This window comes from Hevea brasiliensis, chromosome 13, assembly GCF_030052815.1.
Source record: "Hevea brasiliensis isolate MT/VB/25A 57/8 chromosome 13, ASM3005281v1, whole genome shotgun sequence".
NCBI classification, from domain to species: domain Eukaryota; kingdom Viridiplantae; phylum Streptophyta; class Magnoliopsida; order Malpighiales; family Euphorbiaceae; genus Hevea; species Hevea brasiliensis.
In genome coordinates this window covers 43,100,015-43,167,411 of record NC_079505.1, presented here as the reverse complement: position 1 = coordinate 43,167,411, position 67,397 = coordinate 43,100,015, and the positions used below count along the sequence as shown (strand labels likewise).

General features: G+C 33.5%; 1 protein-coding gene across 5 annotated transcripts; it reads left to right on the top strand.

The window, feature by feature from the left end:
* The first annotated feature begins 16,604 nt into the window (after positions 1-16,604).
* Positions 16,605-52,723, top strand: LOC110669052 (ABC transporter D family member 1). Of its 5 annotated transcripts, none has more exons than XM_058131995.1 (28): positions 16,605-16,783; positions 17,344-17,432; positions 18,345-18,379; positions 18,830-18,968; positions 22,310-22,583; positions 24,383-24,607; positions 25,463-25,660; positions 25,811-26,262; positions 27,259-27,394; positions 27,478-27,556; positions 30,443-30,681; positions 30,824-31,128; positions 31,216-31,327; positions 31,436-31,594; positions 41,878-41,977; positions 42,060-42,168; positions 43,475-43,565; positions 43,834-43,958; positions 44,968-45,117; positions 45,276-45,348; positions 47,589-47,769; positions 47,848-48,006; positions 49,602-49,763; positions 49,875-50,111; positions 51,440-51,603; positions 51,706-51,758; positions 51,845-51,923; positions 52,199-52,723. In XM_058131995.1, the coding sequence occupies exons 4-28, from the start codon at positions 18,907-18,909 to the stop codon at positions 52,283-52,285; spliced, it is 4,011 nt and encodes a 1,336-aa protein (XP_057987978.1). In that variant the 5' UTR covers positions 16,605-16,783; positions 17,344-17,432; positions 18,345-18,379; positions 18,830-18,906; the 3' UTR covers positions 52,286-52,723. The 5 variants fall into 5 exon arrangements, with proteins under 5 accessions (XP_057987978.1, XP_057987979.1, XP_057987980.1 ...); XM_058131997.1 differs by lacking the exon at positions 16,605-16,783 and having other exon boundaries at positions 17,034-17,432; positions 52,199-52,292; positions 52,385-52,723; XM_058131996.1 differs by lacking the exon at positions 18,345-18,379.
* The last annotated feature ends 14,674 nt before the right edge of the window (positions 52,724-67,397 follow it).

The window sequence follows — 67,397 nt, the reverse complement described above, 5'->3', positions numbered from 1 at the left end:
ATGACCTAAAGTTACCATTTTGGTACATTCTGTCCAGCATTGGTAGATTGACCATAACTTGGTCTACATAACTCAGAATGACCTGAAATTTTTGCTCACGTGCAATAAGACATAGACCTACAAGTTTGTAGTTTGGATCGAAACCCGAAAACCGAGGGAACTAGGTCATCTGGCTAGGTCAAATTAGTATACCGAAATCTGACAAATTGCAATAAAATGCAATATACTTGAAAATGAATTGGGTAACATGTACCAACACTAAAAGGCTATAAAATGTGACATATTGGTAACATTAAACCTAATTCACCTAGAGTGCATCGAGGGTCAACATTTTAGGTTGACTAAGGGAAATAATAGTATTCAATAAGTTAATTATTAAGCATTATTGTTAGAGATAGTTTAAATGAGTACTGAAACACTTCAAATTGTGTGCTTCAGTTAGCAAAGACTCAGGGAAGGGGAAGGAAACACTGAGTTAGGGCCAAGAGACATTTATCAGAGGTTTATACACAATAGTTATTTCTTTTGAATTTTTCAATTGAAATAAATTATGACTATTTGTATGTTATGGTTTTAAATTGTGGAAGTTTTTTTGAATGGAACTTTGATGGGTACTTATTGCTTGAAAAATATTGCAAATGGTTTGAAACCCTAGCTATCATGTATATTGATTGAATTCCTCGCTAGCTTGTCTAGTGGGGCAATTGACTTTGAATTCCCTCTCCGTTGAAGTGTTGAGGTGTGTGCCTATTGAGGACGAATAGATTGAGTACTCATATTATTGCTAGCTAACTATGTTACTCCTTGCTAGCCATCGGCTTTTGGGACGAATTGGACTTTGGCAACGTGATTAAGCTGTGTGTATGATTTATTGATATTTATTTTGATATTGTGAAATGGAGTTTAAATTCTTTATGACATTTACTGTCTTTGAATTTAATTATGGTTTTAAGTATCCACTATTTATACGACTTATGATTTATGATTTAAAGTTGCATTTTGTTAATGTTGTACCACTAAGACATTGGCTCGATAGCTTTTCATTGTTGTCATGGTAGAATTGCATCGATGTATGTAGACTAGGCTGCTAGTTTTTCATTGAGAGTTCATCGGGTATATTGAGTATACCATACTTTGCATTTTATATTGTAATATACGTTCACTGTATGTATATATTGTTCTTGGTTTTGAGCAGTTATAAATTAAAATTGTACATTGAAGTTGTAAAATAAATTGTAAATTATTTTGGCTTGTAAAATTTGTAATATATTTCTTTTATCTCAGCTTTTGAAAACACTGAAAAATTATTATGGATTTGAGTTAACAAATATTGAGAACTTATTGTGTTGATTGGATATTGGAGTTTGGGGATTGAACAAAATATTGGAAGTGCTTTTTATAGGTTTTTAAAGAACTGTTTTATTCAAAATATAGATGGCACTCTGCCAAAATTTTTACAGAAATTATTAATTCTTCAAATGTGTTATCTGGTTTCACTTCAGTTAAAAAAATCTTTTAACACCTGTAAATAGTGCTCACCAGTGTAAAAAGAAGTAAGAAAAGGTTTAAAATCCCTTATAGTGTATTTAATGGGTTATCAGTAGACGAAGATGGTAATTCATTAGGTATACTACGGGATCATGTTATGCCTTACAGAGGGGTAGGGTGTGACAGACATTCCTCTCTTGCATCAATACACAGCCTAACCCATTGTGAGAAGCATCACTATATACTGTGTATTCTTTACCTGGGGTAGGTAAAGTCAAGACTAGGGCCTCATTAAACACCTCTTCAATTCATCAAAACTCTGTTGGCATTTATTCGTCCACTAAAATTTCACATCTTTTCAAAGTAATTTGGTCAATGGAGATGCCAACATGGAGAATCCCTTCACAAATCGATCAGAGATTCAATTAACCTTAAAATCGAATCTTCGTGATATTTCTCGGTGGTCTCCAATTAAGAACAACTTCTATCTTACTTGGATCTACCTTGATGCCTCTACCGATACTACGTGCCCCAAGAAGGATATTTTCTTCACCAAAATTCACACTTCACAATTTGGGGTATAGTCGTTTCTCCTCAAAGTCCGCAAGATAATCCGCAGATGTTTATCATGCTCTTCGCACTCTAATAGACCTATATATCATTTATGTATACCACAATAAATCGGTCGAGATATGGTCTCAAGATAGTATTCATCAGATCCATAAAAGCAGCCCAAGCATTAGTTAACCCGAATGGCATGACCAAGAACTCATAATGGCCATAAGCAGGTTCTAAAGGCAGTTTTAGGAATACTTTACTCTTGTACTTTCAGCTGATAATAACCCGATCTCAGGTCAATTTTGGAGAACATAATTGCACCCCTCAACTGATCAAACAAGTTATCAATGCGGGGCAATGGGTATTTATTCTTTATTGTTACCTTATTCAACTGCCGATAGTCGATACATAAGTGGAGAGTGCCATCCTTTTCTTAACAAACAACACCGCGCCTCCTAAGGTGACACACTAGGCGTATATAGCCCTTGTCAAGCCTCTTGTAATCGCACTTTCAACTCTTTCAATTATGCAAAGCATTCTATATGGTGTTATGGAGATTGGGTCCACACCAGGCATAACATCAATCTCAAACTGCACCTCTCTTTCTGGAGGTAATCCAGGCAATTCATCAGGAAACACATCCTGAAAGTCACATACTGTAGGGATGTCCCTTAGTGTTGAACTCCCCACTTGGGTGTCTATCACATGTGCCAAGTATGCTTCATACCTCTTTCTGATCATCCTTCTAGCTAGTGCAAATTAAATGATGTTTGATGGCAGTAAATGCCTCTCCCCATATATTACCACATCACCGTATAGAGGGAGACCAAAAGTGACTATCTTTAGTCTACAGTCAATCATGGCGTGATGTCTAGCTAACCAATCCATGCCCAAGATGATATCGTAATCTCTCGAAAGGCATTTCAATCAAATCGATAGAAAACATGTCCTTAGATCACCAAATGATAGTCTCTATAGATTCTGTTGACCCGAACCTCTTGTCCTAACAGACTAGTTACTAGCACTTCAAAACCCATTTTGACACACAGAACAGCAAGTGAACTGACTATGCTAGCACTAACATACGAGTGGGTTGAACCAGATCAAACAAGATAAATACATCTTGATCGAGATACAGAATGTATCGCTATAACATCGAAGTCTCACCTCTTCTCTCTGCCTCATCGTATAAACCCTAGTCAAGCACTTCTCAGCCGACCGCCAATAGAACTCGATCGCTAAGCATTGCCTCTACCGCCTCTTCCTCGCCAACCGGCTAGAACCTCGATAGTAGGACTCAATGCACCTTCCGCAGCTTATAGGAGCTGCCCAAATCTAGGGACACTGTGCACCCTTAGCAAGATGACCCTTGCCTCCACAGCTTAAAACAAGCTCCCGTTGCCTAATAGCATTCTCCCCATGAATCTTGCCACAAGTCTCACAGGTGGGGAGGATGTGAACCCTCGTCGATCACGACTGCACTAAGGTGGTCTCTGTCCTGAGAATCTACCCTTCCAAACCTTCTACCTCGACTCGCTAGGTCCCCAAATTTTTCTTCTTCCCAGAGGTACCACTAGGACTTTGCTCACCGACTTTTCCCTTTATCTTTCCCTAATTTCTCGCCTCTCGATTTTTCTTTTCTGGGTCACTGATTCAATTTTTCTAACTCAAGTGCTCGAGAAATGAGCTCGTGAGAGTTATCGTGGTCCCAATCCCACTACTTGCATCCTCAAAGTGGGCTTCAAACCAGTCTCAAATCTCTTGCACCTTTCCTTGCTAGTAGAAAGGAGACTCAAAGATAGTGGCTTAAACGAGAACTCCTCTCATTCTCGCCACTATTCTGTTGCCTTGCTTCAAACTCGTAAATTCTTATGGTTTCGATTCACATATGCATCCGGGACGATTGCCTAAACTCTCGATGAAGTCATCCTGTGTCAAGATCGTGGTTCAACCAAGTCAGTAGGGGATGGTGTTCCACCAATCATAAGCATCCCCTTGTAGCAAAGATACCAAATATTCAAATTTCAGCTGATCTTGGCAAAGGCAATTTCTTGAATACTCTGCCTATTCTTTTTAGCCATTGCTCGCCTCTAGTGGGTCTATCAGATTTTAAATTCCATAGCCCCATACTTCAATAGCTTGTCATACTATCTGACTGAAGTTTGAGGTTGCACCACAGTAGTCTGAGGTGTAGAGCATGAGCAAGCATACCCCCAGCCATTTGTTGAAACATTGCCGCCATCACAGGCGAATCAGGTAAGAAATCGTGGCATTTGTAATGTGCCACTAACCCATCGACATTTTGTAGAGCCGTGGCTTCCCTTGTGCCTCGCCTTCAACAGATTGCTCAACAGAGTGATCCCCTTCTTCCATATCGCATGGAGTTAGGATATCTCCTAAACAAATAACACAAGGAGATTCTCTCCGTTAGTTCATATTTATGATGTAATGCACTGTATGTAACAAATAAGGACATTGAGCAGTTGTACTTAGCAAAGAAAAGACACAAATTCATAAGTTAAAACATACTTTAAAAATTTGATCTAATAACAATAAAACATGTTATACATTACCACTCTGTAAGGAATAACATGATACCGTAGAATAACTAATTAAATACTGAACTTCAACTATTGACAACTCATTAAGTAACCTACAAGGTATATTAAAATCATTTTCTTACTTTTTAGAAGGTGAGTATTTTCTAATAGGTGTTAAACATTTAATTAGAGTTTGAAAACTAGTTAAAATTTTTGTCCCTTTTTATTTGTCCTGAAATTTTAGAAAAATTTCGGCAAAGTATCGTCTATATTTTGATAAAATAGTTCTTCAAATACCTAAAAAAAAAACACTTTCAATGATTTATCTCATCAACTCAACATCCACCATAATAAATTTAAACATTATTTCTCAAATTACAAAATATAAATCAATAATTTCCAATTCAAAAATCATCAAAAATAATACTAATTAATTTCATTCAAATTAAAACAAAATAATTTTATTCATATTTCATTAAAGTTAAAATAATTTACATTCATCAATCTAGAACTTACATTAGAAAAATCCAAACTAATATTATTACAAACCTTATACAACCGCCATGACCATTTCTACATGTACATACATTTATATACATCAAAATAATTATTACAATCAGGGTATAAAATATACCCGATAGAACTTCAGGAAAGGTGGCTCCACAATCCTTAGCAGCTCACTCTGTAGCTCCTCTAGTCTCAATATCTCATGACAAAGAATAATACCCATCACGAGTACTATGACTCAAGCAGTACAAAATACTAAAATAACATTTATACAGAATTTAAATCATATTTATTCAAAACCGAATCAATATGAGAAATAAATATAAAACATGATTTATAAGCTTTTAATCCAAACAATTTCATTTTGAAAGTCTCAAAACAAATTTCATCAAAATACAGCTTATATCATGCCATTCGAAACAATAATCATCTCAATAGCCAGAGGCTTATGAGAAGTCACATCACAAGGCTAGCTAGCTCAAATATATGGATATCCATTCAATTTCTTCTTCTACTGGCACACACCTCAACACTTCATGTAACATCCTTCCTATACGTGTTCTGTACGTTCAATTACTCCAGTAGTCAAATAACAATCTAGTAAGTCGATGTCCGAACTACACTTCTGATAGTGAATGACATATAATGATGAAATAAATAAAAAGAAAATACAAGAAAAATCAAACAAAAATGAAAGAGAGAAAATGTGACTAAGTTAAATGAGCCAAACCCGTAGCGATGGGTGACCGCACCAGGAAGTTACGGCGAGGATCGTTGACTAACCCTGGACGCGGGGAACCCCGAGAAATATTTTCAGGACATAATTAAAGGATTATTGAGGTGTAATTGACATTGAAAATGTCTAAGAAAAATTAGAAAGTTAGTATAAACGAAAAATAAAAATTAAAGAAATCTACAGATAAGGAGTAAATCTGTTACTAAAAAGTACGATCTTGACCCGAAGAGGGGCATTTTGGTCAATTGACACCTAGAGTTGACTTTTGACTTAAATGTCCATGAAAAATAAGTGGTATTATATTTTAAAAATCCCATGAAAAATGAAATTCAAGATAATATGTAATTTAAGGGAATTGGAGGGCATAATTGTAATTAAAGGAAATCATGAATTAATGTAATTTTTAATTGTGATTAGTGGGGCATTAGTGGAGTATATATGGACCACTAGGACAGATTTTTCCACTATTCATCTCCTTCCTCATTATTCTTCTTTGCCGAATTGAAATTTCTCCAAGCTTATCCATGGCCGCCCCATATACAAGCCTTCATGCACCATTGATCAAGCCACGATTCCATGCAAGTATCTTCATTAAACTTGGTCTACACATCATGGGCAGCATGTAGGAAGCAAGAAAGAGGAGTTTTGGAGAAGTTTAATCAAGCCCAAGTTGAGGTTAGTGCTTAATCTCCCCATTTTCTTTCATTAGATCTTGCTTTGAGCTTTGGGTGAGTTGATTTGTGAAGAAATTGAGTAAATTAATGTATATTTGGTGAGCCCTTTATTTCGCAGCCAAGACATTCATGGATTTTGAGGTGTTTAAATGATGTAGATGAGTTTAAAGATGATGTTTGATATGGGTATATGTATGGGAAGTGATAGGACTTGAATTGATTGAAATTGAGAAATTTAAATTATGGTTTGAAACAATTATTGAGATTTGTGTTGTTGCTTCATTTTGGGCAGCCATGAACCCTTGTTGAGCTTGAGTTATTTTTACTTCTAATGAATGAAAATGAATGTTGATTAATTCAAATGAAAGTCGAGTAAGTTTGTATTTAAGTATGTGTATGTAGTGTTTAAATTAAGGGTGTGAAATGAAACCTTGATGCCTTGAGCAAACCGCCATGTTTGGCAGCCCCTAATAGCATGAATTTGTGTGTGAACATATGATTATTAATGGTATATGCTAATGTTAAATTATGGGCAGCAAGTGTAAGTGACATTGAAGTATGAATATTTTGAAGTGTATGTGTAATATTGACATTTAAGTATGTTGAATTTTGTTGGAAGTGAATGTTGAACTTAATGATGAATTGTGTTCATTGAGCACTTGAACATTCTGCACAGAATTGTTGCTGGAATTGTGTACAATAGATGTATGGAAGTGTTGTTGATTGAATATTGTAGTAATGAGGAGGAGAAGGAACATTAAATTGGGAGTGTATGAACTTTGTGCAGTTGTGTATTGAAGGCAACACCTAAATTAGGCCATAAGTGCTAAATCGTGAACCCAATTGGTATGAGGCCAATGGGGGTGAAACTTGACACCAAATAGGCCAACTTTCATGTCGAAAGGTTGCCAAAATTCTGCCTAGAAACTGACCTTAAAAGTGACCAAATCCGATTAGTGCATTTAAGGCCTGAAAACTGACCATTTGGGCAGCAGTTAGTATTTAGGCCATAACTCCCTCAACACAGGTCCAATTGACCTGAAATTTTTACCATGGATATTTTAGACATAGATCTACAATGAATATGAAGACAACAAATCCCAGAAATGGCTAGAACCAAGTCAAATAGCTTGCAAAATTCAGGTACCAAAACTATCGTAACTAAAATTGACCAAATTTTGCACAAAAAGTGCAATCTGTCAAATTTAGTAAATTGACCATATCTTGGCCTATACAACTCGAATGACTTTAAATTTTGCACAGAGTGCAATAAGATATAGAGCTACAATTCTTATGAAGACACCAAAACCCAGAAATGACCAGAACTAAGTCAAATGGCTTGCACAAATTCGGGTACAAACCGCGAACCAAAAGTGACCTAAAATTAACCAAATTTTGCACAAAAGGTGCAATCTGTCCAGATTGGTAAATTGACCATATCTTAGTCTACACAACTCAGAATGACCTGAAATTTTGCCCACTGCAATAAGACATAGACCTACAAGTTTGTAGTTTGGACTGAAACCCAAAACCTAGGGAACTAGGTCGTCCTGGCTAGGTCAAAATAGTACACCGAATCCTAAATTGCAATAAAATGCAATACACTTGGAAATGAAATTGGTAACATATACCAACACTAAAGGGCTATAAAATGTGACATATTGGTAATATTAGAATTGACTCATGTAGAGTGCATCTCAACATTATAGGTTGACTAATGAAATGAATTGAAGGGAATAGTACCAAGAGAAATAGGACTTTAAGCTAGACAAATGTAGCACACAAAAATTGAGAAATTGACTAAATTTTGCACCAAAGGCTAATCTGTCCAGTTTTAGTAAATTGACCATAACTTGGTCTATACAACTCGAATGACCTGAAATTTTGCCTCGTGCAATGAGACATAGAGTTACAATTTTGCTTCTTTGACCAGAAGCTAAAACCAAGAGAAATAGGACTTCAAGCTAGACCAATCTAGCACATAAAAATTGAAAATTTGACATTTACATACAATGATGCTTGAAGCAATTTGGCAATGAATGCCAACTTGTAAAAAATGGTAAATTACACTATATTGGCAGCATATTGAAAGTCAAATTGTGACATGTTGATACTAGAATCAACTTATCCATGATGTATAAAAGGTCAATATTTTCATTGACCAAAGGAATTGTGTAATGACCAGTTAACCCTGAAAATAAAGAAATAAATATTTAATCTTGTAATATGCCCTAGTTTGCATAGTTGACTAGTTTGGATAGGTTGGCATGCCAATAGGATTCGATAAATTTCAGAAATGACTTTACGTCATCTCGTTTTATGGCTTATAATGCCATACAATCATTTTAAAAGCCTATGGCAATACACTTAGTTATATTATACTCGCCTTAATGCCTGATTGATTATATGGCTTTTTAGCCACACTGTTTGCACACCGAGAGATACTTTGTGACCGATGGTGTGACGGCCCGACGTACTAGGTACCCAGTGCTAGTATATCCGTTTATCCAGTCTAGTCAGTGTATAGGCTATATGGGCAGTCATTTAAAACATTATTCAATTCAGGAAGTTAAGTTAAGTTAAGTATAATGAAATTTCAGTACAATTAAATTAAGTATTGAATGAATGAGTAAAAGAAATTAGCAAAAGCAACATAACAAAAATATAAATTACGGAATCGTAGAGACTTGAAATGCAATACAGTTAGAATAATTTGTATACTGGGTAGTATTACTGAAAAGTTATAAACTAAGCACTTCCAAAGAGGAACAAACTAGTATATAAGATCGTTGATACTAGAAATACCATACCAAATTAAATTGATTCTCGAGTATCCGAATTATGATTTATTTCTTTCTTTATTTGTATATATTATTTCTTGTTATACTATTGCACCACTAAGCAGAAATGCTATGGTGCTGGCAGTATGACCAAGTCAATTTTGAAGGACCAAAACTAAAATTTTACAAGTCCAATTGATATGGGACCAATTGGGGATGAAAATAGACACAAAATGACACAATTTTTATTTAGGAACCATGCCCAAAAAGTAACCAAAACCTAGTGAACAAATTGACCAAAGTTGGATAAGTGCATCACATCAGATAAACTGACCAAATGAACAGTATTTGTTCATTTGGTCATAACTCGAGCTAGGCAGGTCAAATTGACCTGAAATTTTACCAGTGGTTAGATGAGATATAGATCTAAAACTTTCATGAAGAACACAAGTCCAAATTCTGCCAGCAACCAAGCCATTTGGCCACCACAAGTTGGTAATCCAAAACTGCTAGCACCAAAATGTGCCCAGAAAATCTGGGTTGTGTCTAACCCGGCAGCCCTGGTTCAAATGGCCATAACTTGAGCTACAAAACTCCAATTGGGGTGATCCAAAAATAAGAATAAACTTAAGACATTAAGGAACATTTTCTATGAAGGAAGTTTTGCCAAATTCCAATAGTAAAATTACCAATGGAATAGTACAACTAGGGACACCAAAACTGAAAATTTGACAATTTTGCCAAAAGGACTTAAGCTTTGAGAAAATGACCAAAACCAACAAATTTAATGACCAAAATGTGGTATGTGGGTGAAGTTGGAGTTCCCATACCTATTAAGTCTTAAAAAGTCAACAATTTGACTTGAATAGTGTAGTGAATACTAACCCGAAACACAAAAACTTCGAGAACGTTGAAATTAGCACATTAAAGCTAGGTAAAAATGAAGTGAAATTTATTTTTGGATTTATGCTAAGTTATGGTACTGAAATACTGTGAAATTGTGTGTTTCAAATGAAAAGACTTGAAGCTCTAAGAGACTGAGTCAAGGCCTTGAGGCGACTCACGTCAGGTCTGTGCACAGTAATTGTTGTTTAAATATATGATTCTTGAAAAATTGATTTTTCTTGAGTTAATTACGAATTGTGTTGCCATATATGATTGTGAATATGACTTTGAAAATTTACCAGATTTCCAATAAATTATTTGAATAAATTGTTTTGAATTGATTTTATGTTCACACTTAGCATGACAGGATCACATTATTCCTCATCCATTTATGGGGTTGAGATCTTTTATTTTCCTCCCTCTCGCTTGCCTACTGAGGTTGAGATCGGATGAGTACTCATTAGCTAGCTAGCCACCTCCCTCATTGATTTCGATTAATGGGGTTGTAGATTGCTTTGTCATGGTGTATAACACGGCATTGATCGAAAATTTTGTGTCATGGCTTAAGTGTATATGATTTTGGCAACACTGTGTTCAATAAATTATTTGATTAAATGGTGTTATTATGAGCTTTGATAGTTTGCGAAATGTGATTGAGAAATATTTAAACTGTGTTTTGATAATGAATGATTTATGTATTGCATTTCAAATTTTTATTGTGCACTACTGAGTATTTTTATACTCAGCGATAGCTTATTTTGCTTTCGCAGATAAGAGCAAGGAGAAAGCAGCAGAGTGAGCTGCTATTGAATTGAGAATTACACCGGTCTTTTTGTACGGGTATTATTTTATACCTTTGCAGTTAATTTTGATGTAAATATAGTAATGTTATATGTATCAATGTAAAGTTGAGCAGTTGTAAATAAATTGTAATAATATTATTTTTGGATTTCCTTCTGTAAATTAATATTTGTACCTGTGAATTTCATATTTTATGCCTTGTGAATGAAGTATTAAATATTTTGAGAAGATAAATTTTGATTTGGATTGTGGAATTATTTTGAAGTGAATTGAATTGAGTTGATTTGAGATTTATTGGAGGTTGAGAAAACTATTGGAAGTATTTTTTTTAAGGTATTTGAAGAATTGTTTTCTCCAAATACAAACTAATCATTAAAATTTTTATAAAATTTGCGGCAAAATTAAAATGCACAAAAATTTTTACTAGTATTTAAACTTTGAATAAATGGTTTTTAATTTCTACCAAAATGCTCACCACTTCCAAAATGTAAGAAAATTGTTTTAAAATCTCTTGTAGGGTACTTAATGAGTTATCGGTAGGTGAAGTTCGGTAGTTCATTAGGTATTATACGGGATCATGTTATGCCTTACAGAGGGGTAAGGTGTGACATCTACATTGTGTTCTAGTGTCACCACATCTGCAGTGTATTTTGGGTAAGACTCTAGGCTATATCATGTATTTTATATTTTGTATTTTGTGTTAGATATTTATTTTGTCATGTAAATTATGGAACTATGTAATTATTTATAATTATGTACATTAATGAAATGTAGTATTTTATTTATGAATGAGTACCAAATTTATCTGTCTATGTATGAATGAAAATCGGGAAATTAAGATAAACGATATGAAATATTGGGATTATGAGAAAATTTATGCTTTGAGATGATATTGTTGAAAATTTTAACAGGTGGGGAAATTGTCAAAATGTTAATAGGGGAAACTCCTTTAGTTTCTCCGGCTAGTAAATTGACCGCAAATAAATAAAATAAAATGTGAGTAATAAGAAATGCAATAAAATAAGTTAAAGTGCTTCGGCATTGAGTGTGACATGCTTTGCTCAACTACACTATAGACGGGTAAGGGCGTTTCACAGGATACTCATCTCATACATTCCAATATATCTATATAATAGGTTTACAATTTCAAAAGAAATAGATTATTACAACCCCAACAAGATTAGAACACTAATAGCAAATGCGGAGTTCTAAATTATAATTCAAAGAAATAAAATACAAATAAGCAGCAACTATGTAAACCTACGAGAAAGGAAGTAGGTTATTCACAAAAAAGGTTCACCTCTTACTTAGAAAAAAATGGTTGAACAGGAGTGAGCGTTCGACTCATATAGTAAAATATTGATTTTAAATATAATTTCTATAACTATCTAAGTGTAATACATTCTTATGTATGAAATGTAATATACACACATATTTCCAAACATGTCAAACAATATTCACACAAAATATAGTTTAGAGCACTCACATACTTGTGCATCACACACACACACACACACACACACACACACACACACACACACATATATATACACACACAAATGGGAGCTGATCCCCCTATACAGCTCTCTTAATTCCAACATCTACCAGCGAGATCAATTCGAGTCAAACTTTCTCTTAATAATCAAAATGTAGGGTCAGTGAGATCAACTCAAAGTTATACTCACCAAAACTTATCCACAAAAAGGATCGGGTCCTAACGAGTCAAGCTCTAGTCGTGACTACCCATCCTATCCATATCCATAAATACACCACACGCACGCTGATACATACACATAGCTCCAAATTGCTTTAAGGTGACATCCACAATAATATCATAAATTAAATATGCAATGCAATGTATGCCTAATAATTAACTATATGCATATACTTATAAGTGAATGCATGGGCATGTCTTGAATATATAATAATATTAAAATTATAAATAAAATTAATATCTACTCACAGATTATCTAAATGTCACTGAAGTGGCTGAGAAGACGAGGAATGTTAACTCGGATCACATAAACAATTATATTCAAGAAATTTATTAATATTAACTCAAAACAAAGAACTAAAGAGTCTAAGACACTCTAGGTTTATGCCGAAAATCCGACAGAGTTTCTCTTGTACCTAAGACCTACCCAACCTGTAAAATAATTTAACTAATACTTCTCAATCCAAAAGGTTTTAGGCCCACAACACAACTACACAATACACCTTCTGGGCCTATCAAACCAGTCAATTCCCACATAAAATAATTGTTTAAAAATTTAGTTACAGATTGACTCACTAATCTAATTTGACATATTTACAATATACTTTATTATTCATGTCATGTATCGATTTATGACCCACTAACTCATTTTAATTCATTATGTTTCGAACCTCTAACTCATAAATAATATTATTAGAAAATAATAAGTTAACAAATATCAACTTAATTATTTTAGAGATTTATTACTTCATTATAATTGATTTGAATTTCCTTTATTAAAATTTATTTAATATGCAATTTTATGTATAGTTAAAATTATATTGTTTTATAATTATTTATTATTTATTTTTTAATTGCATTGTTGATAAATTAAATGTTGAAATATCATTTACTTGTTTAATGTTAGATTTTGCATTTTTATAAATTATTAAATTTATGCATGGTTAAAATTAGTGTATAAATTTCTTATAATATATTATTTTATAAAAAATAAATATGTCAAATAAATCATATCAAAATACGCTAAATGAGCTATGTTAGATCGTATCAAATTATATTAAATAATTAGAGTTATGTCAAATCATATTAAATATGTTAATTTATATTAAATTATGTATCCAATTAACTCAATATAATTTAATATTAATTGTATCGCATCCAATTATATTTATATTTCAATTTTTAACAATTCATTGATTATATTGTTTTTGTATCAATTCTATTTCACATAAAATAATTGTTTAAAAATTTAGTCACAAATTGACTCACTAACCTGATTTGACATATTTACAATATATTTTATTATTCATGTCATGTATTGATCTATGATCCACTAACTCATTTTGATTCATTATATTTCGAACCGCTAACTCATAAATAATATTATTAGAAAATAATAAGTTAATAAATATCAACTTAATTATTTATTATTTTAGAGATTTATTACTTCATTATAATTGATTTGAATTTCCTTTATTAAAATTTATTTAATATGCAATTTTATGTATAGTTAAAACTATATTGTTTTATAATTATTTATTATTTATTTTTAATTGCATTATTGATAAATTAAATGTTAAAATATCATTTACTTGTTTAATGTTAGATTTTGCATTTTTATAAATTATTAAATTTATGCATGGTTAAAATTAGTGTATAAATTTCTTATAATATATTATTTTATAAAAAATAAATATATCAAATAAATCATATCAAAATATGCTAAATGAGTTATGTTAGATTGTATCAAATTATATTAAATAATTATAATTATGTCAAATCATATTAAAGGAGTTAATTTATATTAAATTGTGAATCTAATTAACTTAATATAATTTAATATTAATTATATCACATCTAATTATATTTATATTTTAATTTTTAACAATTTATTGATTATATTGTTTTTGTATCAATTCTATTTGTATTCGAATGAGTTGGCTAATCCAAATTATTGCCCCTAAATTCAAGTACTTTTTTTCTCTTTCTTATTTCTCTCGCTTATTGTTCTAATATTGATTACTAGGCAGCTAGTTAAAGTTCTTTTTTAAAGATCAAATTATAATAACAAAAAAAACTATTAAAATAAAATAAATTTTATTTTTAAAGAAATTAAATAAAATAAAAAATATTACTCTCTTAAAAAAACTTAAAATTTGATTTTTAAAGAGGATATTGTTGTCGGAGACAACCATAAATTCTAAAAAAATAAATATTACATAAACTATAAAATGAATATAGATATATAAAAAAAAAATCCTCATCAAATTATTTATAACTATAAATAAATGCGATGCAGTTGCCCACCAGAATTCCAGTCTTCATCGGGACTCCAAAGGAACAAGTATTGTAACTTCTCATTCCAAACAAATGGCAAAGTCATTCACGATAAGAAAAAAAAAGGTGTTTATCGAAAAAAGAAACGAAACCGCATCTAGAAAATAAGTTAACAAAACAATAAAAATAGGTGACGCTATTGCCACGGCCGCATGATTCTTAATTTATCAGTATGACAAAATTGCCCTCGCACTTCTGTCTTTTATGTGTTTTTAATAATGTCCCTGGTTCTTTTCATCTACCCACTATTTTCCCTTTTTTTATTTTTTTTATCAAGATTCTTTCCCTTCTCTTTTGCGGTAGTTCTGGTTATCAGTCTGGTCTAATTCAATTTCTGGTTGAAACAATAGTAGGGGTGATAACGCACAGATATTTATAAGTATTTGATGCAAATTAAATTTTAATAAAATGAATTTAGATAATATATAATTAAATTTAAAATTTAATTAGTTAAAAATAAATTTTAATTAAATTTAAAATAAAATTAAATATTTAATATATTAATTAAGATCAAATTTAAATAGTGTGATTTTATTATTTCTCCATTATAAGATTTAAGTATTGAGAAAGAGAATCAAAGAATCGAAAAGAAAGAAAAAGGGAATAAAGTCACTTTTAATTTATAGTTGGCTCTGATATTAATATTGATTTGGTTTAAAATTGATTTTAATTTTATTTTGACAATTTTGATTAGGACAAAAAGTTTAAATAAGGCTATGTATTTTTAGTGGAATCAAATAAGATCAAAATTAAATTATAATTAATCTCAAATACATCTAATTTTTGACAATTTTTCTATTTTTTTAATAATAAAATATTAAACATAGTAATTTTAATATTAAATAATTTTGTTTATCACATTCTTCATTTAATTTTTATTTTAATTAAAAATAATAAATAATTTTTAATATTAAATTAAAAAAATAATATTTTATTATAAAAAAATAATATATTATTATATGATGATTTATTTAATCTTAATTAGAAAGTTTAGTTCTTAATTAGCTCAAAATTTAATTTTGAATTTATTTAGCTCTAGACTGAAAATATAAGAATTTATTTACTTATTTATTTATTTTTATTTCCATTAAAAACTGTAAGTTATTACCTATTTTTTTAAAAAATTATTATTTAGTTGATTTATCTTAATAAAATTAAATCTTTGATCATTTATTTTGAAAATAAGAGAAATTAGTTTCTCTTTTACTTTTGAGTTCTCCCATTGTTTTAGGTGTGAATTTAAATTTTATTTAATTTTTATAGTTCGAAAAATATAGTAATAGTAATTTATTTTTTTAAAATATTAATTGAAAAAATAAAAAATTAACTAATATATTTTTAAATATATAAAAGTCAAGTAAAAATATAAAGATTAATAATAATTTTTTGTTTTAATTTGTAAATTTGATTTGAATCGGGCTGGAATTGGCGGTTTACCCATTCTGATTCTGTTTTGATTCAAGGCTCGCAAAGAGACTGAAACCGACTCATAAGGTCGGTCCGATTTGATCAGGGCCAATTCTCGGTTTGATCAGCAAAGCCCATAACACGATCATTGCCGTCTTTTCCTGTTCTGGAGCTCAGGTTTAATATTTTTGTAACTTTCCCAGCTCTCATTCTCCTTTTTATGTAAGAGCTTGTTTGATTCAATTCCACAACACAAAATTTTGTGGAATTCTTTTTGATAAATTTGATTGTTAAGACATGCTAGTTGACAGAGGCTCACAGTCCATATCACTATCTTACTCGATTTGAAGTTTCAGGTAATGCTTTTCCCTCTCTCTCTCTCTCTCTCCCTCTCTCTCTCTGCGATTTAAGTGGAACTTCAAGTTTCCTTCTGTTTCTCGAAAGGAATAGCTGACAATGAAGGTTGGGATTTTCTTAATTTTCATCTTCAAAATTTTCTCGGCAATCAAACGCACCTCTGGTTTTCAGTACGTCAGTTAGGAAGAAGTAGAAAGAGATGCTGCTGGGATTTCAAAAAATGAGCTATGTTTAAGGGTACGTTTTACAAGGATAAATTGGTCTTTTTGTAGCATTTATGAAGCCGTGGCGACAGCAAAAATGGCCGTGGCAATAGTCACCCTAAAAATATTTATATTCCGGGAAAATTTATCTTGCCCACTTGATCATCATCGCCATCTTCTCTTCAGCCTCAGCTAAAATAGAAATTTTCCTCTGTCTTCTCTCTGTTAGAGCTTTGGAGTTGTTTTCCATTTTGTGTTTCTACAAAATTTTAAGAGCGGTCGGTAGTAAAAATCAAATTCTAGGGTTTGGATTCGATTGGATTGGATCTTCTCATCGTAAATTGATATTATTATAGTGCGGTGAACGAGATTGGTACAGAGAGGCAGACGAATGAGTGTCGTTTCTGACGAGATGTTGTTTTACTTATCGTCAGCTAATCTTGAGGTACGCTATAGCTTACTAGCAATTGCTTGTTATGAATTGAATTTGTTTTAGCTTGGCTTGTGTCTGTTGATTGAATGTGTTCTGTTATTAAGCTTCAATTAGCTGTAGTACATGGAGATTGGGTTATACTTAGTTAGCGAGAAAAATTAATGAGAAAAGCATGTGAAGATGGAAGTTCATGTTTGAAGCTAAAGCAATTGGGTGTTTAGGGAACTTTTGAGGAGAGTTTGTCTGGGAAGCAAAACGTCTCTCTATCCCATAATGACTATACATTCTTTATTGAAAAAGTGTTGGATATGGAGTATCGGATTAATCCCTTAAAATCTCTCTGTTGCATCCAGTAATTTCTCTTTACTGTTTTATCTAAATTTTTATTAACAAAATTCTACAAAATGGATTAGTTTGTAATGTAAAATTAGGGTTCAAGAAGGGAGGTACAAGAGGATGAGGAGGAAGGCTGCCTGTAATATGAAGGCAATGGTGTTGACTAGGCTCTCTTTCTCTCTCAGGGGGTTGGAATTGTTTGTGTAGAGTAGCTGAATTGTATGGCAAACTTAGAAATTATATAGAATTATGGTGATTTGATTTTTTGTTCCATGATTCATAAGCATCAGTGGTTTCTATTTAATGTTATTTTTGGGCCATTGTCTCTTATTGTTGTTTGGGTTCAAGGCTTAGTTGAGTTGGTCTCTCGTTTTCTTTCATTAATGAGGCAATCCAAACAATGAGATTCCAATGTGTGTGTTTTCTACATGATGATTAGTTTTCAGTGTTAGCACGCAACTTTTAGATCATTGAGTAATGGCTGAAGTTTTTAATGGAATTTTCACCATCTTCTACAATTGTTAAAATTGATGTTATATATTGCAACATTATGCTTTTTATTGCTGCTTATGTTCTTCCATTTTGCAGTTGTCCTTTTTGTTATGGGAGCCTGCCTCATTCATGTGCGTTCGAACCTCTCTTCTTTTGTGTGTGTGTGTGTGTGTGTGTGTAATATTGATTCTTTGATTTTTTGTTTTGTTGTAGATGAACCTTGTATTTTGATTATTGGATTTTATGTGCTTGTCAAAATTTAAATGACTTTTTTGATTTGACACATTGCAGATTTGTTTGTTTGTGTGCGTGTAATATTGATTCTTTGATTTTTTGTTTTGTTGTAGATGAACCTTGTATTTTGATTATTGGATTTTATGTGCTTGTCAAAATTTAAATGACTTTTTTGATTTGATACATTGCAGATTTGTGTGTGTGTGTGTGTGTGTGTGTGTGTGTGTGTGTGTGTAATATTGATTCTTTGATTTTTTGTTTTGTTGTAGATGAACCTTGTATTTTGATTATTGGATTTTATGTGCTTGTCAAAATTTGAGTGACTTTTTTGATTTGATACATTGCAGATTTGTTTCCTTTTAAATCAAGAGGAAGGTATTCCAGCTTCTGATATCTGTTGATAAGGGAAGGCTTATTTTCTGCCATGCCTTCTCTACAATTGTTGCAACTAACTGAGCATGGTCGAAGCCTCTTGGCTTCAAGAAGGTATTAACTTTTCGTCCTTGTTTGCATTTATCGTAATTGGAAGAAAAAAGTTGTCTTCATAAAAATATTGCTTTTTATCAACTTGAATGTGCTGCCACCATATTAGGTACCTATTGTATAATTTGGCTGTTCAACAGTCAATGATTTTATTCTAAACAATTGCTATTATTCATCAGAAATTCATTTGAGATTTGTAAAATGAATGCTTCTGCCATCTCTCATTCAGTTCTTCTACAGTCACTTGTATTTCATTATTCTTGCTGTTGGCTAGTAAAATAACACAGGAGATGAGCTAATGATGTAGTTTAAGACTTTTAAGCAAGTAGTTGAAAATTATGGAAAGGGGAGGGAGGGTTTTATGAGATGCTCATAGGAAAGGCTGAGCACTCTGAAAACCGAATTGGACTGATTTACTTTGCCTTTTTGGTTCAGTAATTTGGTAAAACAGTTTGGTTTTGGTTTGTATTTTAAAAAATTTTCAGTTTTACATTTCGGTTCAGTTTGGTTAGGAAGGTCAAAAACCCAAATAACTGAACCGAACTGATTTTTCCCCTTGTAAAGCTTTCTACACCATTTTGTCCATTCCAAAAACCATACCTATTTATATTCCTATTCTTCTTCTGTGAGACAACCAATAATCTCAACTCCCAACCCTTCCTCCTCAGTTCATGAACCCCTTCCATCTTCTTCTTCTTCTTTCTCATTTCCTCTCCTATCGACTGAGTCATTGCCTTTGCCTATGCTGTTGCATCATGCAACTGACCAAGTCCTCTGGTCCTCTATGATTCAGTTCCTTGTTGCATGTTGATGTTTCAACATACTCTCTTTCATTCTGTATCAAGTTTCCTCGGTGCGTATTCAAGTTTTCCTCGTCTGGTTTCAAGATTCCAAGTCTTCATGCAACCTTGCTACATATTCAAGTTGCAGATTTGTGAAATTTAAATGGTAGATTTGCAAATTTGTAAAATGTATATTGTAGATTTGTTAATTGACGCAATTTTAATTTGAGTTAGTCTCTTAGTTTTCCTGAATTGAGTTTTAATTTGGGTGATTTTGTGTTGTGCTTGATGAATTGAGGAATTTTCGGTTAATTTTGGTGAGGATTTGGGAGGGAGGGTTTGGCTTTGTAATCGTGGACTGGAGTGTTCTGGAAACTGATCGACATCGATTTTTTCGGTTAGGTTTGATTCAGTTTTACTATTAGTTTGGTTCGGTTCACAACAATATGCTTTTCGGTTGTTTGGTTTCTACGGTTCGGTTCAGTTTGGATCCAAACCGACCGATTGCACTTCCCTACTTATAGGATGGTCATGATTAAACATTATATATAATCCAGTAAGTTATTTCAATTAGATTGTGGAAAGGCAATTTTTTATATACTTGTATGCCATAACAAATGGAAGTTACCGTATGTGGATAGTCTTATGTGTTTAGAATGTTGTGAAGCGTAGATATACGGAGGCTCTAGTTAGACAAGTAGAGCACATTGGGTTGGAGGATAGAAAGAAAAGAAGGGTAGACCTAAACTGACTTGGAGGAGAGTAATACAACATGACCTAGAATTATTACACATTTTTTAGGATTTAACCCAAAATCCTTTAGAGTGGAGAAAGAGAATCCATATAGCTAACCCTAATAAATTTTTGGGATAAAGGTTTGGTTGAGTTGAGTTGAAATTGTTAGATTTTCATGTAGTGATCACTTTGTAATGACTTTGAGTTAACTGAATAATGGATTAAAGAAAGTATTTAGTAGTGTTTGACAACATTTTTGAAGGTAATCTATACAGTGGGGATTATGGGGACTCCTTTTTTGGTTGCTTTTTTTGTACTTTTTGAGTAAAAGATGGAAAATTACGAAAATGAAGGAGATCTCAAACCATTTTTACTTTCTAACTTGGGCTTTTGGAAATCCCACTTTGTGTTTTATTAGTAATGCGGGCCACTTGCGTTAATGGAATTGTTGGTTGACTCATTAGTAAATTATTATTTGTTCTAATAAAGTAGACATTTTAATATCTCCACTCCCCTGGTTCCCCTCCTCCGGTTCCCCTCCCCCCTATGGAAATCACAAAGGAACATACTTGGTCCTCTTATTTAGTCTTCAAGTTTTCGCTTTGAAAAGGAAAGGCAAATTAATCGAGCCATGCTTTAGTTGCTTTAGTTAATACGAGCAACCATATGCAAGGGTTCATTCTGTATGTTTAGGCCCCACTTGGGTCAATTTTTTACTTTTTCAAAAGTACTTTTTAACAAGTTCAGATTTTGTCAAAAAAGAAAATTTAATGGTGAAAAAAGATAACTGGTAAATCTATGAATTTTAGTTTACATGAGGAGCAAAAAAAGGAATATAATTTTTATTTTTGAGGAGAGTAATGTCTAGTCTATTTATTAGAGTATAGATCCTAATTATACTTGGACAAGTTTACTAACATAAGAATCCTAATTATATTTGGAGAAGTTTATTAAAATAAGAATCCTAGAAACTATAGGAATACTTTTATATGAGGAAATAAAACCTAAATTTTGTTACAAATAATATTACCTTTATAATAGGTATGTAGGAACCTCCACATCAACTACAGCCACCTCACCATCATTATTAGTCATTGCCATTGCCACCATCATTGTTGGCTTATTTATCTCCCTCCTACCAACCAAATAATTATTCATGTGGGCATTGTGGCTGTCTTCATCCTCCACATCCAAATTTGTTGCCATTAGTCAAATTTGTTGCCATTAGTCACTGTGCCCACCTTGCCAATTCTATTGCTGCCACTCAACATCGTTATCTCACTGTGACCATTACTATTATATAAGGAGTAATTAATTCAATCACTATCCAATTTATGTACAATATGTTAGTAATAGAAGGTAGTAAAAATTAGTGATCAAACTGAAAGTGTTTTCCTTTTGGAAATAAATTATAAAACTTGAAATGGAAAACAGAAAACAAAAAGCTGAAAGCTTTTTTTGTGCGATTAAACAGACCCTCTTTTTATTAGTTTGCAAACTTCGGTTATTTTGATGTTACCCTTCTTAATTAAAAAAAATCTCAATATTGACATTTTGATTATCATCCATCTGTCATCCACTTGGTTAGCAAACTTTTTTAAAGAATGAATAATACAATTGTTGCTTTTAGTCCTTCCAATTTGGTTGTGCCTATGGCAGATGATTTTCGTTTTTTTCTCCTCAGTAGTTTTTATATTTAGCTGCTCTATTAGATGTCCTTATGGTAGAAGATCATTTATTTACTATTGTGTGCTGCATGCAACTTTCAAAAGCAGTCCGAGTCCTCTGTTTCAGTGCTGAACTGTGGTATATTGGTTATCCAAGCAGGAAATCTCTATTGTTTGCTGGTGGTATCTTAGTTTTTGGCGGGACTGCTGCATATGTGAAGTCACGGCATGGCTGTAAAAAGTTTGATTCTATTGATCACTACAATGGGCTTAGGGGTGATAATGACAAATCAGACAAGCAGGTTGCGAAAGAAGCTAAGAAAATTATTCAGAAAAAAGGAAGTTTGAAATCACTCCATGTTCTAGCTTCTGTTCTTTTGTCTGAGATGGGCAAAAGGGGCACAAGGGATCTTTTGGCTATGATAGCTATAGCAGTAAGTCTTTGTTCTATGTGCACTCAAATATTTTGTTTTCATCATCTATTCCTTAAGCTTTTGTGGTAGTAGTACATAAACTGCATTCATCAATTGTCCTTCATAGCTGCATAGGTCATAATTGAAATAAAATAGATAAATACTGGCAAAATTTTCTTACACTTCACCTATGGTTTTAAAATTTTGTCTTTTTCCTTTTTTAGGGTCAGTTCAGAAGTTCCTTTTGCTAGTTCTTTATTAGAAAGAGATATAAAGCTGTACATGTGTTTTCTGGCTCTACCCAGTATCAAGAGTTGGCTTACTTCTATGAATTCAAGTTAATAATAGAAATCCCACTTTGTGAAACTCTACTCGCTGTTTATTGCGGCAACAAATATCTAACAAGTCTCAAATATATAACTAGCTTGTGTCGGATATTATGATTTGGAGCATGTATTACTGGCAAGAAACACATACAATCGTAACTGGTCTCATGTCCAACATTCATATTGTGCAGTGATGCTAGGTTGAGGCATAAAATGACTTGGCATCACTGTAAATGTTAGTTGGTGACCAGATGCACAAAACCTGATTGGTTGCATATCATGTGCAGACAAGGCAGTGCATTAGTGCTCTCAAGTCTCAATCTTATTCTTCTATCCAAGCTATTAATATGTAAAAAATTGGTAATTGCATTCAACTAAAGGTAAAGTTATTGTTACATTTTGAATATATAGGTTAGGGATCAAAAGATGGCGTAATATCAAAACTGAATATAGAAGATGGTGAAGAGATGAGATGCAGTAGTAGCAATAGAGTACATCTTATTCATGTTGATGGGGCTCCCAATAACATATTTCCATGGGTTGTTTAGATGATGAGGGGTTCATGAGGTTTCATTACTTTTCCTCTTTGGTGAAGAGGCATAAGAACCCATGTACGATTGGTCGTAAAAATTAGATTTCTAAATTTTGACTGCTCTTTTATGGCCCTACAATAATTCTGAGATTTTGTGGCTTTTTACTTCATAAGCAATGTTTTGCAAGTTATTTGCAGAAGAGTTTTTGGCATCCTAATGAACCATACCATTAATACATTTTTAACCTCAGACAAATCATGTATCTTACTGCTAATGGGTGGAAAAAGAACCTTTATAAGCCCTTTGCCTCCTGACTTTCTTTGCTTTTGCTGCTTAGTTGTTACAAATTCTATTACTGCATCAGGCCATTTTATCCATAATCTGGTTAGTTGATGGACTTTTTGTCTGCAGTGCAGTCCTTTTAAGTTACAACAGTCTGATGGAGCATTGGCTCTTTATTCTCATGTTAGCAACTCAGTGATTGGATGAGCAAACTTAATTGATGATAGTGCAACTTTGATTTCTTTTGGTCTTCTCTTTTGCTGAGAAAGACATGATGATTTCTTTTTTGTTATAGAATGATCAGACTGTCCTTTTACTTCTCCAGATGGAAACCATTATTATATTATTGCTATGTGCTGAACTGTTCCCTTGAAACAAATAAATAGTTAAATAAGTGAAAGATTGGAAATTTGGGTGCTCTTAATTGGGAAATAAAATTTATTAAACAACAAAAGTAACCCAACAGAAGTCGGATTGTGTACCTAGGAGTTGGTTGTTGGTGATAGCAAATGCTGTTTTCAGTGGATTTTCATACCTGTAAGTGCGAGTGTCAGCATTTGTAACTGATGCAAAAGGATTAATTTAGCATATGAGAACCAACATGATCCTCTGTCCTTCAAATTTGTTCATTGATTTATTCATTGCTTGAGTAGAAATGTGCTTTTTCACTTTTTTTCAGGTGTTGAGAACTGCTTTGAGCAACAGATTAGCAAAAGTACAGGGATTTCTATTCCGTGCTGCTTTTCTCCGACGCGTGCCATTATTTTTCCGGTTGATATCTGAAAATATCTTATTATGTTTTCTTCTATCCACTATTCATTCTACTTCGAAGTATGTAACGGGGACTTTAAGTCTATGTTTCAGAAAAATATTGACTAAACGTATCCATGCACATTATTTTGAGGTAATCATCATAACTTTTTTATGTTTGTTGGAAAATAACTATTTCTGATAATTATTATTTCTGTGTTCTAGTTTAATTCATTTGGGCTTCATTACATGAAATCTTTTTCTTCCCCCTCACTTTTTGCTATAATTTTATTGCATTGATTAACTTTATTATTCGCAATTCTCAAATTTGTATCCTTTGAATCTATATTAAATTACTAAATTGCAAGTGCTGATGGATGGCTGTTTAATCAAGGACATGGTTTTGTTATTCTCTTTGGGGAACAATTGTATGTTTAGTAGTGGTACCATAAAACATTTTTATCTAGGTGGACCTTGATTTTGTCATGATTCAGCTTTCAGGTGATTGGAAAAATGATATTGATGATAGTCATAATTTTGTTGTATGAGTTCTCATTCTGTTTGGGCATGTGAAACTTGTCTAAGATTACCTTGGGTGGAAATGTTCTGTAATTCTAGTTTGCCCTCTATTTAATGTAGGAACTAGCATGTGGGAACTCTATGATTTGGTTTCATGTAACAATTTTGCATGTTTTGTGTTTTTTCACAGCCTCATAAGTGTGTGTGAGTGCATGTGTCAACACTTGCATGCCTTTTTAGGTGGTGATGTGACATGCCTAGATGCTAATCTCCAAGATCCTATTCTGGTGAATAACAATGGAACTTGGAATTTATTACAGGACATATGATTTTTATCTCCATGCTTTAGTTTAGAATATGCAGCTTTTACTTTATTGGTGTAGGAAAAAGCTTTTTTTTTTTGTTGACATCCTAATGATGCATTGATGCCTTTGTTCAGTGCTTGCTTTGTTTTCTCTGAGAGATTAATCATCCTTTTATTTGGTTCCAGAACATGGCATACTATAAGATATCACATGTTGATGGTCGGATTACTAACCCTGAACAACGAATTGCAAGTGATGTACCAAGATTCTGTTCAGAGTTGAGTGAACTGGTACAGGATGACTTGACAGCAGTTACTGATGGTCTTCTCTATACTTGGCGCCTGTGTTCTTATGCTAGCCCAAAATATCTTTTCTGGATATTGGTAATTTTTGGTCAAATCTATTATATTGATCTGAATTCTTGATATTCTTAATGTCTTATATTCTTTTGAATGGCTGCTGATAGCGTTTCAGCTTAGTATGATGACATTGGAGTGTTAACAAATTTCCACTTGACACAATAATGTTCTCAGGGCTATGTGTTGGGAGCAGGAACCATGATTAGAAACTTTTCCCCTGCTTTTGGGAAACTGATGTCAAAAGAACAACAGTTGGAAGGTGAATATCGGCTTCATTCACGTTTAAGGACCCATGCAGAAAGTATAGCATTTTATGGTGGAGAACGTAGAGAAGAATCACATATTCAGCAGAAGTTTAAGGATCTTGTTAGACACATGAGAGTTGTCCTTTATGACCATTGGTGGTTTGGAATGATTCAAGATTTTTTGTTGAAGTATCTTGGTGCTACAGTTGCAGTTGTATTGATTATAGAGCCCTTTTTTGCTGGCCATCTAAGACCTGATGCCTCTACTTTGGGAAGGGCAACAATGTTGAGCAACTTAAGATATCACACCAGTGTCATAATATCACTATTTCAGTCCCTGGGAACTCTTTCTATAAGTTCAAGACGACTCAATCGTCTCAGGTAGTTCACAATCAAATTATTCATACCATTGTAGACCTCAAAGGAGGCCTTATTTATTTGTTTACCCTCTCATTTTTGGCAGTTTTTTTTACCCTTTGCCTCCCTTCCCCTTCCTCCCTCTTAAAACTGCTCTTACTTCCTGATGTGGGACCTTCTTGTACCAGGGATTTTAGGTCTATGTATTTTAGGAAGAAAGTGACAAAATTTAATTAGGAAGTAATATTTAATTATTTATGAATTCTACTGTTTAGAATTTCCTTGTTAGTGTTGCTTTGGTATTCCTGGTTACCATTGGCTTAGTATTGTCTTATTTTGGGATTCCTAGTATTGTCTACAAGTACCTGAAATCTTTATTTTATGAAGAAATTTGGGAAATATAATTAGGAAGTAATATTTAATTATTTGGGAATTCTACATGTTCCTAATATTGGCTATCTATTCCTAATTAAATTTAAATATTAGTCTACAGGTACCTGAGGTCTACTTATTCCTAATATTGGCTACCAGGGATTTTAGGCCTACTATGGTAGGAAGAATTTGGGAAATTAAATTAGGAAGTAATAGTTAATTATTTAGGAATCAATTGTTAAGAATTTTCTAATTAGTGTTGGTTTGATTTCCTAGTTAGTAGTGGCTTAGTATTTTCTTATTGTGGGATTCCTGATGTTAGTCTACATATACCTATGCAAATTAGGTATTTTGGTGGAGTTATTATTATTAACAACTGGGAATTAATAGAAATTTGTGAGTTTTGTATCTTTCCTTTGAGTGATCTATTGGTTCTACATCACTTCCATGTTCCACTTTTCTCCTGTGAAAAAAATTTATGGAATGGGTGGTGAAAATTTTTTGAGAGAAAAAAGAGACTAAGGTGCAAAATAACAAATAGAATGTTGTCATTTCACTGATTAGTTAGAAACTTGATTGATTTGTCCTTGAGCATGCCTTGCACATGATTCCAGTTATCCTCTAAGCCTAATGTTTGTGTTATTGCAGTGGTTATGCTGATCGCATTCATGAGTTAATAGTAATATCAAGAGAGCTAAACTGCGATGATAAAACTTCTCTGCAAAGAAGTGGAAGTAGGAATTACTTTAGTGAAGCTGATTATGTTGAGTTTTCTGGTGTCAAGGTACTTGATACTTACAGATTTTATTTCACCATGTTGTTATATATGTACACATTTTCTGTTCTTATGGTAGTAATGCCTCCTAGGTTGTCACCCCAACTGGTAATGTTTTGGTGGAAGATCTGACTCTTAAGGTTGAATCAGGATCTAATCTGTTAATTACAGGTATCTTTTCAGCTTAAAAATCAACTATCTGCATTTTTAATTTCTTTCGATTTGTTTTGTTTTCTTGGTCTTTTAATATGGTTCTTTACGCCTATACTTTCAGTTTTTTTGTTATTAACAAGAGTATGTTCTTATTTAACTAGGGCGCCTGTGTCTCAAATTTTGCATAATACCTATAGAATGGCTCTTTCAGGGGACTTTTTATTTATTTATCTGCTACCCCTTGTTGATATGAAGTACTTGATCATGACAAACATTTAATATTTGATTGGATTATCTTTTGGATCCCAGTGGAAAAATGCTGGCCAATATTGGATTAGGTACTACGGTTAGTGAATTTAGGATTCATGGACGTTTCATTTCTAATTGTGTGTCTTCATGTAATGTCTGTTGTGTATCGTTGCATTGTGAGAAGCAATGTGGCTTGTTTGCAGAGCACAAGAAGAAAAGGAGAGGATAGGGGGAGAGAGCAGCATACCTATGTGGCTCCTTCTTTCTGTCTTCTTTTTCATTTCTTGTTTTTTCTTTTTATGTGTGTATACAACTGTAACTCCTGTGTCCAACTTGTAGAAAACCCAACTCTTATTTTTGCTTCTTTCTAAAAAACATTATAGCGGATCTTCTGATAAAATTCCTATTTAGGCTAAGTTTCTCTGATTATATTTTAAATGTAAATGGCCACCAGCCCATTTTTTTTTTTTAAATTGTGCTCTACAAAATTTCTAATGAAATATATGTATTTTTTTTTTAATTTTAAAGATCCTTGTATTTTTCACTTTTATAATGTCTCCATTTAAAATATCATTACCTCAATTTATTCAATTATGAATAGAAAACAATTATTTATTTTAGATTTGAAGATTATTGTTGTGTATGTTTCGTTAAATATCATGGTTTTCAAACTTGTACCAAAAAACCTGGGAACTGGACAGTGATTGGTCCGGGTTATATTTTAGACCCTTCTCATAAGAAGCTGCTTGTACCCGGAAAAATCGACTGTGGTGAACCGCTGAACCGGGTGACCAGGTTGCAGTTCAACTGGTTTGATTTGCAGTTATGTGGCATGCTAATTAACTGCCATGTCAAGGTTCACTTGAAAAACTAGTGCTTTATTTTAGCTACCTAGTTTCAAACCTTGCTTCTCAAAGTTTCCACGAGCTTGTCCATCCGCTAAGCTACATGACCAGTTTGGTTAAATTCTCTCCACGTTATTTATTTCATACATCTTAAAATCAGTATGGTTGTAGCCTCATTTTTCTTTTAAAGGTCAAAAGTTAACTTTTATGTAAACATAAAACAAGTAATATATCAAAACTGCTTTGATTTTATTATAAATTTTATGGAAATATTTGTTGTCATTTAAAATTTTATCTTTTAATTGTTTCTTTTTATCTTAAAATTTTATTATTTAAAATTTCGGATTATTTGTTAAAGATGTTTATTATATTAAAAATTTGATTGTATTCACTCTAGTAGTTTACTCATAATTGTTATATTGTTGTTTATATATTTTAATTTACTTGTTATTTTTTTAACGGTTTAAACAGCTGGCTGAGGTTTGAAAACCTTGGTAAATGTATATGTTGAACTATGAAATTGATAATTTATTTATTTTCAAAAATTTCATAGTGCTTGTGGACACAGTCCAACATGGACCAATATATTCCTATACAGTTACATTATGACTAACAATTATCATTGTTGAAAACTCGGGTGATTCTGCATTCCATTTGGTATTAATAATTAAAAGGTTATCCATTCCAAACAGAGCTTTATGGAAAAAAAAAGGATATGATCAGTCATGGTAGAGGAGAATTGTTGGTGGATTTTTATCAGGCAAGACATGGGTAAGGGAAGTTACGTAATGTGATTCTTTTCAACAAATAGGGGGATTGTACCTTACACCCATATCAAGGTTTTCTGGCATGGAATAGCTTCCTAATATGCTGAAAGGAAATAAATGGTGACAGAACGATGAAATAACAAAAAATGGTTAAATGAGCATGCTCTCAGGGTCTATTTTGATGATCTGGGGAAAGGGGAAAGTATCATAGATTTCACTTTAGTGTATGGTTTCGCTAAAGTTGCTGAACTCTTTAATTTTAGTTGCTAATAATGCTTTAAAGAAGCTGGCAATTTTGTATCGGCATGGAGTTGGAATTTAACAGATGAACTAGGTGGTAGTTTTAAACATATTAGTTCATAGGCAAATTGTTTAAAAATTTGCATGTCATCTCAGTAGTGTTTATGTTAACAATATAATGTACAGTCTCTATTTGTTTCCATATTGATAGCAGTTTAGCGGGAACTTGATCTTGTATTTGTTGTGATGGTGACCTATGCCTATATAGCTTCATTTAGTTTACTAGGACAAAGATGGAGTTCTCTTTGGTGTGCTTCTCATTGTTGTTCATCTTGGATTTGATCTGCAAATAATGTCAATTACTGGCTGCTTGTATCTGTTAGGTAGTAGACAAGGGGTTATTGTATGGTGTCACAGTGGACGCATAGTTTTGCCTGTGCAAGGGTGCATGTTTGAGTTTTTGACATTTCCCATCCTGAGACATTGCTTTATTGGGATCCTATCTGATTGGCAGCCTTTATCTTTTGTTAAGGCCCTGGTGCTGACCTATTATGTTTTTTAGAAACAAATGTAGCTTGTAAGAAATCTTATATTATTTATCCTTTTTTCTTTTGTGATATCTTGTTTGCATGCATAAGTAGCTTATATTAGTTAGTTTTGATGTTTTCTGATGTTATGCTTTTTTTTGTCATTTAATGAAAATGCTTATTTTAGTATGACTGGGTATCAGAACATGTTCTATTTGTACGTTAGCTTTGTTAATATGCTTCCATCTAAGTTGTATTTGTTAATTTTTGCTGAAGGTCCAAATGGTAGTGGTAAGAGCTCACTTTTTCGAGTTCTAGGTGGCCTTTGGCCGTTGGTGTCTGGCCATATTGTGAAACCTGGTGTTGGTTCTGATCTTAATAAAGAGATTTTCTATGTGCCGCAAAGGCCATATACAGCTGTAGGCACACTTCGTGATCAGTTAATTTATCCTCTTACTGTGGACCAGGAGGTTGAACCTCTCACACGGAGTGGAATGGTGGAGCTCTTGAAAAATGTAAGTATCTTGATTCTTGTCTTATCCCTCTTGTCCTTGGTCTTTTACTGAAAATGCAGACTTTTGCTCGTTTACCTGTAACATTAATACATTATTCTCGTCAAATTTTATAATGCTAGAAATTTGGTTGTTCACTGTGTAGGTTGATCTTGAGTATCTATTAGATCGTTATCCACCTGAGCAGGAGGTAAATTGGGGTGAGGAATTGTCTCTGGGAGAGCAACAAAGGTTAGGCATGGCCAGACTGTTCTACCACAAGCCTAAATTTGCAATTCTTGATGAGTGCACCAGTGCAGTGACTACTGACATGGAGGAACGATTTTGTGCGAAAGTTCTTGCTATGGGAACTTCATGCATAACAATATCGCACCGTCCAGCTCTAGTTGCGTTTCATGATGTTGTTTTGTCCTTGGATGGAGAAGGGGGCTGGCGAGTTAGTTACAAAAGGTTTGATTTTGAGTTGGTAAATCTTTATATATATATAATTTTGGAAGGAAGATGGGTATATGTGTTGTAAAATCCTTGAGACTTCAGGAGGGATTCTGCTGACCTGAAGGAACCTGGGACCAATGACACAAGGGCTTCTAAGACGGAACGCAAAAGTGATGCGATGTTAGTTCAACGTGCATTTGCCACGTCTGATAAGGTGATATTTATCCTAAGAACTTCTTCTTCTGCCTTTTTTATTTCATTTTTTTAATAGATTGTTGTGTTTCATTGGATGTAATTCACTAACTCTGTAAACTTTATCTAGGATTCTACATTCTCAAATTCAAAGTCGCAATCATATATTTCAGAGGTGATAGTGGCATGTCCTAGTGCAGATCCTGGTCTTCCTTTACCAATTGTCCCACAGCTCCAAAGGGATCCAAGGGTATTGGCATTGAGAGTGGCTGCCATGTTTAAAATACTGGTGTGTCTTTTGATCCTTCATTCAGAATGAATTTATGCAAATCAGCTAATGCTATAGATTCTTACCTTGATTATTATGTTAGGCTGTATAATGTGCTATGAAGTTGATCTTTGTGTTGCATTCTATGGTGTCTTTAATCTCCACTGTTGGTCTCCTTTCATCCTGTTTGGCTATTTAATATTTTCTCTGGAACTTTAAATCCTTTGCATCATAATCACGATTGACAAAACTCGGCATTCCATTTATTTCTGAACAAAACTGATCACTGCTGGTAGACAATTGTCACTAGAAACCCTAATTCTTGGGTTTCTACCTCTTAAAATAGAATTAAGAGTTTGAGAGAGAGAGAGAGAGAGAGAGAGAGAGAGAGAGATTAATTTCTGTAATTGATTCAGAATGATCATCTACAAGTATGAGTCAGCTATTTATTGACTTTCTCTAGCAGATTCCATAACTGCTCCAGCTACACAACAACCTAACTCATTTTTCCTCCAAAACATTCTCTTCCCTCCTATTTCTAAACTTCTTTCTCTAGTATGTTACAATTCCCTCCCCTCAATTACCTTCTTGTTCCCAAGAAGGTTGAAAAGTAGGAAACTGAGCCTGCAGAAAGGAAGAGTCTTCCCAAGTTGCATCTTCTTCAGTGAAGTGTGACCGTTTAATTAGGCCTTAAGTATTGGAAGACCATTCCTGAGGACTGTTCTTGCCTGTAGCAGATTTTCTGGAACCACTTCTACTATCTGATCATCATTCAAGGCAGGAAGATCCAGAATTGGAGTGATATTAGTGCCTATTTTCTTCTTTAGTGGTGAAACATGAAAACTCTGTTGCAGCAATAGAACAATGGAACCAACTTGGAGAGTCATTTGGCAAACAAATAACTGTAGCAAGGGCCTAATTTTCTTCTTCTTACTTCGCCTCATTTCAAACTCATCCTCTTTGAGCAGTAAATGATGACAATATTTGAAGGAATACATCTTCTTCCTTTGCTTTCGCCTAATTTCAAATTCAGTCTCTGAGCATTAAATGATTGCAATTTCTCAATGCTAAGACACAGCTTCCAATCTTTACTTCATCACGCATGAGATAGTCATCTTTAACACGCATGAGATAGTCATCTTCAACATGGACAAATGATGAAAAATATTCCTCAACTTCCATTTTTGTAGCTTGTTTGTTCAACAATCCCAACAAAAAATTGTACTCAACTGCACCAACATATCTTACTTAGAATGTTAATTGTGCAAAGCTCTGATGGCCATTGCATCTTCTACAAAATTTCTGTATTTAGCAACACAACACTCTTACATTTTCTAAAATTTAAATACTTTCATGAGGGAGCTTGATATCCATGTCACCATGAATTCCAATTGGATTGTTTTCTTGACTTAATTGCATGAGTTCCTCAACTATATCCTCCTTTCCTTCATCCCCAAACCTAATGCATAATTCTTTCTTAAATTCCTCCCACAACAGATCTACCTTCTCCTTGCTCCAGTTATGAAACCAAGAATTTGCCCTATCAATTAAGAAAAGAGCAGCAATTCCAACCCTTGGATCCCTCGGAACCTTATAGATCTCAAAATACTTCTCACATTTTTTAAGCAAAATCCTAGGTTCACTGCCATCACAAGTAACCAACTCAATTTTTGGTAACAACCCTGATGCCTCCCCATTTCCCATAAAAGAAGATACAGTTACATGCTCTTTTGAATTTCCTTCTGCTGCCACCTTAGGAATTGGCAAGATTCCCTTGCTTCCTTGCCCTTCTTGCATCACATTCCCTTCAACTTCCTCATTAACAGTTCCATGCCCTTTTTCAGAAAAAATCCACTCATAATGTTTTGCATCTCATCCAGTAACACTATCTTCATTTCCTCCATCTTTTGCTTAATCTTTTGTTCAATCTTCTTATCAGTAGCTTCCTGCAAGATTCGGAATTTCTCCTCCAATTCATCCATTCTAACAGCTTCTTGACTTATCACTACACTCTTAGACATCTTGCAAACCTTTGGAATCAAAGGCCTCACGTGAAGAACTTCAAGAAAGCAAAGAAAATAAAGAAAGTTAGAACTCTGATTGTTGGAAAGCAGAATAGAAACTCAGGGAAAGGAAATTTTGAGGGATAATCAAGAAAATAGGAAGAACTTCAAGAACAGGGGAAAATTTCAAGAATTTCAAGAAAGAAAAAGAAGAAGAAAGAACAGGGTCTGCAGAAATGAAAATAAGGAATATAGAGGGAAAGAAGGAAAAAATATCTAGAAAAAGAAGGAAGAATTAGAGGGAAAGAAGAGAGTAAGAGAGAAAAAGAAGAGAGAAACCTGAATTTGAATGTGTCTCAGATGAACTAGGAAGCAAGCAGTGCCCACCCCTTGAAAGCTTTGATACCAATTTATCAGTAGAAACCCTAATTCTGGGGTTTCTACCTCTCAGAACAGAATTAAGAGTGAGAGAAAGAGAGAGAGAGAGAGAGAGAAGAGAGGATTAGAGAGAGAGAGAGAGAGATTAATTTCTTATTTGATTCAGAATGATCGTCTGCAAGTATGAGTCAGCTATTTATTGACTTTTCCTAACGGATTCCATAAATGACTCCAGCTAAACATTCTCTTCCCTCATATTTCTAAACTTCTTTCTCTAGTATGTTACAACAATACATTCGACTTGTTTATGCTTCAAGAAAGGCACTACCTTAGTAACTTCTTGAATAGCGTCTGCAAATTCTACCTTTGTTGAAAACAGAGAGAGGGAGAGAGAGAGAGAGAGAGAGAGAGAGAGAAGGGGGTATGAGTTTAGAAGAGAGGGAAAGTGGGTTATGTCTTCTGGGATTTCAATTTTATTTTATTTTATCTTTATGGATTGTTGACAGTGGAAAGCTGGGGGTGGTAACTTCTTGAATAGCGTCTGCAAATTCTACCTTTGTTGAAAACAGAGAGAGGGAGAGAGAGAGAGAGAGAAGGGGGGGGGGGGGGTATGTATGAGTTTAGAAGAGAGGGAAAGTGGGTTATGTCTTCTGGGATTTCAATTTTATTTTATTTTATCTTTATGGATTGTTGACAGTGGAAAGCTGGGGGTGGTTCTTTTAGTTTTAGGCCAGTGTTATCAAGGCGAAAGGCGACACGAAGGCGATAGAGTACTCTATGGCCTTAGGCGAGAGGTGAAGCGAGGCAAGGGCCTTTTTGAAGCAAAGCTCCATAACCCTAATTGCTTAAATTATATATATATATATATATATATATATATATATATATATATATATAAATTCATACTCTTAAATAGTTGATAAGTAAAAAAGCATATTAAAAAGAAAAAAAACATTATTTACATTATGTCTATATCTAAAATAAGAGAAATTGAAAATAGTGCATACCTGTATTTCCAGCTTAAGTATAAGATACAAGTGAGAGTGTGAGACTGTAAAATTGAAATATATAGCATAAGTAACAACACAAATAATAATAAGAGATGTTAGAAAAAGAAATAGTTCATATCTGCATTTTCAGCTTATGTATATAATAAAAGTGGTGCTATAAAATTATACATAATAAATAAAAAATTAGAAATAAGTCATAAGTCATATAATAGAAAATATAAATTATAGAAGTTCAGACTTTAATAAATAAAAATAAGTTATAATAAACAAAATGCAAGAAGTACATAAAAAACTTATAACTAAAACTACTCGTCATCAAGATTTCCAAAATCATCTTCATTTTCAACAGCGGCCATAACAAATTCTTCCTCCTTTTCATCATCATCATCAACTTGCGAAGATGATGCACCTCTCATTGAACGAGGCCTTCGAAATGATGGAGTTTCAACTGGTTTTGATCTTGTAGCCGATCTCGATTCAAAACGAGATTCAGAAACTCTAGCTCCTCTACCAACATCACTCAGGTCAACACGTCATCCATGAAAACAAGAGAATCATCATCATCATCATCCCCATCGCCTTTTTCTAATTCACCAAGCAACCACTCATTACTTTCATCAATATTTGCCAAATTAACCGGTGTTGCGATATCCCCAAAAGTGTGTCACATATACCAAATTGTCTAAGTGTTCTTGAAATAGCCGATTTCTTTTCTTATTATGAAGCTGTCATTTATTTTACAGTAACAAATAAGTTAAACTTAAAACTCAAAAGGCTCAAGATAAAATAACAAAATATATATATATATATATATATATATATATATATATATATATATACTCTACTCAAACTCAACTCAACTAAGCCTTTATCCCAAAAATTTGGAGTCTGCTATATGGATTCGCTTTCTCCTCTCTGAACGATTTTGGGTTAAATCCTCAGAAATGTGTAATGCTTCTAGGTCATGTTGTACTACTCTCCTCCAAGTCAATTTAGGTCTACCTCTTTTTTTCTTTCTATCTTCTAACCTAATGTGTTCTACTTGTTTAACTGGAGCCTTCGTATGTCTACGCTTCACATGACCAAACAACCTCAGTCTCCCTTCTCTCAACTTATCTTCAATTGGCACCACTCCTACCTTTTCTCTAATACTCTCATTACGGATTTTATCTAGTCTAGTATAGCCACTCATCCACCTTAACATTCTCATCTCTGCAACTCTTATCTTAGATGCATACGACTCTTTCAGTGCTCAACACTCACTACCATATAACATAGTAGGTCGTATGGCTGTACGGTAAAATTTTCCTTTCAATTTATTGGGAATCTTACGATCACATAAAACTCCCGTAGCACGTCTCCACTTCAACCATCCGGCTTTAATCCTATGACTAATATCCTCCTCACATTCCCCATCTACTTGAAGGACTGAGCCTAGATATTTGAAGTGATTACTTTGGGGCAGTATCACTCCATTCAAACTAACTCCTTCCCTATCACTAGTTTGGCCTTCACTGAACTTGCAATGCATGCATTCTGTTTTCGTTCTACTTAACTTAAAACCCTTTGACTCTAGAGTACTTCTCCAAAGTTCTAGCTTTCTATTGACTCCTTCTCGTGTCTCATCTATCAGAACAATATCATCCGCAAACGTCATGCTCCAAGGAATACTATCTTGTATATGTTTCGTCAGTTCATCTAAAACTAATGTAAAAAGGTAAGGGTTTATGGCTGATCCTTAGTGTAATCCAATTGAGATCGGAAAATTTCTTGTGTCCCCTCTCACTGTGCGCACAATAGTAGTTGCTCCTTCATACATATCTTTCAATACTTGTATGTACCTAATGGATACCCTCTTTTATTCTAACACATTCCATAAGACCTCTATTGGAACACTATGATAAGCCTTCTCCAAACCAATAAAAACCATGTGTAGATCTTTCTTCACATCTCTATATTTCTTCATCAAGCTTCTAATGAGAAAGATCGCTTCCATAGTTGAACGACCGGGCATGAAACCAAATTGATTGAGAGAGATAGAAGTATCATGACGTAGTGGATGCTCCACAACTCTCTCCCACAACTTCATAGTATGGCTCATGAGTTTAATTCCCCTATAGTTTAAGCAACTCCGTATGTCTCCCTTATATTTAAAAATAGGTACTAAAATACTCTTCCTCCATTCATCAGGTATTTTTTTTGAGTTTAGAATCTTATTAAATAATTTAGTTAACCATGCCACTCCCATATCTCCCAAATACTTCCACACTTCAATTGGTATTTCATCGGGTCCACAGGCTTTACCCACTTTCATTCTCTTAAGTGCTTCCTTTACTTCTAAAGATCTAATCCTTTTAGTATAATTCACATTCTTTTCTATTGTTCTATAATCTATATTCACGCTATTATCATTTTGACTATTATTAAAGAGATCATTAAAATAATTTCTCCATCTTTCTTTAATGTCCTCATCTTTCACCAACACTTTTCCTTCTTTATCCTTAATGCACCTAACTTGATTGAGATCTTGACATTTCCTTTCTCTCCTCCTTGCTAATCTATAAATATCTTTCTCCCCTTCTTTAGTTCCAAGTTTCTCATATAACTTTTCAAAGGCCTGTGCTCTTGCTTGACTAACTGCCTTTTTTGCCTCTTTCTTTGCTATCTTGTACTGTTCATATGCTTCATTATTATCACATTTAGGTAATTTCTTATACCATTCCCTTTTTCTCTTCACTGCCTTTTGTACTTCCTCGTTCCACCACCATCTCTCTTTTGAGGGTGGTCCATGTCCTGTAGACTCTCCAAGTACTTTTCTAGCTACTTCTCTAATCTTTGATGCCATCTGTATCCACATATCATTGGCCTCCATATCCAGCTTCCATATTTCGGACTCGAGAAGCTCATTTTTGAACTTAACTTGCTTTTACTCCTTTGAACTCCCACCACTTTGTTCGAGCTACACTATTTCTTCTGACCTTACTTGAATTGTTCCTAAACTTGACATCCAAGACCATCAACCGATATTGACTTGTTAAAGCTTCTCCTGGAATGACCTTGCAATCCTTGCATAGAGCTCTATTTGTTTTCCTAGTTAAGAGGAAGTCGATTTGGCTTCTATGTTGCCCACTTTTGAAAGTCACTAAATGTGACTCTCTTTTTATAAAGTAGGTATTTGCTATTATTAGGTCGTATGCCATAGCAAAATCCAAGATGCTTTTTCCCTCCTCATTTCGACTGCCAAAACCAAAACCTCCGTGAACATTCTCATAACCTTGTCTATCACTTCCTACATGCCCATTCAAATCTCCACCAATGAAAACATTCTCTTCATTCGGTATGCTTTGCATTAAATCATCCATATCTTCCCAAAACCTTTGTTTACTCTCACTGTCTAGTCCTATTTGTGGGGCATAAGCACTAACTATATTTATTGTTTCTCCTTCTAGTACTAGCTTTACTAGTATAATTCTATCTCCTACTCTTTTCACAGCTATTACTGTGTCTTTCAATGTCCTGTCTATGATTATGCCCACTCCGTTCTTGTTTCTCTCCTTTCCTGTAAACCACATTTTGTATCCTGAATTACCCACTTCCTTACTTTTCTCTCCTACCCATTTAGTCTCCTGAATGCAAGCAATATTCACCCTTCTCCTTTCCAAGGTATCCACAAGTTCCATTAATTTTCCTGTAAGTAATCCAACATTCCAAGTACCAACCCTGATCCACCTCCTATCCTGCTCCCTCCTAATTGGTCTCCTTCTATGATATCTTCTATTGTTTTCTATGTCTATCTTATGTTCTGTTCCACTATTTATTCTACTATCTGTCCTATGGACTAACTTCTTTACCTACACCCGTCCATGATGTGGGAACCATTGCTCACTTAACACCACACCCGGGCGCTGGGATGGTACGTCGCTTTCGGTGAATGCCCTACACCCTTGCATATTTCTTGCTACACCCGGGCTCCGATGTAGCGCGTCGTTAGTAGAGGACGCCCCAACGTTTATATTATTTGAATCCATATCATAGGGTGTGACGAAATTTTTACGCTGGTTGTCACCTACCGCAACCCTCCTCCTTTATCCGGGCTTGGGACCGGCTAAGCGCAAACTATTTAGACGGAGTTAATTACTTATCAAGAATAAAAAGAAAATAATCAAATTAACAATAAATTAATAATACCCATATAAAATAAACAACTAATATCTAATTAACAAGAGAAAAGCAAAATTAATCAAACTAAAACTAATTAACAAGAATAACAAGTAAAAGGTAAACTAATTAACAAAAAATTAACAATAACCATATAAATTAAACAATTAATTAACAATAATAAAAAATAAAAATATTAAATTAACAATAAATTAATAATACCTATATAAAATAAATAATTAATTAACAACTAATGTCTAATTAACAAGGCAAAAAGTAAAACTAATCAAATTAACAAGAATAAAAAATAAAAATTAAACTAATTACCAACAAATCAACAATACCCATGTTAATTAATCAACTAATTAAACAAGAATACAAAGTAAAATAATCAATTTAGCAATACCCATGAAATTTAAATAATTAATTAACAAGAATAAAAAATAAAATAATTAAATTAACAACAAATAAATAAATAATTAATAATAACTAATTAATAATGAGGAGAGGGGGAAAAAAAAAGGGACTGCTAAAAGAAGAAGGAGAGGCGAGGTAGGCAGTAGGAAAGGGACTGCTGAAAGAAGAAGAAGAAGAAGAGGAGAGGGGAAAAAAAAAAACAGTGTTTTACGCAATAGGAAAGGAGATAAGAAGAAATCAAAGAAGAAAAAGACGAGAGAGAGAGATCGGAGATCAGAAAGAAGAAGAAGAAGAAGATAAGAGAGAGAGAGAGAGAGAGAGAGAGAGAGAGAGAGAGAGAGGGTACCTATCTTTGTTGCGAGGAAGAGGACCCTGCGATCTGTCCCTGTCATCGTGAGGTCGAGGAAGAGAGGTGGGGCTCTGCTGTCTTAGTGAGGAAGTGGTGCGGTGCAGCTCTTTTGTTGGCATCAGGTGGCTTTACTGGTTTTTTCAGTTAAAAAAAAAAAAAAACTTACCGTTGCTTTGATGAGGTGTCGCCTCTCGCCTCACTGGCCTGAGGCGTTGCCTCTCCAAAGCCCAGTCAGGCGTTCCAGTCAAGGAGACAGAGGGGCGCCTCGCCTGGCCTGGGCGCTTTCCTCGCTTTTGATAACACTGTTTTAGGCTTCCTAGTTTGAAGCAGAGAGAGAGAGAGAGAGAGAGGTGGTTTTTTTTTTTTTTTTTGGGGGGGGGGGGGGGGTTGGGGGGGAGAAGATGGAAGGAAAGTGTGCTGTATTATACAGCTATTGTTTTATTTTCATGACTAGTGTACATGTGTTGGATATGCACACTAACATGGAATGAAAGGATGATGTATAGTGGGTTGAAATAAAAGTATCAATGGTCTTTTGTTGGAAAGCTCAGGAGCAAATTATTATTAGGCTTCTCCTTCAATTTGCAAATTGCATTTAGAAGAATGGCTACACAGTGTTGTAGAAATTCAACTCAGATCATGAAGTTAATTTGTGTCATCCATTGATGTAGTCAAGTCTTCTAGGAATGTGGAAATTGATATTGAGACCATACAGAAGATTGAAGTGTTAGGATACTTGGCACAAATCTCAGTATATTGTCCTTGTTTCTAGAAGGAATTAGGGTACGCTCAGAAATATGAGTCTTCCTTTTGCTAATTCTTTCAAGCACTTTTGCATTCATTATCCATTCTTAGGTCTTTAGCTAAAAATGTTACATGACTGATAAGATTTTGTCAGCTCTAGATTGTGTGGCTAATTAATGGGTTTTGATAAATTTGTAATGCTGTATTAGTGAATTTACACGTTCTGTTGGTATTATCACTTTGGACTCATCTTATACACAAGACGTGCCAACATATCGTGATTGCTGTATTTATTGTTTTGCCAGCCTGCTATACAAAATCTGGGGAGTTTGTTGGCTTGAAAATTTCCTGTAACTGCTTTATGGGTGAAATTCGAGGTCTTGTTAGAGTCTAAAGTGGGCAGGAATTGGAAAGTTCAGGTTTAGAAGGGTGTAGGCTTGGGAAGTAAAATTATTACAGGAAGCTTGGTTTTAGGGATGTTGTAGGACTGAATTAGGCAAGCAAGCAATAGAATAGTTGGGCGTCACACCTAAACATCCTTAGGCATCACACTCGTGTAGAATTGTATCAAAAACTCATGAAGCAAAACTGCAGGAATTCTTATTGATAAAAACACTATCAAACAACATTACAAATGTAGGCATTTATAGACTCAAAAAGTAAATTCTTATTCTTTTTAAGGATTTGGATTCCAAAGTAAAACTTAACCATAATCAATCTAAAAAGTGATCCCAAAATGTAATCCTTAATCAACAAGGACTCTAAAATAAAGACTCCTATAGAAATCTAGAACTTCCCATAGAATGTAAAATTACAAAAACAATCATCTTCTAGAGAGTAAAAAATCCTGCAAATTTCCTAGGCAAGAACATCAAAACAAGACTGGTGGAACTCTAATTTAGTTCCCCACAATGATCCTTGTCATCAATGCGCCAAATAATTGGAGCTCAAAACAAGACTAATGGAGCTCTAAGTAAGTTCCCAACAATGTTTTTTGTCATCAAAGTGCCAAATAAGTGCTTGGGCATTAGAATTAGCTTTTTCATGTCTTTTTTACGTATGTTTACCATCACATTCCTTCAATATTTGTGGTCTTATGCTTGGTTGCTTTGGTATTTTCCCACAACCTACTGAATGGCACACTATGGCTTATACAATGCATCTGTCTCCGAAATTTGTCAACTCTTGGCTGGCTGTTTTATGCTTTCTATTTATATACTTTCTTTTTCAATGCTTTCATTTCAGGTACCAACTTTACTTGATAAACAAGGGGCACAATTACTTGCAGTTGCTGTTCTTGTTGTCTCAAGAACATGGGTCTCCGATCGGATTGCCTCATTGAATGGTACTAGTATCCATACTTGACTGTATGCCTTCAATAATCCAAGGAATAGTTTTCTTCTTATCGAGTGTATTAATTTTCACAGGCACCACTGTAAAGTTTGTCTTGGAGCAGGATAAAACATCGTTTATTCGATTAATTGGTGTTAGTATTCTTCAAAGTGCTGCATCTTCTTTCATTGCACCTTCATTGAGGTAATTCTGGTGTCAAATTGGTTTGTATTGAAGCTCTAACCATAGTCACTTTTAAAATCATTACTCCCATAAGTGGTGATTCTGTGTATTATTTACAACTGGACATGTGATTAATGCAGTTGTGAAGAGGCTGTTTACTTGTGAAAAATATTTCTATTTTTCATTTTTCACGTTGGAATTGATGAGATTTTTCCTTAGTCCATGGGATATGTCTCATTGAAGAATCCCATGAATATGAGAAAATCATGAGATTGATTAGCAAAATCTTAGCAGTGATTATATTGACAGCAGTCCATATTATGTAAGACATGCAACACAAGTGAATAAAATGTGTCTGTGGATGTAGGCTTGCCGTAGTTCTCTTGCTACTTTTCTTCTATGTTTTCTATCCTTCTAAATTTCAACATTTCATTTTCTATGAAGACTCCAGTTTTCATTTTCCACAGAAAACATGTGAAAACATGAAAAATGCATACATTTGTCAATAATAGAAGATAATTTTTTTAATTCAAAAATAAAAAAAATTATTCATATCTTTTATAATTAAAGAAAGTCATTATAATATATGTTTAGAAACTTATCTTCTAAATTTTTTTTTAATGTGTTATTAATTTATTTTTGATGATATGATTAAGCTTTTTTTATCATTGTAAATACATATTGTCGTTAGTTATGGAAAATTTATAGTATAATTTTGGTATAGAAAAGTCATTGTTTTTCATTTAGAAAACAAGATTTTTGTTGCTGTTTTCTAAATCTTATTTTAATTTTGGAAAACTAAAAAACCAGTTTTCTTTGAAAAAATTTCTAGAGAACTACCTCTATTTTCTACAAGTGAACAGGTCTCAAGTCTTTTGAAATGCTCTCTGTTCGATATGCTTGAAAGGACACCATTTAATTCAACAAATAGTTTGTTATGGGTTTGGTAACTAACGGCCTTCAAGATTACTTTATTATAGTGACCAGTGCCACTTCTTAATAGTCTGACGTGATTCTAGGTGTAACTAGCTGAGCAATGACCCTATTTTTCTCGTTTTCCTTTCTATTCATGGCTTAGGGAGTGGGGTTGGTTTTCTTATGGGAAATTAAGCTTAATTATCACCTTCTGGATTGAGTATGACCTCCTTAAGAAATGAGTTGGTGGGTTCAAAGCCATTTGCCCCATTTATTCCTTTATGACAAACTTTTTAGCCCTAAATTTGGCGCATGATTCTTTTGCAAATAAACTTTCTTCTCATCACTCATCTTGAAAAAGGACATGTAATCTACACTGGTCTTGCTTTGTAAATTCTTCCTTCCTTCACAGGCACTTGACAGCCAGGTTGGCCCTTGGATGGAGGATTCATTTGACTCAGCATCTACTAAGTAACTATTTGAGAAACAATGCATTTTACAAGGTAATTAGGTTTGGAGTATTTAACATCTATTTTGTAGTTTGATTCACTGTTGAAATGCATTAACAGTTTCTGTTAGTAGCTGGCATTTACTAATTAAATGGAAAACTTCTTGGGTATGCATTTTTTAAAGTTTTGTGCTTTTTTATTGTGCAAAAAGGTTTTTAATTAGTTGAAGCTGTATATTTATATATTTGTAGATAGTATTTCACATAATTCTTGTGTCAGCCATCAAAAGCCATAACTTCATGTCCAATATTTGTTCTTGCAGGTCTTTCATATGTCAAGCAAAAATATTGATGCAGATCAAAGAATAACTGATGATCTTGAAAAGCTGACCAGAGACTTGTCCGGACTGGTAACTGGAATGGTAAAGCCATTAGTAGACATCTTGTGGTGAGTACTTGGCTCAACTTTATTTAATTATTATGGTATAATACTAATTTCTTATTTGTAGAATGTAGAAAACTGATTTACTTAAGTGCTTTGTTCAATTCTACCACAAATTTTGAAATTCATTTGAAATGAATTCCACTATTTGGTACGATACAACTTAAAATGCAGAATTTAATTGAATTCCATATAATTAATGTTTGATATAATTCCAGAATTGAAATTCATTTGTCTTTATTTCCTAAACTATCCTCAAGAGTAAAATTAAAAAAAATATAATTTTCTTTCTGCAGGATTCAAAAAAAATCTTTTACCTAATAAATTTATAACAATTAACAAACATATAAACCAATTAATAATATAGTAATAAATATAAAATAAAATAACATAAGAGATTTGTATAACATAAATAGTGTCATTGCTAAGTGCATGATAAACTTAAATATTAAAAAGTAGGACAAATGTAAAATATTTTATATAGTAATAAATGTAAAAAGGAGACTTTTTTAGGAAGAATTGTGTAAGGTGACAAATTGCTTTAAGGAAGAATTTAAGGATGATATTAATGGTACTTGGGGCTATTTTTCTTTGAAGATTCGTACCTTTTTTAATTTTTTAATTAATTAATGGTGCTTATTGGGTGTAGTAAATTCTATTGATAACATTAGTGATCAAAGTTTTAAAGTGAATAATTTCAACATGGAGAGTGTATAAAAAGATGAATAATTGAGAGGAAATAAAAATAAGAGCATTTTAGTGCAAAAAATTTTATGTAAGTTCTGTGGAATTCATTTCAAATTCCTTCAAGTTTGATAGGAATTGGCTTTATTTATAACCAATTTTTTGAATTTAATTTTTTTTTTTCTTTTCAAATCAAACAAACAAATCATGAAATTCAATTGAATTTCACAAAATTGTGTTTTGGAATTGAACCAAGCAAGTTCTTAACATTCTGATAAGTACTCTCCCTATTTCTATGTGCCAATAATGATTCCACTGCTCAATTTGTAAGGTTTACCTGGAGAATGAAGCTGTTAACAGGTCAGAGGGGAGTTGCCATATTGTATACTTATATGCTGCTTGGTCTGGGTTTTTTGAGAACTGTAACTCCTGACTTTGGTGATCTTGCAAGTCGAGAGCAACAACTTGAAGGAACTTTTAGGTAATTTAATCTCATATATGCCTTGTATATTTAGTGTTGTTATATATTTTACATGTTGGAGAAAGATTTAAGTTTGAATATATATATGACGATTGTAACAACCTTTGGTGCTGCCTTTTTCTGTAAAAATTGTTCTCACTCTGTCATGCATATATTAGGTTCATGCACGAAAGACTATGTACACATGCCGAGTCTGTTGCCTTCTTTGGAGGTGGTGCAAGAGAAAAAGCTGTAAGCTACTTGTGTTTTATCATTTTACTTAATTTTACACTAGAACTGGTCATATGCCTGTGCAATTCTTGGATTTATTATTATGATATAATTTTATATATAATATGAAAATATTATTTATACATTGGTGCATGTAATAGTGTGTTTTCTTAAATAAATAACTTTTGTAGAAATAGAGTTTTATTATGAATATATTAAGGCATGTAATAATTATATCTTAAATAGTGACCCATCTTGTAATGTCAACTGTATGGAAAATTAGTCTTACATGGAAAAATACTAATTAATTAAGAAGCCACTTGTCAAGAAAAAAGACATGACACATGGCAAACTGTGGTGTAATATGAACTAAGCTCAACTTTATATATATATATATATATATATATACCTCGCTCCTTATACAGGAGCAACTCTGGCTGAATATTTTATGTATTGTGAATGGCATACTTTAATCATTTATGATCTCTCCAAACAAGCGCAGACTTATTTTATATATATATATATATGTACATATATATATATATGTACATATATATATATATATATGTTGGAGTGTAACGTTGCTTAATGTTTTGGGCATTGATCATTAGACATAATCACTCATTATAGCTTTGAATACAGGATTTTACACATGGGAATTTTTAAAAATGTATGGAATATGTTACAATAATATCGGCTTTTATTCCAGATCAATACTCATATGGGAGTAACTTTTAGTATAATTCAAATTATTATTTATAAGTATTTACCTTTTGCCTATATGTTGTTTCAACCAGTTGAAATTTTAGTAGACGAAAATCATCGTTTCTTACCATGTTCCCCATCAGCATACATGAAAATTGAGAGGCATATAAGTATAAGCAAACAAACTTGGTGATGGGGAGTCTAGCTTAGTGTGTAACTTGCAAGTTTGATATTCATGCTCCTAAGTCCATAATTTTCAACATGGTATCAGGGTCGATCATTATCTCTATATTTGGTCACCAGTCATGCAAACTTCTTGCAAGATGTTCATGCCTGGGCACAAGGGGTTGTATTGTGTTACATTGACCAGGTATAAGACAAGAGTGTTAAATAAAAAGATTTGGGCTTTTGGGGTTGAGTTAGATCTGGTCCACTTTATTGGTATTGGAGTAGTGAGGCCTAAAGGCAGTAGTGATGTAGAACAGCTAAGAACAAAGAACAAAATAAGGACCAATCCTTGAAAAAGAGAACTAATTCTCAATAATTTTATTTAATCTTAATAATAATCATAATCCAAAGCTACTGAATAATAGAAAAATAGCTCTATTTATAGAGCTTACAACCCTAATCAAATTAGGAATAGAAATCCTAATTCAATTCTAATTAGGAATACCAAATAAGATAAATTAGAAAATAATAGACCTAATAATAATAAAATTTCTAAACAATAAAAACTCTTTAAATTTCTTAATTCTATAATAATTAAAATTCCTAAATAAAATTCTAAACTTCCTATTTTGCAATAAGTAGATTTAGGACCTAAAAACCTGGTGGGCTAAGCCCCAGTGAGCCAGACCTATGAGCTAAGTCCCAATGAGCAAAACACAGGTGGATCTATGAGCTAACCCAATGAGTTAGAACTTGAGTGCAGAGCCAAGAGAAACTAGACCCAAGTTAGATGGGCCAGCACATGCAATGGTAAGTGACAACTAGGCCTGTGAGCCTTGAACTGAATCTAGCTACACTTGAGGGGAGAGTATTGGAATATCACTTGTCAGAACAAGTTCCACATTAGCAGTGTACATGAAAATTGAAAGGCATACAAGTATTAGCAAACCAAACCAAAATGGCTTAGCCATTTTGGTGATGGGGATCCTAGTTTCAAGCATAGTTTAGCATATAGCTTACCTGTTTGATATTCACACTCTTAGGTCCATAATTCTCAACAATTTCTAAAACCTATTAAGCAGCTTGAAAATAGTGACCTGCAGATATTTAAACTGGAGAACTATTTAACGAGGTAGATTTCAGTTGACATGCTTGTGATGTTGCTATGATGCCAGTGATTTTTGGCATTATGACATGTATTAAAGTTGATTTTTGGTTAGAGAAATTTTTTGTAGCAGCTTTACTATCAATCACATTCCAGTTTGTGTCAACCTTTTGTTTTGCAATATGCTTTAGGAAATATTTTGACTCCCTTTCTCAACTCTAATATTATGCCCTTTTTTAAGAATATATTTTATCATCCTTAATTTATAAGTTGTGTTGAGCAGATGATTGAGTCAAGATTCAGTGAACTGCTGGACCATTCTTTGTTACTTCTAAAGAAGAAATGGCTATATGGTATCCTAGATGATTTTGTCACAAAGCAACTCCCACATAATGTAACTTGGGGTTTGAGCTTGTTGTATGCAATGGAACACAAGGGAGACCGAGCTCAGGTTTCAACTCAAGGTGAGATTAGATTGTAATTAACTTGAATTGCTACTTTCTTTTTATCACTCTCCCACATATTTGTTACATATTTTTCAGGTGAGCTGGCACATGCATTGCGGTTCTTAGCCTCTGTAGTCTCTCAGAGCTTTTTAGCATTTGGAGACATTCTTGAACTGCATAAGAAGTTCCTTGAGCTCTCTGGCAGTATAAATAGAATTTTTGAGCTGGAAGAGCTTCTAGATACTGCTCAGTCTGGTAAATTCTTCATTCTATTGATTGTATTCTTTATATTAAAAAAAAAAGGTTCCTTATTAATCCAATTTCGTGGGCCTTAGAGGGGGGAAAAAAAAGGAGATTGGGACTTTCTTTTAATGTCATTCCAGAAGCAGGAAGAATTAACAGCTCTGCATATCATTGACAAATTGCAGTAAAAAAGACTTGAATTTGAGAAATACTGACAAGGAAAACATAAGTGCAGGATCAAATGAAACTAAATGGCTGTGTATTGCCAAAACAGAACAATTTACAGAAATTATCTAGCCCTAATACAAGTTAAAAGTAAAGGTGTGGAGATATTTATCGAGTAGGATCAGATAAAACACTTTGATTTGGTATATGTCAAGATGACATACAATTGTAACTAACATTAGTTAACTATCCTACATGTATCCAAGTTAAAATTGTCGTTATGTAGGAGTAGGTTGTTTTGTTTGTATAAGTATGCATTCAATATTCTGATAAAGGAGCTGATATGTTCTGAAGACAAAATCTGGTAATTGCTTGGTTTTGTGCACTTGAGAAGGTTTTGCCTTCATATTTCTTTGGAAAGGTCTGACTACTAAAAATGCTTTTATGCAACTCTGGTCTTTTACATTTTTGCTAAGCTTGCTTTGTGCACTCTAGTGCTTAAAAAAAAATCCAATAATAATCATCCTTTTATCTGGACTTCTCAGTGAGATGAAAAGGATGGATATTGGTTTGGAATTTTGAAGGCCTTTGTCCATGAGATGCATGGCTGCATATTTATCAAGAAATTTTTTGGTATCACTGAATGAAGCAACCATGTGTAGAAGGACCATTAATCTCTGAGCATAATGAAGGAAATGATCCATATAGCTAACCCGAACAAGCCTAGGATTGAAGCTGAGTAGAGTTCAGTATTTTAACAAGGCAAAATAGGGCTAAAAAAAGGGATGGACTAGCCACTAGGTGCAATGAAACGGAGCATAGAATAACTAGAACTAATACAACAGAATCAAAGGCCATATAGACAAGCTAGGACAAGTGACAACCTCAACTCCTATATCAACTCCCTAGTAATGCTGTTCTCTTTCTTCCAGTAGTTTACTAATTGTTATTCCTTTTCCTATTTTCATTCGATGCCAGTGTCCTCAACTCCTAAATCAACTTCCTAGTAATGCTGTTCTCTTTTTTCCAGTAATTTACTACTAGCTATTCCTTTTCCTATTTTCATTAGATACCAGTGTTTTTCTTATTTTTTGTCTTAGAAATGAATTGGAAAATATAGATGAAAAATTTAGAAGAAAAATTACTCATCTTCAAGAGTCAGGAGTTAAAGAATCTAAATATCCGAGACAACTTGCCTCAGCAATGCAATGCCACTGAGAGGCATGAAACTGGTTTCGATGGAGTAGATCAATTTCATATATAAACTTGTATGTATACATTGAAGTAGAGTTATTCCTTCTGTAAAATATTGAGCAATTATAATTCCAATGTGGTATAACCAGCTTTATCTTTATCCACTTGCATATTATCGCATCAGTTATTATCTATGGATGCTCAAAATAATTCATTACCTTCGTTTTTATTTGATTTTATCCTATCAGGGGATTGGTTGGTTGATAAACTATCTACATCTATGGAGAGTGATAGTAATGCGAAAGATGCCATTTCCTTTGTGGAGGTTGATATCATTACACCTGCGCAGAAATTGTTGGCAAGGCGGTTGACATGTGACATAGTACGAGGAAAAAGCTTGCTTGTCACAGGTAGTGAATTAATTTCTTTATCTACCTTTTTATGCAAATTTACATCTGATGCACTTGCATTATTTTTATCATTGTACAAACTTAAAGCTGACATCATATCAAATGATTAAGGTCCAAATGGAAGTGGGAAAAGTTCTATTTTCAGAGTCCTTAGAGGTCTTTGGCCTATTGTGAGTGGCAGACTTGCCAAAGCATCTCAACTTAATAATGAAGATAGTGAATCTGGTTGTGGCATCTTCTATGTTCCTCAACGACCATACACATGCTTAGGAACCTTGAGAGATCAAATTGTATATCCTCTCTCTCACGATGAAGCAGCACTCATGACATTAAAGTTGCATGGCGAAGGTAAAGTACTTGAATACGTTGTAAATCCTTGATGTTTTCAAATGTCTCCTGTATACATGGTTGAAAGTCTAAATTGATGCATTTGGTAAGGCATGCATACGTTTTACACTCCTAACATTTTGGTTAATCAACAAATGAGGTTTCACTATTACATATATACGTATGAATGTCGAACGTAAAGTATATATGTTTATTTATTAAGGACAAACAAATATATGGATGTTGAAAATTTTGGTAAAAGTATGTTAATGATAAAAGTAGTTCTTTTTTCATCTTTGGTGCAATTATTATATATGTATATTTTTTTTGTTGAACATGAGTTGAGTGATTTCATTAACAAGGGAGAGAGAGAATCTAGCATTACAATACCGTAACTCAAAACACAACCCATATGAGGCCTGAGGGTACAATCCATGAAGTGTTACAGTACAATGGAATTATGGGAATGGAATTTCAGCTTCTAATTGTGGGAGGGATGCGCACCAAATCTCTTCATCCACATCAGGCAGGAAGTGAGCTGGACTTGAATCTCTCATTTTGAAGAGAAACATGGGCTTCTCCATGCTTTGGGTTCCAAATCTAGATTCTTCACACACAAAAGGTTGGAGAAGTCTTGAAAGTTTTCTACTTTGGCTCATTCTGAAGATCTAATCCAAGAAACCAGCAAACAGACCTCAGGTAGGGAAAGACCAAAATTGAAGAAAAGCTCAGATTTGGACACAAAAAAGGCAAACCTCTACAGAAAAACTCTCCAAATCCAACCAAGAAACGATTAATCTAAAGTGAAAAGCATTAAAAAACTAAAGAAAGAAGGGGGATGGGAGGTATCTCATGAGAGGAAGAAACTTGAGAGCGAAAATAGAGAGAAAAATGCAGTGAGAACAAATATCTTTTGATACATTTTAAAATGTTGTGAAACTGAATTTGTTGGGGAAAACAAATGGTTGCTGCTCCTCTGCTCCATTTTTTCAGGGAACCTTGGAATTCTTGCTCTTGCCCTCCCTCTTTCTCTCTTACTTTCAACTGTGGTCATTCAGGGAGATGCTAAACATTGGCTAAATGCCAGATTTAAGTTTTGATTAGTTTTCAATGTTCAAACATCTTCATCTAAAGATGCCAGCTCCTTTCATTGCATACAGCTATTTAGGAGCCTTTTTTTTTTTTTTGGTTAAGAAGTACTGAATCGTCTCTTTTTTATTGTTCAAGTAAAGTTTGTAGAGTGATTTTGTAATTTGGATGCTCAGTGCTCATAGTGGTGTTATGATTTTCTGAGATGTAATTTCTCCGTTCTGTTGCCCCTCTTGTATTCTTATTGTGCTAAATTTCAGATAAAATATCTGGTGACACCACAAAGATTCTCGATGCACGCTTAAAAGCTATTCTGGAGAATGTTCGATTAAATTATCTTCTGGAAAGGGAGGAAGGTGGTTGGGATGCTAATTTGAATTGGGAAGATATTCTCTCTCTTGGAGAACAACAGAGATTAGGCATGGTGAGTAAAGCTAATCTGTGCTATCTTCATATTTAAATGGAAGGGACAGGATTGCACAATTGGATTCCTAAACTTTTTGACTTGATGCTTTTGTTTTACAAGGCACGCCTATTCTTTCACAAGCCCAAATTTGGCATTCTTGACGAATGCACCAAGTATGTTATTTTTCTTAACCCCACCTGAAATTTTATCAACTACATAAATAATGGTATGTTAATCACGTGTATTTCTTTTTTCTTAGTGCCACAAGTGTCGATGTTGAGGAACAACTTTATAGGCTTGCCAAGGATATGAACATCACAGTTGTTACATCCTCACAGGCAAGTGGCATGTTTATTTTAATGGAAAATGAAACCATGGTGTATGTGATCTGATGAGATCAAGTTCTCTAGCAGTTGCATCCTGGTCATGTTTAGAACATCTTGTTTGTTTTGATTTTATTTTGAAAAGCACAAACAATTTTCATTGCAATACTTACGATAAATATATTAATTTACAGAAATGTGACATGGTCATCCTCCAACTAGGTGTTTTAGCTTTTGTATTTTTACTAGAATTTAATGCTCTTCCCTCAACTGTTCCTTTTTCTTTTCAGCGTCCTGCTCTAATACCATTCCATTCTGTGGAATTACGGCTTATTGACGGTGAGGGTAACTGGGAGCTTCGTACAATAAGGCAATAACTTGACGGTAATATCAGCATTTCTTGATTTAAGCTGTGTGATTAATGGCATTAGATCTCATATGCAGATTACCATTCAGAATAGAATATATTTATACAGATTTCAGTAAGTTGTTTTGCTTAATGCATGAGTATGGCCGAGGGAACCTGGCAACCATGTTTTGAGTACTCCGTGAAATATGATCTCATCGTTTTTCATATAAATCATCAGAGCATCGAATGAAAAGAAAAGCCGATCGCATAAGCAGTATCTCCAGAATCATTAAAATTAAGGATAATCATACAGGGATGTCATTTAGCATAGTGATTCTGTACAGTTTTATTATATTTTCTTCTTTCTTTTGGGAAATTATGCCCATTGTATTGTAAGAATTGAATGCTTGATTATTTGAATTGGACTTATATCAATAAAATTGCAGGACAAGGATACCTATTTTACTGTCTTGTTTTCCCTTTAGGTTCATTTTTCTTGATAGCCATAAAAATTATGACCGAGTCAAAATATGATTTTTTTTTTCTCATGAATTTTTTTCCTTACATTTGAAATTAAGGTGTAACAGATTTATTGTATGGCAAGAGCAAACTCTTTATATATATATATATATATATATATATATATATATATATATATATATATATATATATATATATATATATATATATTCTTTCTAAAAATTTGAAATCAAATTAGAGGAGCGAAGTTACTGGGATGTAATGTAAATGCTTTGGTGAGTAGAAGTTACCATATACTGACTAGAAAGGACTAACAATTACCTTCAGCTCAATATAGGTTTACAATGAGTTGAATATTTTTGAATATTTAATATTTTATAGGTATTCAATACAATGATAGTATGTAATTCAGTTTTGAGTTTCTTGAACAAAATCATAATATTTTTATTATAACATGTTAAGGTTATATGTTTTATGTACGCATTCTGGGATTTCGAAGGGCCGACTCTTCAACGCTAAGACACTCGAAATATTGAAATTGTTAATTGAATTTCATTAAGATTTTTTTTGCCGCCATTTCTAGCTCAATATGTGGATATGGGCTGATATTAATATGAAAAAGAGGAGAAATTATACTCTTATCAATGCAATATAATTTTATGTGGATAGTCCTATATAAAATAACAATTTATAGAAAGTAAAACTTGTCAATAAAAATAGATGCTTAAAAAATATAGCAATTCATTTTTGTCATAAGATGCTTAACTGAATTAACTGGAATTAATCAAAGATTAGACTTGATAGTTTTAAAGAAAATTATTCAAGTATTTTCATTTAATTCATTAGACAATATTTTTGTGTTTTCTGTACTGAAAAATAATTTTTCTTAATTACTTAGAGATTTAGGGGAATTGTTTAACCTTTTAACGAAGACAACTTGTACCATCATAGATGAAACATAAATAGAGAATAAGGGAGAGAAGGGTGTGGCTATAGAGGAGAAGAAACATGGAAACTGAAAAATAAAAGATAATAAAAGAGAAATGAGGAAGAGAAGATTAGAGTGGTTTAGGTATAAAAAATAATTATGAAATTAAATATAGGGACTAGTTAATTTATTTTTTAAAATATCAAGACTAACTAATTAGTTTCACTAAATAGAAGAAATAAAAAAAAAACATGGAGCCTAAGTAGTTAGTTTTATTAAAATGCGGGGACTACTATAATTTATTGCTTTGCTCCATTTACTTAAATATTAGTGAATTTTAAAAGGGTGAGTAACTTCTTAATTGTAATTTATACTTTAAACATGATTAATCCTCTACATCTACCTATAAATTTGGGCCAAATTTCTCTAGTGCTTTTCTTATATCATTTTATGATGAAATTTTTAAATATTTTAGATTTTATTTGAATAGGTGTTCATTTAATGGATTTGTTTTAAATATCACCAACAATCATTTATTTTTTTATATGATCAAGCTATTTCATTCTAAGAAATCGATTAATTTCACTTATAATTGCTGAAGTTTGATTTTGTAATATTGTCTTTTAATTTTAATTATATTTTAAAACTCTCCCAACTTTGACTTAAAGTAATAGTACGGTTACTAAATTTTTTTGTTCTTTTAAAAAAGAAAAATTGATAATGTAACATATCTAAGTTGGTATTTGATGAATAAAAATTAATAAAATAAATAAATATATATTATCTTTCAATGCTCTCTCTTACTTCGAATATGCACCTCTTTCCACTTTTGCCATGGGACATCTAGCATCCCTTTCTCCCTTACAAGCTTAAGTACATTCCCTATCCCCTTCCTCTCTCCTGCTTTTCTACTCTTTCGTTGTTTTTGTTGCTTAAAAGGTCACCTCTCTTAATCTTAGCTTTTGAGCGTATTTTTAGTGATATAAGTCATGATCAGACCAAAGCTTACTTTGACTATCACTAGTAAACCCTAATTTTTATTTCCTAATTGATAGTGACTTCAACAATAGTCAAAGGAGGGAGAATTAATTAGAGACGCTTACTAGAGAAAAATGTTTGATCAAGCAAAACTAGAAAGTGAATATAATGGCATTGGACTCCCTTTGACATCACGCTTCTAGCCACAAACGTCTTTGACCAAAACAACCACTGGCAGCATTGGTGGCATTGGTGGTATGGACAGTGGCATTGGACATCTTTCAATATTAAGCTTCCAGCCACAATAATCCTTGACCAAACCAATTGCTAGAAGCAATGGTGGTATTGGCAGTGGCAATGGTGTTAGCATCCTCCTCCTCCTCCTTCTTCTTATTATTCTTCTTCTTCTTCCTAATAATGCCTGTTGTTGCTTCATAGTTCCTATTGAGGTTGTTCTAAAAATTCAAGCAATTGGTTACTGTTTCCATGAATTCTAGTGTGAAAAGATACCAATTTAAGAGCTCTTTGCTCAAGACTGCAGCCATTTCTTTTAAGGAAAAAGCAATGGTAGATTTGATTTTGGTTGAAAAAAAGAAAATTCTCCTAAGAAAATGTAATTCTTTCCACTTATAGTGTACTTTAGTGCCATCTTGGGTTTGTTTTTTTTTTTTCTTTTTGGATTTAAGATATTCTTTAATTCTTGACTTTGGGTTTTCTAGTTTTCTAATTGCTGATTTTTGTGTTATTCATGTTAGTGGAATATAGATTTTAACATTGAATTTGTTAATTTTTGTTTGCACCTTGAATTTGTTGATGTTATTGATGTTTGTAGATTTTGAATTTTGTTGATTGTGGAATTTAAGGAGAGAATGTTAACACTGGCTATGTCCATGTTTAAAGTAAGTGAACAAAAGGGAAGCAAGATGGATGGTTAGAGATCATGCTAAGCCTTGAAAGACGACCATGAAGCCATAAATAAACCTTGACCAATTTGAAAGCAAACAAGTAAGATTTGATAGCTTTACACTAAATGGGAAAAATGGTCAATTGGGGTGCTAGAGGAGTCCTTTCAGCTTAAAGTCTCAAGGGTTCGAGACTCAAAACAATCAGAAGCCAGGATAAGGAGTCATAAGGACATAAGAACCTTATAATGAACCTTAGAGTGACTAGTGAGTGCTTAACAAGGCAAACAGTTGATTGCCATGAAGGCATGCTCATAAGTAGCCAATTAACATATAAAAATCATCTTCTAAGCATTCTAAAGTCACATCTAAATGCTTAGGATGATTGAAGACCTGTATACGAGACCACTTTTGGGCTTAAAACTTTTAGTAGTACCTATAAGCAACCAAGGATTCCTAATTAATAGAGGAATGGTTGATTGGCTTGGAGAAGCGTGTGAAAGTGTGAGAGTCAACCAAGCAAAAAAGTGACTCAGCTGGACATAACTACATTATGTATAGGAATCACAAATCACTTAGGACTTTTATATATTGTCACACCCTACTCCTCATAAGATGTAATATGCTCCCGTAGTACACCTAATGAATTACCGTACTTCGCCTACCGATAACCCATTAAATATACTACAAGGGATTTTAAAACAATGTTCTTACTTTTGATAAGTGGTGAGCATTTTCTAATAGGTATTAAAATCATTTATTCAAAGTTGAAACTAGTTAAAATTTTTGGCCCATTTTATTTTTCCGCAAATTTTATAAAAATTTCGGCAGAGTGCCGTTTGTATTTTGAGAAAACAGTTCTTCAAATTCCTGTAAAAAGCACTTCCAATAATTTTTCTCAACAACTTCTTCAAAAGTCACAATCATCTCAATCAATTTCAACACATTTATCAATTTCCAAAATTCAAATTCACCATTTCTAATATCCAACAATTATCAAAATACTATTAATGAATTTCATTCAATTTAAAATAAAATACTACCAATCATATTTCATTAATGACAAAATAATTTATATATACATCATACTAGAAATTTACATTAAGAAAATCCAAACTAAAATTTATTACAACTTTATACAAACTTTGTACAAGCTGCTCAAGACCGATTTTACATGTCCATACAATCACGTGCAATACATACATCAAAATGAATATTTACAGTCAGGGTATAAATTATACCCGATAACTTTAAGCAGGTAGCTCCCCTGTCCTCAGCAGCTCAATCTGCTGTTCTTCTAGTCTCTATATCTGTGACAGCATACAAAGCTATCGCTGAGTGGTGAACTCAGTGGTGCACAAACTAATAATTTAAAACTTAATACAAATTATTCTTAACAATTCATAATAAATAAAAATTTAAAATTTCTAAATTCTTCAAAATCCATGACATACAAAAATCATTATTTTCATTCATGCAAATTATTCATTTGAATAACATTTTGATCAATTAATAACTATTTATTTACATTTCTTTTAAATTTCGAAACAATACAAAAATATTTTGAATCACTAACAAATTATTTATTTCAATAACAATTTATCAAATTATGCATAATTTAAAGGGCGTTGCCAATAATTCACACAGTTGTTCTCATGACCCAAAATTTAAATAGATGCCGTGTTGTACACCACGATATTTCACATTCTCCTAATAACTGAGGCTAAAAGGGAGAAACAAAGACTAGCTAGTATATATGAGTACTCATTCAAATTCTTCCCCAATTGGTAAACCAGAGAGGAAGTAACTCGCCCCATCTAGTGGAGGAAATATCTCACTAGACAAGGTAATGAGAATTCACAACAAATTTTGCCATGTCAACTGTGGTTTCAAATCATATTCAAAACAATTTCTAATCACAAAGTGTTTACAAATCAACATATTTAATCATCATAAATTCATGCTCAAGGTTGGCAACACATCAAACTTAAAATTTACAATCCTCAAAACCATACAATAAATCCTTAAATGCATAAGAAAATCTACATTTAATTTATACAAATTCATTCAACAAATTAAAATTCTCAATACAACAAAATTATAAATCATAAAATAACTTGTTCAAGTCAATTTAGAAATGAATAGTAACAAAATAGTTAGTTGTGCACAAACCTTAAACGAGTCGCCTCTTGGCCTTGACTCGATTCCTCGGGTTCTTTCTCAGTGTTCTTTTCAACTGAAACACACAATTTTACAGTGTTTCAGTATCATAACTCATCATTAGTCCAAAAATAAATATACATTCACTTATACCTAGCTCTAATGTGCTAAACTTGATGTTCTTTAAAATTTGTGTTTTGGGTTACTATTCACGCCACTATTCAAGTTAATTTGTTGACTTTCTAAGGCTTAATAGGTATGGGAATTCCAACTTCACCCACATATCACATCTTGGTCACTAAATTTGTTGGTTTTGGTTGTTTACTCCAATTCTAAGTCTTTTAGGCAAATTTGCAAATTTTCAGTTTTGGTGTCTAAAGTTGCACGGCTCCATTGGTCATTTTTCTGTTAGAATTTGGCAAAACTTCCTTCATAGAAAATGTTCCCTATTGTCTTAAGTTTATTGTCCTTTTTGAATCACTCCAATTGGAGTTTTGTAGCTCAAGTTATAGCCATTTGAACTATGGTTGCCGGATTGGACTTAACCCAGATTTTCTAGGCAAATTTTGGTTCTGGTAGTTTTAGGTTACCAACTTTGGGTGGCCAAATGACTTGGTTAATGGCATAATTTTGGTTTGTGTTCTTTATGAAAGTTTTAGGTCTATATCTCATCTATCCACTAGTAAAATTTCAGGTCATTTAGACCTGCCTAGCTCAAGTTATGGCCAAATGAACAAACACTGTTCATTTGGTCAGTTTATACAGGGCAGACTGAGATTTTCCAAGTTTGGTCAATTTGTTCACTAGGTTTTGGTCACTTTTTGGGCATGGTTCCTAAATGAAAATTGTGTCATTTAGTGTCTATTTTCATTCCCAATTAGTCTCATATTAATTGGACTTGTAAATTTTCATTTTTTGTCCCTCAAAGGGACCTTGGTCATGCTGCCAGCAGCATGACCACATTGAGTCCAAATTTAGTCTCAACTCCAACACTTCCAACACATTTCATTTGGTCACAAATGACTATTTCTCACCTCAAAATAGGTCAAACATATCATTTACCAATTTCTCACATTTTTGTCTCTAAACCCTAAATGTCCAAAACCCTAGTTCACACTAATTGTTGCATTTAACCAATTCAATGCCTTTAACCATAATCATTTAACTAATTGAGGTTCATATACCCATCCAAATCCATCAAACCATGCAAATCACACTCCCTACCATGCTGGCTGAAATTTCAATTTGGTCCTCCACAATGTTTTTTATTTCATTTTAAGCATATTTCTGAGTTAATTAAGCTATAAACACAACTAATTCAACTAGAAAATCAAATTTAGTTTACTAACCTTAGTGCAGAATTTTCTTTCCCTTCAAACCTCTTCCTTTCTTCTTTCTTTATTCTTCAATCACCTCTTCTAGTTGCCAAAACAAGCTTTAACCATGGTAGAATAATTTTCTATGGTGAGATTTTTGGTTTTTCAAGCTCAAAGATGAGCTTTCATGGAGGATGAAGTGAGGAAGAGAAGAAAGAGTTGGACGGAAATTGAAGAAGATAATCTCTTTTTTTTAATAGAACAAATAGTGGAACAGAACACAAGATAGACATAGAAAATAATAGAAGATATCATAGAAGGAGACCAATTAGGAAGGAGCAGGATAGGAGGAGGATCAGGGTTGGTACTTGGAATGTTGGATCACTTACAGGAAAATTAATGGAGCTTGTGGATACCTTGGAAAGGAGAAGGGTGAATATTGCTTGCATTCAGGAGACTAAATGGGTAGGAGAGAAAAGTAAGGAAGTGGGTAATTCAGGTTACAAATTGTGGTTTACCGGAAAGGAGAGAAACAAGAACGGAGTGGGTATAATCATAGACAGGACATTGAAAGACGCAGTAGTAGTGTGGAAAATAGTAGGAGATAGAATTATACTAGTAAAGCTAGTACTAGACGGAGAAACAATAAATATAGTTAGTGCTTATGCCCCACAAATAGGACTAGAAAGTGAGAGTAAACAAAGGTTTTGGGAAGATATGGATGATATAATAAAAAGAAAACCTAATGAAGAGAATGTTTTAATTTGTTCAGATTAGAATGGACAATTAGGACGAGATAGGAAAGTTTATGAGAATGTTCATGGAGGTTTTGGTTTGGCAATGAAATGAGGAGGGAAAAAGCATCCTGGATTTTGCTATGGCATACGACCTAATACTAGCAAATACCTACTTTATAAAAGAGAGTCACATTTAGTGACTTTCAAAAGTGGGCAACATAGAAGCCAAATCGACTTCCTCTTAACCAGGAAGACAAATAGAGCTCTATGCAAGGATTGCAAGGTCATTCCAGGAGAGGCTTTAACAAGTCAACATAGGTTGGTGGTCTTGGATGTCAAGTTTAGGAACAATTCAAGTAAGGTCAGAAGAAATAGTGTAGCTCGAACAAAGTGGTGGGAGTTCAAAGGAGTAAAGCAAGTGAAGTTCAAAAATGAGCTTCTTGAGTCTGAAGTATGGAAGCTAGATATGGACGCCAATGATATGTGGATACAGATGGCATCAAAGATTAGAGAAGTAGCTAGAAAAGTACTTGGGGAGTCTAAAGGACATGGACCACCTTCAAAAGAGAGATGGTGGTGGAATGAGGAAGTACAAAAGGCAGTGAAGAGAAAAAGGGAATGGTATAAGAAATTACCTAAATGTGATAATAATGAGGCATATGAACAGTACAAGATAGCAAAGAAAGAGGCAAAAAAGGCAGTTAGCCAAGCAAGAGCACAGGCTTTTGAAAAGTTATATGAGAAACTTGGAACTAAAGAAGGGGAGAAAGATATTTATAGATTAGCAAGGAGTAGAGAAAGGAAATGTCAAGATCTCAATCAAGTTAGGTGCATTAAGGATAAAGAAGGAAAAGTGTTGGTGAAAGATGAGGACATTAAAGAAAGATGGAGAAATTATTTTAATGATCTCTTTAATAATAGTCAAAATGGAAATAGCGTGAATATAGATTATAGAACAATAAAAAAGAATGTAAATTATACTAGAAGGATTAGATCTTTAGAAGTAAAGGAGGCACTTAAGAGAATGAAAGTAGGTAAAGCCTGTGGACCCGATGAAATACCAATTGAAGTGTGGAAGTATTTGGGAGATATGGGAGTGGCATGGTTAACTAAATTATTTAATAAGATTCTAAACTCAAAGAAAATGCCTGATGAATGGAGGAAGAGTATTTTAGTACCTATTTTTAAAAATAAGGGAGACATACGGAGTTGCTCAAACTATAGGGGAATTAAACTCATGAGCCATACTATGAAGTTGTGGGAGAGAGTTGTGGAGCATCCACTACGTCATGATACTTCTATCTCTCTCAATCAATTTGGTTTCATGCCCGGTCGTTCAACTATGGAAGCGATCTTTCTCATTAGAAGCTTGATGAAGAAATATAGAGATGTGAAGAAAGATCTACACATGGTTTTTATTGGTTTGGAGAAGGCTTATCATAGTGTTCCAATAGAGGTCTTATGGAATGTGTTAGAATAAAAGAGGGTATCTATTAGGTACATACAAGTATTGAAAGATATGTATGAAGGAGCAACTACTATTGTGCGCACAGTGAGAGGGGACACAAGAAATTTTCCGATCTCAATTGGATTACACTAAGGATCGGCCATAAGCCCTTACCTTTTTACATTAGTTTTAGATGAACTGACGAAACATATACAAGAGAGTATTCCTTGGTGCATGATGTTTGCGGATGATATTGTTCTGATAGATGAGACACGAGAAGGAGTCAATAGGAAGCTAGAACTTTGGAGAAGTACTCTAGAGTCAAAGGGTTTTAAGTTAAGTAGAACGAAGACAGAATACATGCATTGCAAGTTCGGTGAAGGCCAAAGCGGTGATAGGAAGGAGTTAGTTTGAATGGAGTGGCACGTCCCAAAGTAATCACTTTTAATATCTATTCTCATTCCTTCTAGTAGATGGGTTATGTGAGGAGGATGTTAGTCATAGGATTAAAGCCAGATGGTTGAAGTTGAGACGTGCCACGGGAGTTTTATGTGATCGTAAGATTCCAATAAATTAAAAGGAAAATTTTACCGCATGACCATACGGCCATGCTATGCTATATGGTAGTGAGTGTTGGGCCTTTGAAAAAGTCGTATGTGTCTAAGATAAGAGTTGCGGAGATGAGAATGTTAAGGTGGATGAGTGGTCATACTAGACTAGATAAAGTCCGTAATGAAAGTATTAGAGAAAAGGTAGGAGTGGTGCTAATTGAAGATAAGTTGAGAGAAGGGAGATTGAGGTGGTTTGGTCATGTGAAGCGTAGACATACGGAGGCTCCAGTTAGACAAGTAGTGCACATTAGGCTAGAGGATAGAAAGAAAAAAAGGGGTAGACCTAAATTGACTTGGAGGAGAGTAGTACAGCATGACTTAGAAGCATTACACATTTCTGAGGATTTAACCCAAAATCGTTCAGAGTGGAAAAAGCGAATCCATATAGCCGACCCCAAATTTTTGGGATAAAGGCTTAGTTGAGTTGAGTTGAGTTGTAGAAGACCAAAATATCTAATTAATTAAATATATTAATTATTATATTTATGGCATCATGCATGATGTCATGCATGATGTCATCTCCCTTCACTTTTTCATTTTCCTTTTTTTTTTTCCATTTATTTTTTTATTAGTTCTTTAATTTAATTCCCGACTCTGAAATTTTCTTTTCTCTGATTTTATTTGATAATTAGGTCAGGAGTCAGCTCTCGGGGTCAATTGACCAAATTGCACCTCGCCGGTTCAACCTGGTTTGCAAATAATTCAATATTTCTTTCGGCTCTCTGACCAAATTATTTGACTGGCTTAACAACCTTTTTCTGTGATTTTCTCTCTTCCACTGTGTTCGTAATGGTCCTAAGGACCACAACGTCACATTTTACGGTTCGAAATTTGAGTTTAAATTGACTTCGTAACCCTTCCCGAGAAGGTCACCCATCGCTGTGACTCTCAGCTCGTTTAACTTCTTATGTTCTGTTTTTCTTATTTATACTTAACTAATTGGCAATTACTAATTATTTGTGTTTATGGCTTATCTAGTTATCTTAAGTGTGGTTCTAATCCCCTTAATTGTCTGGATCAACATCGGTCACCGGAACAGTAAAATATACCAAGCTATGCAAATAGGGGTGTTACATATATCATTGTCAACCTTTGCAAATCGAAGGCCAATCTTCGTCCAGCTGGAGGAAACCTTTGCATGCCTCTGTTACCTTTTGACACACTTGCAATCACACCGTCAATAAAACAACACACTCGAAGAATATAAGTTAAAACATATTTTTAGCATGCCCAATAAGACTTATTGAATAGTAAAAATGAGACAACTCAAAGCACAACTTGAACTATCTATTCACAGAAAATACTTAGTCCAATAACATGATGGATGAAAACCCAACTTACTATCAATTAATGTCACATGTAGAGCAAATGATGTGACTGCTAGGGGGTCAAAAATTTCACTAACTCTTAGACCAAAGCATGACCAAGGAGTGATCAAGTCATATGTAGAAGGCATGATTTGCAATAATATGGGCTAGACTAATAATCAAGATTTAAGCATATTTGGAGTGAGGAGAATAAGGCCTAAAAGATGTTCAACTTGGAAGCATGAGTTGTGTTTATTGCATGGGACTGGAAGACACAAAACCAAGCCCAAGAAGTCAAGGTTGGCATTTAAGAAGCTAGGTATCATTAAGAGGTGTTGTTTATCCTTTTAGAAGTAACTAAGATTTAGGCTTAAATTAAGGAGACACTTATCTTATCCATCTGAGTCCTATCCAATCACACCTTATCCTACCCAAACTTGGAAAAAAAGTCCGAGATACCTCATGCCTACAAAAGTGATGTTTTTGCATGCTTAAGGGATGTTGGTTGGCTGTTTGGTGAAGATAAGATCAATTTCCTATCTTTAGGCAAGATTCAAGGAAGCCTATTACTATCCTACATGACAAGTCTAAAGCTAAATTGAAGAAGAAGAAAAAAAAAAAAATCCATCTTTATCTCTTTACTTTGGCATGTGGAAGATGATTGGCCAAATTAAGACTTTCCTTTTTTCCTAACCATTTCATTATTTTTAGTGGTTGAAGTTTACTCTTTATCAAAGCCTTTGCTTTGTTTCTTTCATTTGTCACATTTAAAGTGTGGAATGAGATTGAGTGACTTATCACCTATTGGTACCTTAGTTATTGATCTTCTTCTGTGGCAAAATACTTCTTATCAAAAGGACATCAATTACCACCTTGGTTTTGGAGTTCTTGTGGCATTTTCCAACTTATCAAGTTCTCAATTGCAAGTTTATCAATTTGTTTTTCTACCTTTCTTTATTGTCTTGTTATGTTCATAAAATCAAATAAAAATTCATTCTTCTTATTAGCAATTGTTTCAAGCTTTGATCCTAAGTTCTATTTTGAACCAATTCATTTAGTTTGTTACTTCAAATTGGCATGTTTAATTTTGTTAGTCTTGTGTTCTATTTGCTTCATTTTAGTTAACTTGTTCCCAATAGTGGCATGTTTTGTTCCATCTTCAAAGTGAATTTATTCTTTTTGTTAATTCCTTTGGTGTGTTCTTGTCCATTCCATACAACTTATTTTGTTTTTATTTTATTAAGTTATTTAATCCTTACATTAGTGCTTGTTTGATTCGAATTTCGTTTAGTCTTTATTGTTCCTTAGCTACCAAAAACGATCTTTCATCTTTAGTGTCTTTGGCACATTAGCAAACATTGGAGTAGAACCAACACTTAAGGCAATAACTCGAGTTGCTAATCCCATCCAATCACAAGGACAATGTTGCTAACCTTATGAATGAAGGACATGCTTACACTAATCAAGCGTAATCCTCTTAACTGATGGTGCTCACCGATAGAAACATGGATGTCTTCAAGAACCATCTCACTCAAAAACTACAAAATCTCAATTGACATGATGTGGGTGGCCAGTTTTCCTACTCCTTATATTAGTTTAGGTCCATCTTCCTATAACACTGCCATGGATATAGGATATTAACACCTCGAGAGGTGGATGATTGATTGGAGTTGCCATTTGGATGATAAACGGGATAAAATTTTCAGAAGGACATGGGCAATGACTCTACCTTGCACAGAGGTCCACTATCCTTCTCTTACCATGAACCTAATGGCTTAGGTTTGGGATAGTGGGTATAGAAGAGAGAAGGTGTTAGGCACCCTTTCCACCTAGACTTATCTTAGAATAAGGTTTATCCTCCCCTTGTGTTTCTTATAGCCTGTCTTATTATTTCTTTATTGAAGTTCTTAATCATTCAAAATGCAAATCAAATTTAAACAAGTGCACGTTGTTCAATTAAGCACACTGTAACCATTTCTTGCATGCTTTGTAGCCTTAAATAGGTCTTGTTTCTATATTAAGAGTGGTTACCATATTTATCCTGTTGCTCTATTTATCATGTTTCTAGATCCATTTAATGCTTTAGGTTGCTTGGCACACATTGAAGACAATCAAAGAATAAAATAACCGCTAAGTATGCTTTCACGTGTCTCTAATAAAGGAGAGGAGAAAAGATTATAAGACCTTTAAAAAACCTACAACTAAAAAAATGGAAGGAGAAATGATTTACAAAGCCAATAAACTTTTAAACGAAAAGTCCTAAGTTTTATTACACAGCCCATTTGGCCCAATATACCATGTAAGAGGCCTTGAAATCATCTTTGTGTTTTGGCCCACATCTGGTACTTCTAGGGTTGCCTTATTAGTGCTTGGTCCAACTTGCCACTTTTGGTTCTCACTTGCCTTATTGGATGAGATCTTACTTACCCTGTTTCAAAACTTACCATATTTAAATAAAGAAAGAAATTAATATTACTTACCATAAGGGCTATGCATGGTTCTTAGGGGTTCTAAATTGAATTGAAGAACCATACCAAGAAAAAAAAAAAAAGGTTGCTGTAATAACTGAATCGTACCAAACCAAACTTATAATAACTGTTTGGTTCAATTTTGGTTCTTAATCAATAACTGAACCAGAACCATAACGAAACTGAACTACAATTGAACCAAAGAACCGCTTTATACATATGTTTTTTTTTTTAGAAATATTTTATAATTTGAATAAAATTATGAATATTTATATGTAATTAAGATGGTAATATATATATATATATATATATATATATATTATCTTTTATTTTTCTAACTTTTTAAAATAGTTTAGTCTTAAATACATTAAATGATCTTATAATCCTTAATCATATGACTAAATCACATGTGGTCATATAATATACTTTTTAATTTTTAATTATATATGTCTTTTTTATCTAAAGACTAAATAATTAAGAAATATGTAAAAGATAAAGCAATATTCTTATTAAGTAATATATTTTTGATATTATTATTATTATTTTTAATGCTAATATTATTTTTTTTTTTCATATTAGAAATTTAATATTGCATTTTTATTTTAAAATGAACACAAGAATATTGTAGTTTTAGGTGTAAAATAAATATTTGAAATGAAATTAGAAGCAAATTTTTTGTGATCTTGGGGCAAGTGTGAGTTTAAGGCCTCTATCAATATGCAAAAAGCTGGAGATCGGAGAACTGAAGCCCATGACAATTTCACTGCAATTGGCTGATAGATCTGTTAAATATCCTATGGGCATACTTGAGAACATCCCCATCAAAGTGGGCAAATTCTTCATTCCAGTAGACTTTGTTGTCCTCAAGATGGAAGAAGATGTTCAGATTCCTATCATCTTGGGAAGACCATTCTTGGCAACCGCTGGAGCAATCATAGACGTAAAAAATGGGCGACTAACCCTTACGGTAGGAGAAGAAGAAGTGGAATTCAACTTATTCGACACAATGAAACACAAATCCGAACCTGATGAATGCTTTAAGGTTGACATAATTGATAAACAAGTTGAAGAGGAATGTCATAAGACACATCCTAAAGATCCTCTTGAAACATGCATTGTGCACAGCCACACAGCGAATAATGAAAACACAGAAATAGCAGCCTGTGCACAATAGTTAGCAGCTCATCCACCCCTACCCTTAGCTCAAGCTTTCGAGATGGAGAAGTTGAAGGAGGAACAGCCCAAGGGCAAGCTCCAAGAAAATGCCAAATAGGTAGAACTGAAACCTCTCCCCTCCTCACTAAGGTACGCATTTCTGGACTCAAACTCTAAATATCCTGTTATAATCAATGCTAGCCTGTCTAAGATAGAAGAGGAAAAATTGCTAAGAGAACTTAGGACCCATAACAAGGCCATAGGGTATAAAATAGAAGACTTGAAAGGGATTAACTCCTCGATTTGCATGCATAGGATACCCATGAAGAAAACAGTAAACCCACTATCGAGCACCAAAGAAGACTTAACCCAAACATGAACGAAGTAGTCAAGAAAGAAATTTTGAAACTATTAGATGCAGGTATCATATACCCAATTTTTGATAGTAAATGGGTTAGTCCAGTACATGTAGTTCCTAAGAAGGGTGGGACAACTGTTATCCAAAATGCAAACAATGAACTGATCCCTACTAGGGTAGTCACTAGTTGGCGAATGTGCATAGATTATAGGAAATTGAACAGTGCCACCAGAAAAGACTATTTTCCTCTCCCTTTCATTAACCAAATTTTAGAGAGGTTAGCGAAACACTCT

Excerpts from the sequence above, each read along its gene's own strand:
- LOC110669052 (XM_058131996.1), top strand. The coding sequence starts at position 18,907 with ATGCCTTCTCTACAATTGTTGCAACTAACTGAGCATGGTCGAAGCCTC. Across the intron at positions 49,764-49,874 it reads AAAAAGCTTGCTTGTCACAG|GTCCAAATGGAAGTGGGAAA; the intron begins GTAGTGAATTAA and ends CAAATGATTAAG. Across the intron at positions 50,112-51,439 it reads ATTAAAGTTGCATGGCGAAG|ATAAAATATCTGGTGACACC; the intron begins GTAAAGTACTTG and ends GCTAAATTTCAG.